At 45.5% G+C, this 71267-nt stretch overlaps 2 protein-coding genes across 2 annotated transcripts; both read right to left on the bottom strand.

Annotated features, from left to right (window-relative positions):
* Positions 1-13657: 13657 nt before the first annotated feature.
* On the bottom strand, positions 13658-44926 carry crabp1a (cellular retinoic acid binding protein 1a). The gene is made up of 4 exons (XM_072435754.1): positions 44670-44926; positions 35321-35499; positions 23791-23904; positions 13658-13967 (listed from the first exon to the last, which is right to left on the bottom strand). The coding sequence occupies exons 1-4, from the start codon at positions 44737-44739 to the stop codon at positions 13917-13919; spliced, it is 414 nt and encodes a 137-aa protein (XP_072291855.1). The 5' UTR covers positions 44740-44926; the 3' UTR covers positions 13658-13916.
* Positions 44927-55753: 10827 nt separating this feature from the next.
* Positions 55754-67121, bottom strand: LOC140349316 (complement C3-like). Its single transcript, XM_072435600.1, is given in 27 exon segments — positions 55754-55982; positions 56063-56221; positions 56289-56376; positions 56440-56532; positions 56627-56716; positions 56856-57003; positions 57059-57271; positions 57351-57490; positions 57567-57646; positions 57710-57824; positions 57915-57983; positions 58043-58172; positions 58238-58399; positions 58683-58871; positions 58981-59072; positions 59312-59411; positions 59499-59660; positions 59934-60049; positions 60118-60238; positions 60395-60497; positions 60609-60696; positions 60778-60860; positions 60952-61026; positions 62216-62238; positions 63947-64036; positions 66121-66226; positions 66832-67121. Coding segments are annotated over 27 exon segments (3354 nt in total).
* Positions 67122-71267: the final 4146 nt, after the last annotated feature.

Here is a 71267-nt window from a genome sequence, read left to right as displayed (position 1 = left end):
TTCACGTCCTGTTCAAGTCTCGTTCAAGTCCCGTTCACGTCCCGTTCAAGTCTCGTTCACGTCCCGTTCAAGTCCCGTTCACGTCCCGTTCAAGTCTCGTTCACGTCCCGTTAACGTCTCGTTCACGTCTCGTTCAAGTCTCGTCCACGTCTCGTTAACGTCTCGTTCAAATCTCAATCACGTCTCGTTCAAGTCCCGTTCACGTCTCGTTCACGTCTCGTTCGCGTCTCGTTCGCGTCTCGTTCAAGTCCCGTTCAAGTCTCGTTCAAGTCCCGTTCACGTCTCGTTCACGTCCCGTTCACGTCTCGTTCAAGTCCCGTTCAAGTCTCGTTCAAGTCCCGTTCACGTCTCGTTCACGTCCCGTTCACGTCTCGTTCAAGTCCCGTTCAAGTCTCGTTCACGTCTCGTTCAAGTCTCGTTCGCGTCTCGTTCAAGTCTCGTTCACGTCCCGTTCACGTCTCTTTCAAGTCTCGTTCAAGTCCCGTTAACGTCCCGTTCAAGTCCCGTTCAAGTCTCGTTCACGTCCTGTTCAAGTCTCGTTCACGTCTTGTTCAAGTCTCGTTCAAGTCTCGTTCACGTCTCGTTCACGTCTCGTCCACGTCCCGTTCAAGTCTCGTTCAAGTCTCGTTCTCGTCTCGTCCACGTCCCGTTCAAGTCTCGTTCAAGTCTCGTCCATGTCTCGTTAACGTCTCGTTCAAGTCTCGTCCACGTCTCGTTAACGTCTCGTTCAAATCTCAATCACGTCTCGTTCAAGTCCCGTTCATGTCCCGTTCAAGTCTCGTTCAAGTCCTGTTCACGTCCCGTTCACGTCCCGTTCACGTCTCGTTCAAGTCCCGTTCAAGTCTCGTTCAAGTCTCGTTCAAGTCTCGTTCAAGGCTCGTTCAAGTCCCGTTCACGTCTCGTTCAAGTCCCGTTCACGTCTCGTTCAAGTCTCGTTCAAGTCCCGTTCACGTCCCGTTCAAGTCTCGTTCGCGTCTCGTTCACGTCGCGTTCAAGTCTCGTTCACGTCCCGTTCAAGTCCCGTTCAAGTCCCGTTCACGTCCCGTTCAAGTCTCGTTCACGTCCCGTTCAAGTCTCGTTCACGTCTCGTTCACATCTCGTCCACGTCCCGTTCAAGTCTCGTTCAAGTCTCGTTCATGTCTCGTCCACGTCCCGTTCAAGTCTCGTTCAAGTCTCGTTCAAGTCTCGTCCACGTCTCGTTAACGTCTCGTTCACGTCTCGTTCAAGTCTCGTCCACGTCTCGTTAACGTCTCGTTCAAATCTCAATCACGTCTCGTTCAAGTCCCGTTCAAGTCTCGTTCAAGTCCCGTTCACGTCTCGTTCACGTCCCGTTCAAGTCTCGTTCACGTCTCGTTCACATCTCGTCCACGTCCCGTTCAAGTCTCGTTCAAGTCTCGTTCACGTCTCGTCCACGTCCCGTTCAAGTCTCGTTCAAGTCTCGTTCAAGTCTCGTCCACGTCTCGTTAACGTCTCGTTCAAGTCTCGTCCACGTCTCGTTAACGTCTCGTTCAAATCTCAATCACGTCTCGTTCAAGTCCCGTTCAAGTCTCGTTCAAGTCCCGTTCACGTCCCGTTCAAGTCTCGTTCAAGTCCCGTTCACGTCTCGTTCACGTCCCGTTCACGTCTCGTTCAAGTCCCGTTCAAGTCTCGTTCACGTCTCGTTCAAGTCTCATTCAAGTCTCGTTCAAGTCCCGTTCAAGTCCCGTTCACGTCTCGTTCACGTCTCGTTCAAGTCTCGTTCACGTCCCGTTCACGTCCCGTTCACGTCTCGTTCAAGTCCCGTTCGAGTCCCGTTCAAGTCTCGTTCACGTCCCGTTCAAGTCCCGTTCAAGTCTCGTCCACGTCTCGTTAACGTCTCGTTCAAATCTCAATCACGTCTCGTTCAAGTCCCGTTCACGTCCCGTTCAAGTCTCGTTCAAGTCCCGTTCACGTCTCGTTCACGTCCCGTTCACGTCTCGTTCAAGTCCCGTTCAAGTCTCGTTCACGTCTCGTTCAAGTCTCGTTCAAGTCTCGTTCAAGTCCCGTTCAAGTCCCGTTCACGTCCCGTTCAAGTCCCGTTCAAGTCCCGTTCAAGTCCCGTTCAAGTCTCGTTCAAGTCCCGTTCAAGTCCCGTTCAAGTCTCGTTCAAGTCTCGTTCAAGTCTCGTTCAAGTCTCGTTCAAGTCCCGTTCAAGTCCCGTTCACGTCTCGTTCACGTCTCGTTCACGTCTCGTTCAAGTCTCGTTCAAGTCTCGTTCAAGTCTCGTTCAAGTCTCGTTCGAGTCCCGTTCACGTCTCGTTCACGTCTCGTTCAAGTCTCGTTCACGTCCCGTTCACATCTCGTTCAAGTCTCGTTCAAGTCCCGTTCAAGTCCCGTTCAAGTCCCGTTCAAGTCCCGTTCAAGTCCCGTTCACGTCTCGTTCACGTCTCGTTCACGTCCCATTCAAGTCTCGTTCAAGTCCCGTTCAAGTCCCGTTCAAGTCCCGTTCAAGTCCCGTTCAAGTCCCGTTCAAGTCTCGCTCAAGTCTCGTTCAAGTCTCGTTCAAGTCTCGTTCAAGTCTCGTTCACGTCCCGTTCACGTCCCGTTCACGTCTCGTTCAAGTCCCGTTCGAGTCCCGTTCAAGTCTCGTTCACGTCCCGTTCAAGTCCCGTTCAAGTCTCGTTCGCGTCTCGTTCGTGTCTCGTTCAAGTCCCGTTCAAGTCTCGTTCAAGTCCCGTTCACGTCTCGTTCACGTCCCGTTCACGTCTCGTTCAAGTCCCGTTCAAGTCTCGTTCAAGTCCCGTTCACGTCTCGTTCACGTCCCGTTCACGTCTCGTTCAAGTCCCGTTCAAGTCTCGTTCACGTCTCGTTCAAGTCTCGTTCAAGTCTCGTTCGCGTCTCGTTCAAGTCTCGTTCTCGTCCCGTTCACGTCTCTTTCAAGTCTCGTTCAAGTCTCGTTCAAGTCCCGTTCACGTCCCGTTCAAGTCCCGTTCAAGTCTCGTTCACGTCCTGTTCAAGTCTCGTTCACGTCTTGTTCAAGTCTCGTTCAAGTCTCGTTCACGTCTCGTTCACGTCTCGTCCACGTCCCGTTCAAGTCTCGTTCAAGTCTCGTCCATGTCTCGTTAACGTCTCGTTCAAGTCTCGTCCACGTCTCGTTAACGTCTCGTTCAAATCTCAATCACGTCTCGTTCAAGTCCCGTTCATGTCTCGTTCAAGTCCTGTTCACGTCTCGTTCACGTCCCGTTCACGTCTCGTTCAAGTCCCGTTCAAGTCTCGTTCAAGTCTCGTTCAAGTCTCGTTCAAGGCTCGTTCAAGTCCCGTTCACGTCTCGTTCAAGTCCCGTTCACGTCTCGTTCAAGTCTCGTTCAAGTCCCGTTCACGTCCCGTTCAAGTCTCGTTCGCGTCTCGTTCACGTCGCGTTCAAGTCTCGTTCACGTCCCGTTCAAGTCCCGTTCAAGTCCCGTTCACGTCCCGTTCAAGTCTCGTTCACGTCCCGTTCAAGTCTCGTTCACGTCTCGTTCACATCTCGTCCACGTCCCGTTCAAGTCTCGTTCAAGTCTCGTTCACGTCTCGTCCACGTCCCGTTCAAGTCTCGTTCAAGTCTCGTTCAAGTCTCGTCCACGTCTCGTTAACGTCTCGTTCACGTCTCGTTCAAGTCTCGTCCACGTCTCGTTAACGTCTCGTTCAAATCTCAATCACGTCTCGTTCAAGTCCCGTTCAAGTCTCGTTCAAGTCCCGTTCACGTCCCGTTCACGTCCCGTTCAAGTCCCGTTCAAGTCTCGTTCAAGTCCTGTTCACGTCCCGTTCACGTCTCGTTCAAGTCCCGTTCAAGTCCCGTTCAAGTCCCGTTCACGTCCCGTTCAAGTCCCGTTCAAGTCCCGTTCACGTCCCGTTCACGTCCCGTTCACATCCCGTTCACGTCTCGTTCAAGTCCCGTTCACGTCCCGTTCACGTCCCGTTCACGTCCCGTCTCGTTCAAGTCTCGTTCAAGTCTCGTTCAAGTCCCGTTCACGTCCCGTTCAAGTCCCGTTCAAGTCTCGTTCACGTCTCGTTCATGTCCCGTTCAAGTCCCGTTCACGTCTCGTTCACGTCCTGTTCACGTCCTGTTCACGTCCTGTTCAAGTCTCGTTCAAGTCCCGTTCACGTCCCGTTCAAGTCTCGTTCACGTCCCGTTCAAGTCCCGTTCACGTCCCGTTCAAGTCTCGTTCACGTCCCGTTAACGTCTCGTTCACGTCTCGTTCAAGTCTCGTCCACGTCTCGTTAACGTCTCGTTCAAATCTCAATCACGTCTCGTTCAAGTCCCGTTCACGTCTCGTTCACGTCTCGTTCAAGTCTCGTTCACGTCCCGTTCACATCTCGTTCAAGTCTCGTTCAAGTCCCGTTCAAGTTTCGCTCAAGTCTCGTTCAAGTCTCGTTCACGTCTCGTTCACGTCTCGTTCACGTCTCGTTCAAGTCTCGTTCACGTCCCGTTCACGTCCCGTTCACGTCTCGTTCGCGTCTCGTTCGCGTCTCGTTCGCGTCTCGTTCAAGTCCCGTTCAAGTCCCGTTCAAGTCCCGTTCACGTCTCGTTCACGTCCCGTTCACGTCCCGTTCAAGTCCCGTTCAAGTCTCGTTCAAGTCCCGTTCACGTCTCGTTCACGTCCCGTTCACGTCTCGTTCAAGTCCCGTTCAAGTCTCGTTCACGTCTCGTTCAAGTCTCGTTCAAGTCTCGTTCGCGTCTCGTTCAAGTCTCGTTCACGTCCCGTTCACGTCTCTTTCAAGTCTCGTTCAAGTCCCGTTCACGTCCCGTTCAAGTCCCGTTCAAGTCTCGTTCACGTCCTGTTCAAGTCTCGTTCACGTCTTGTTCAAGTCTCGTTCAAGTCTCGTTCACGTCTCGTCCACGTCCCGTTCAAGTCTCGTTCAAGTCTCGTTCACGTCTCGTCCACGTCCCGTTCAAGTCTCGTTCAAGTCTCGTCCATGTCTCGTTAACGTCTCGTTCAAGTCTCGTCCACGTCTCGTTAACGTCTCGTTCAAATCTCAATCACGTCTCGTTCAAGTCCCGTTCATGTCCCGTTCAAGTCTCGTTCAAGTCCTGTTCACGTCTCGTTCACGTCCCGTTCACGTCTCGTTCAAGTCCCGTTCAAGTCTCGTTCAAGTCTCGTTCAAGTCTCGTTCAAGGCTCGTTCAAGTCCCGTTCACGTCTCGTTCAAGTCCCGTTCACGTCTCGTTCAAGTCCCGTTCACGTCCCGTTCAAGTCTCGTTCGCGTCTCGTTCACGTCGCGTTCAAGTCTCGTTCACGTCCCGTTCAAGTCCCGTTCAAGTCCCGTTCACGTCCCGTTCAAGTCTCGTTCACGTCCCGTTCAAGTCTCGTTCACGTCTCGTTCACATCTCGTCCACGTCCCGTTCAAGTCTCGTTCAAGTCTCGTTCACGTCTCGTCCACGTCCCGTTCAAGTCTCGTTCAAGTCTCGTTCAAGTCTCGTCCACGTCTCGTTAACGTCTCGTTCACGTCTCGTTCAAGTCTCGTCCACGTCTCGTTAACGTCTCGTTCAAATCTCAATCACGTCTCGTTCAAGTCCCGTTCAAGTCTCGTTCAAGTCCCGTTCACGTCTCGTTCACGTCCCGTTCACGTCCCGTTCAAGTCCCGTTCAAGTCTCTTTCAAGTCCTGTTCACGTCCCGTTCAGGTCTCGTTCAAGTCCCGTTCAAGTCCCGTTCAAGTCCCGTTCACGTCTCGTTCACGTCTCGTTCAAGTCTCGTTCACGTCCCGTTCACGTCCCGTTCACGTCTCGTTCAAGTTCCGTTCAAGTCCCGTTCAAGTCTCGTTCACGTCCCGTTCAAGTCTCGTTCACGTCTCGTTCAAGTCCCGTTCACGTCCCGTTCACGTCCCGTTCAAGTCTCGTTCACGTCTCGTTCACGTCCCATTCAAGTCTCGTTCAAGTCTCGTTCACGTCCTGTTCACGTCCTGTTCAAGTCCCGTTCAAGTCCCCTTTAAGTCCCGTTCAAGTCCCGTTCAAGTCCCGTTCAAGTCTCGTTCACGTCCCGTTCAAGTCTCGTTCACGTCTCGTTCACATCTCGTCCACTTCCCGTTCAAGTCTCGTTCAAGTCTCGTTCACGTCTCGTCCACGTCCCGTTCAAGTCTCGTTCAAGTCTCGTCCACGTCTCGTCCACGTCTCGTTCAAGTCTCGTTCAAGTCTCGTTCAAGTCCCTTTCAAGTCCCGTTCACGTCTCGTTCACGTCTCGTTCAAGTCTCGTTCACGTCCCGTTCACGTCCCGTTCACGTCTCGTTCAAGTCCCGTTCGAGTCCCGTTCAAGTCTCGTTCACGTCCCGTTCAAGTCCCGTTCAAGTCTCGTCCACGTCTCGTTAACGTCTCGTTCAAATCTCAATCACGTCTCGTTCAAGTCCCGTTCACGTCCCGTTCAAGTCTCGTTCAAGTCCCGTTCACGTCTCGTTCACGTCCCGTTCACGTCTCGTTCAAGTCCCGTTCAAGTCTCGTTCAAGTCTCGTTCAAGTCCCGTTCAAGTCCCGTTCACGTCCCGTTCAAGTCCCGTTCAAGTCCCGTTCAAGTCCCATTCAAGTCTCGTTCAAGTCCCGTTCAAGTCTCGTTCAAGTCTCGTTCAAGTCTCGTTCAAGTCTCGTTCAAGTCCCGTTCAAGTCCCGTTCACGTCTCGTTCACGTCTCGTTCACGTCTCGTTCAAGTCTCGTTCAAGTCTCGTTCAAGCCTCGTTCGAGTCTCGTTCGAGTCCCGTTCACGTCTCGTTCACGTCTCGTTCAAGTCTCGTTCACGTCCCGTTCACATCTCGTTCAAGTCTCGTTCAAGTCCCGTTCAAGTCTCGCTCAAGTCTCGTTCAAGTCTCGTTCACGTCTCGTTCACGTCTCGTTCACGTCTCGTTCAAGTCTCGTTCACGTCCCGTTCACGTCCCGTTCACGTCTCGTTCAAGTCCCGTTCGAGTCCCGTTCAAGTCTCGTTCACGTCCCGTTCAAGTCCCGTTCAAGTCTCGTTCGCGTCTCGTTCGCGTCTCGTTCAAGTCCCGTTCAAGTCTCGTTCAAGTCCCGTTCACGTCTCGTTCACGTCCCGTTCACGTCTCGTTCAAGTCCCGTTCAAGTCTCGTTCAAGTCCCGTTCACGTCTCGTTCACGTCCCGTTCACGTCTCGTTCAAGTCCCGTTCAAGTCTCGTTCACGTCTCGTTCAAGTCTCGTTCAAGTCTCGTTCGCGTCTCGTTCAAGTCTCGTTCACGTCCCGTTCACGTCTCTTTCAAGTCTCTTTCAAGTCCCGTTCACGTCCCGTTCAAGTCCCGTTCAAGTCTCGTTCACGTCCTGTTCAAGTCTCGTTCACGTCTTGTTCAAGTCTCGTTCAAGTCTCGTTCACGTCTCGTCCACGTCCCGTTCAAGTCTCGTTCAAGTCTCGTTCACGTCTCGTCCACGTCCCGTTCAAGTCTCGTTCAAGTCTCGTCCATGTCTCGTTAACGTCTCGTTCAAGTCTCGTCCACGTCTCGTTAACGTCTCGTTCAAATCTCAATCACGTCTCGTTCAAGTCCCGTTCATGTCTCGTTCAAGTCCTGTTCACGTCTCGTTCACGTCCCGTTCACGTCTCGTTCAAGTCCCGTTCAAGTCTCGTTCAAGTCTCGTTCAAGTCTCGTTCAAGGCTCGTTCAAGTCCCGTTCACGTCTCGTTCAAGTCCCGTTCACGTCTCGTTCAAGTCTCGTTCAAGTCCCGTTCACGTCCCGTTCAAGTCTCGTTCGCGTCTCGTTCACGTCGCGTTCAAGTCTCGTTCACGTCCCGTTCAAGTCCCGTTCAAGTCCCGTTCACGTCCCGTTCAAGTCTCGTTCACGTCCCGTTCAAGTCTCGTCCACGTCCCGTTCAAGTCTCGTTCAAGTCTCGTTCACGTCTCGTCCACGTCCCGTTCAAGTCTCGTTCAAGTCTCGTTCAAGTCTCGTCCACGTCTCGTTAACGTCTCGTTCACGTCTCGTTCAAGTCTCGTCCACGTCTCGTTAACGTCTCGTTCAAATCTCAATCACGTCTCGTTCAAGTCCCGTTCAAGTCTCGTTCAAGTCCCGTTCACGTCTCGTTCACGTCCCGTTCACGTCCCGTTCAAGTCCCGTTCAAGTCTCGTTCAAGTCCTGTTCACGTCCCGTTCACGTCTCGTTCAAGTCCCGTTCAAGTCCCGTTCAAGTCCCGTTCAAGTCCCGTTCAAGTCCCGTTCACGTCCCGTTCACGTCCCGTTCACATCCCGTTCACGTCTCGTTCAAGTCCCGTTCACGTCCCGTTCACGTCCCGTTCACATCCCGTTCACGTCTCGTTCAAGTCCCGTTCAAGTCCCGTTCACGTCCCGTTCACGTCCCGTTCACGTCCCGTCTCGTTCAAGTCTCGTTCAAGTCTCGTTCAAGTCTCGTTCAAGTCCCGTTCACGTCCCGTTCAAGTCCCGTTCAAGTCTCGTTCACGTCTCGTTCACGTCTCGTTCACGTCCCGTTCAAGTCTCGTTCACGTCCCGTTCAAGTCTCGTCCACGTCCCGTTCAAGTCTCGTTCAAGTCTCGTTCACGTCTCGTCCACGTCCCGTTCAAGTCTCGTTCAAGTCTCGTTCAAGTCTCGTCCACGTCTCGTTAACGTCTCGTTCACGTCTCGTTCAAGTCTCGTCCACGTCTCGTTAACGTCTCGTTCAAATCTCAATCACGTCTCGTTCAAGTCCCGTTCAAGTCTCGTTCAAGTCCCGTTCACGTCTCGTTCACGTCCCGTTCACGTCCCGTTCAAGTCCCGTTCAAGTCTCGTTCAAGTCCTGTTCACGTCCCGTTCACGTCTCGTTCAAGTCCCGTTCAAGTCCCGTTCAAGTCCCGTTCAAGTCCCGTTCAAGTCCCGTTCACGTCCCGTTCACGTCCCGTTCACATCCCGTTCACGTCTCGTTCAAGTCCCGTTCACGTCCTGTTCACGTCCCGTTCACATCCCGTTCACGTCTCGTTCAAGTCCCGTTCAAGTCCCGTTCACGTCCCGTTCACGTCCCGTTCACGTCCCGTCTCGTTCAAGTCTCGTTCAAGTCTCGTTCAAGTCTCGTTCAAGTCCCGTTCACGTCCCGTTCAAGTCCCGTTCAAGTCTCGTTCACGTCTCGTTCACGTCTCGTTCACGTCCCGTTCAAGTCCCGTTCACGTCTCGTTCACGTCCTGTTCACGTCCTGTTCACGTCCTGTTCAAGTCTCGTTCAAGTCCCGTTCACGTCCCGTTCAAGTCTCGTTCACGTCCCGTTCAAGTCCCGTTCACGTCCCGTTCAAGTCTCGTTCACGTCCCGTTCAAGTCTCGTTCACGTCTCGTCCACGTCCCGTTCAAGTCTCGTTCAAGTCCCGTTCAAGTCTCGTTCACGTCTCGTCCACGTCCCGTTCAAGTCTCGCTCAAGTCTCGTTCACGTCTCGTTCAAGTCTCATTCACGTCCCGTTCTGCTATACTGTTTTTATTCTGTTTTACCTTTTTTTCTGTTTTACAATGTATCCTGTTTTATAGTTTAAAAAACACCGCTTTTAGGGTGGATAAAGTGCCCCAGGAACGACCCGTGACTCGAGAACGACTCTCCCAAAACACACGCACAAAGTTGCCGTGAAGAAGCCTCTTCGCCATAACGTCCCGGGATGTTTGTGCGTGTGAAGCGTTTGGCAGTGGCACACAGAGAGTGTTGTTTCAGTCTGTGCCAGCTCGGGGAGACGAGGGGGACACACGAGGGGCCTCTTCACCGCCAAACGCCCCTTTCATCCCCGCTAATCCGAAAACCCGTCTCTAAATGAACGTCCCACCGCTCGGTTGCCCCCCCCCTCTCGACCCGGCCCGCCCAGGTTCGCTGGGCCCCGGGTCAAAAAGCGGGGCAACGACACGATTTGGCAGTGAGGGGTGGGAATCTTTGATCGCCGGCCACTGAGCACCGACAGAGACCGATTGGGGGGAGGTTGTTTGTGATGTCGGTCCGAGCCAAAAGCGAAACATGGGCCCCTCGTGTCGGAATGTGGTCTGAAGAGCGGCTGGAAACGGGCCAAGAGTCGTGCACCCGCAAAAAGGCCCCTGAGAGGTAAACAAAGGCCCCTCGAGAGGTAAACAAAGGCCCTCGAGAGGTAATTAAAAGGCCCCGAGAGGTACACCAAGGTCCCGAGAGAAGTAAACAAAGACCCAGAGAGGCAAGTAAAAGGCCCTGAGAGGTAAACAAAGGCCCTCGAGAGGTAATTAAAAGGCCCTGAGAGGTACACAAAGGTCCCAAGAGAAGTAAACAAAGACCCCGAGAAGTAAGTAAAAGGCCCCGAGAAGTGAATTAAAGGCCCCGAGAGGTAAAGAAAGGCCCGGGAGGTACACAAATGCCCGAGAGAGGTAAACAAAGACCCCGAGAGGTAAGTAAAAGGCCCGAGAGATAAACAAAGACCCCGAGAGGTAAACAAAGGCCCCGAGAGGTAAAGAAATAGGCCCAGAGAGGTAAAGAAAAGGCCCAGAGAGGTAAACAAAGGCCCAGAGAGGTAAACAAAGGCCCGAGAAGTAAATAAAAGGCCCCGAGAAGTAAATAAAAGGCCCCGGGAAGTAAATAGAAGGCCTGTGGGGTAAACAAAGGCCCCGAGAGGTAAACAAAGACCCGAGAGGTAAGTAAAAGTCCCCAAGAGGTAAGCAAAGGCCCCGAGAGGTAAACAAAGGCCCGAGAAGTAAATAAAAGGCCCGAGAGGTAAACAAAGGCCCCGAGAGGTAAGTAAAAGGCCCCGAGAGATAAACAAAGGCCCCGAGAAGTAAATAAAAGGCCCTGAGAGGTAAACAAAGGCCTAAGAGGTAAATAAAAGGCCCCGAGAGATAGCCAAAGGTCCCGAGAGGTAAACAAATGCCCGAGAGGTAAATAAAAGGCCCCGAGAGGTAAACAATGAAGGACAAGGCTCTTTTTTCATTTTATCATTATACAAGTCCAGAATATGTGTAAATGTGGCCCATTTTCTTTCTTTCTTAAATAGTTCTTTTGTTTTTTAAATATTCACAAACAGAAATGAAAAATTAAATAAATATAAGTATAGTAATGATAAATTATAATAAGGGCACACAATAACGAAACATAAATAGAATGACTGCATAAAACGTCCTTTATTTAAAGGTCCCATAACATGCAAAATCGACTTTTCAGAGCTTTTAACCTTCTTACATTGCTATTTGTGCTTCATATTTGTACCCAGAGTGTTTTTTGATTGATTCCCGCAGTGTTTAGCTATATTACAGACTATCTCCTTTCCTCAAATCACCAAACTGACGGGCGGTGGGGCAAGACGTCATAAGGGCAAGCACGCGTCACAATCCCCCCTCTCCACCCCCCCCCCCCCCCCCCCTTCCCTCTCGCCTCCCGCCCCCTTCCCCCCGGCTCCGCGCTGCTGCAGGCTGTGTCTCCCTTCAAGCCCATTCCGGAGTTTTTCTGCTTCGATTTACGAGGAAACACGGCTCAAAGAGGCCCAAAACTTCATTAATGATATCACACTCTTTACTATTATCACAATGGTGAAGGTTTATGTGGCAGTTGATGCAGCAACCGGGACAATAAACGGAGAGAAGTTCTATCTGATACTGAAAAACCAGGAAATAAGAGCGCGATGGACATAAGACTTATATATATATATATATATATATATATATATATATATATATAGATCTATAGATCTATAGATCTATAAATATATCTGTTCTGCGCACGCTGTAGAATCAACACGTTTTTATTCAGTCTCAAAGTAGACTCTTTCTCACTCACTCCGCGCTGCTCCGCGGAGCTTACAGCAGACAGCTGTGGGGCTACGTCACGGGTGGGCGGGGCACACACGCGCTCTCTGAGACTACGTCACGGGTTGGGCGGGGCACACACGCGCTCTCTGAGACTACGTCACGGGTGGGCGGGGCACACACGCTCTCTGAGACTACGTCACGGGTTGGGCGGGGCACACACGCGCTCTGAGACTACGTCACGGGTTGGGCGGGGCACACACGCGCTCTCTGAGACTACGTCACGGGTTGGGCGGGGCACACACGCGCTCTCTGAGACTACGTCACGGGTGGGCGGGGCACACACGCTCTCTGAGACTACGTCACGGGTTGGGCGGGGCACACACGCGCTCTGAGACTACGTCACGGGTTGGGCGGGGCACACACGCGCTCTGAGACTACGTCACGGGTTGGGCGGGGCACACACGCGCTCTCTGAGACTACGTCACGGGTTGGGCGGGGCACACACGCGCTCTCAGACTACGTCACGGGTGGGCGGGGCACACACGCGCTCTGAGACTACGTCACGGGTGGGCGGGGCACACACGCGCTCTGAGACTACGTCACGGGTGGGCGGGGCACACACGCGCTCTGAGACTACGTCACGGGTGGGCGGGGCACACACGCGCTCTGAGACTACGTCACGGGTGGGCGGGGCACACACGCGCTCTGAGACTACGTCACGGGTGGGCGGGGCACACACGCGCTCTGAGACTACGTCACGGGTGGGCGGGGCACACACGCGCTCTGAGACTACGTCACGGGTGGGCGGGGCACACACGCGCTCTGAGACTACGTCACGGGTGGGCGGGGCACACACGCGCTCTGAGACTACGTCACGGGTTGGGCGGGGGAGCCAGATCGCTCTTCACAAGGGTGGGGGCGAATATCAAACCAAGCCGTTTGCATTTCCGGGTTGGTGAGGGGGTCCAAGGTCTGGGTGATATTTCTAAACTATTATGTTAAGGGTGTTACACAACCCTTAATATTATCATTTATACACTTAGGAGAGACTATGAAACGTGGAAAAAAGCATGTTAATCAAAATATGGTGTGCCAAAACTCAGAGAGAAAGGAAGGAAGTGGAAGGAAACCACGGAGGAACATCGAGCCAAGGTTCAGGAGGCCAAACAACAGTCCAATCGTCCCCCTGCCTTACTCCTCAATCCTCACTGCGTCTCCACTTCCTGCTTTGGGCATTTCGGTAACATCTGCATGTTTTCGGAACCGTGTCCCAGGCGCGGGGAAGTCGGTAAGCCCCCATGTCCCAATTTACAGTCCGGTAAGTCCGTTTCCATTTGCTCAGCCTCCCAGATACAACTACGGTTTTGGTTGTGCTCTGTTACGATGACCTTAGCATGAGATGTTTGGTCTTACTTTGCAGTCGTACTGATCCGTGTAAGAAGACTGCGCAAAAAATTGTGACACTTAAAGGCGCAATGGACGATTTTTCGGCGATTTGAGAACTCAGGTGGAAGTGCACATGCCACTCCCCCGTGCGGACTGATACAACACACACGTGCGTTTGTTTATTAGCACAACGAATCGCATTCCTCGTCTCCCATAGATTTCCGTCTTCTTCTGCGTCAGCTCGAACAGTCTATCTCCGTCTTCATTTTGTCCCGTACAGGGAGGGAACTATATTATGATAGATCCATGCGCTTAGGCACGCGGAAATGTGGGACGAGCCTGACGCGGCTGCAGGTGAGCGGTAGGTGCGTTTTATGATTGATACGTGGCAGGACTAATCGGGAGTCCACACCACGAGGAAATAAGACTAAAATTTGCGCCAAAAAAATCGTCCATTCAACCTTTAAGAAGAAGGCACAATGAGAATAAATATGATAAAAACTGAGCTCGTACAAAATACGCCAAAAGACCTAATGATAGTCGCGTCTGTTGAGTTTGAGTTGAACGAGTTTGCGTCATCCACCTTTTAACCTCCAGTACCACATATAAAAACTCAGTGAAACGAGGAGTCTTTGTGTTCCAAACGTTTATTGTTACCGACATGAAAAGTTGAAGTTGCTAAATCCTATGAAAGACGGCCGAGTTTGAGGCTAAAGTATTCAGAAGACACGACACTCACGAAAACAGACACTGCCACTGCGCGTGACGAGACTATGGACAGTTCGACGATTGCGGGCTACGCTGCTAGCATTTCTGTTCACGCCGACGGATCCGCGGTGGCGCATGAGGAGCCGAAACCGGGCCGAGGCGGAGGTTCTCGTCCCGCGGCGTCATTCTCGAACGTAGAGCCGTGTGCATACTACGTCGTCGGCCCCGAAAACCTGCAGGCGACAGAGAAAAACGGCTGTTATGCCGGGAAGTTTGACGCTATTAAGCTAACCTGAGCCTTACATCTATTTAGCTATCCCGAGCTTTACATCTATTAAGCTAACCCAAGCCTTATATCTATTAAGCTAACCCGAGCTTTACATCTATTAAGCTAACTCAAGCCTTACATCTATTAAGCTAACTCAAGCCTTACATCTATTAAGCTAACCCAAGCCTTACATCCATTAAGCTAACCCAAGCCTTACATCCATTAAGCTAACCCAAGCCTTACATTCATTAAGCTAACCCAAGCCTTACATCTATTAAGCTAACTCAAGCCTTACATCTATTAAGCTAACTCAAACCTTACATCTATTAAGCTAACCCAAGCCTTACATCTATTAAGCTAACTCAAGCCTTACATTCATTAAGCTAACACAAGCCTTACATCTATTAAGCTAACCCAAGCCTTACATCTATTAAGCTAACCCAAGCCTTACATCTATTAAGCTAACTCAAGCCTTACATTCATTAAGCTAACCCAAGCCTTACATTCATTAAGCTAACCCAAGCCTTACATCTATTAAGCTAACTCAAGCCTTACATCTATTAAGCTAACTCAAACCTTACATCTATTAAGCTAACCCAAGCCTTACATCTATTAAGCTAACTCAAGCCTTACATTCATTAAGCTAACTCAAGCCTTACATCTATTAAGCTAACCCAAGCCTTACATCTATTAAGCTAACTCAAGCCTTACATTCATTAAGCTAACCCAAGCCTTACATTCATTAAGCTAACCCAAGCCTTACATCTATTAAGCTAACCCAAGCCTTACATTCATTAAGCTAACCCAAGCCTTACATCTATTAAGCTAACTCAAGCCTTACATCTATTAAGCTAACCCAAGCCTTACATCTATTAAGCTAACTCAAGCCTTACATCTATTAAGCTAACTCAAACCTTACATCTATTAAGCTAACCCAAGCCTTACATCTATTAAGCTAACTCAAGCCTTACATTCATTATGCTAACCCAAGCCTTACATTCATTAAGCTAACCCAAGCCTTACATTCATTAAGCTAACCCAAGCCTTACATTCATTAAGCTAACCCAAGCCTTACATTCATAAAGCTAACCCAAGCCTTACATTCATTAAGCTAACTCAAGCCTTACATCTATTAAGCTAACTCAAGCCTTACATCTATTAAGCTAACTCAAGCCTTACATCTATTAAGCTAACTCAAACCTTACATCTATTAAGCTAACTCAAGCCTTACATCTATTAAGCTAACCAAAGCCTTACATCTATTAAGCTAACTCAAGCCTTACATTCATTAAGCTAACCCAAGCCTTACATTCATTAAGCTAACCCAAGCCTTACATCTATTAAGCTAACTCAAGCCTTACATTCATTAAGCTAACACAAGCCTTACATCTATTAAGCTAACCCAAGCCTTACATCTATTAAGCTAACCCAAGCCTTACATCTATTAAGCTAACTCAAGCCTTACATTCATTAAGCTAACCCAAGCCTTACATTCATTAAGCTAACCCAAGCCTTACATCTATTAAGCTAACTCAAGCCTTACATCTATTAAGCTAACTCAAACCTTACATCTATTAAGCTAACCCAAGCCTTACATCTATTAAGCTAACTCAAGCCTTACATTCATTAAGCTAACCCAAGCCTTACATCTATTAAGCTAACCCAAGCCTTACATCTATTAAGCTAACTCAAGCCTTACATTCATTAAGCTAACCCAAGCCTTACATTCATTAAGCTAACCCAAGCCTTACATCTATTAAGCTAACCCAAGCCTTACATTCATTAAGCTAACCCAAGCCTTACATCTATTAAGCTAACTCAAGCCTTACATCTATTAAGCTAACCCAAGCCTTACATCTATTAAGCTAACTCAAGCCTTACATCTATTAAGCTAACTCAAACCTTACATCTATTAAGCTAACCCAAGCCTTACATCTATTAAGCTAACTCAAGCCTTACATTCATTATGCTAACCCAAGCCTTACATTCATTAAGATAACCCAAGCCTTACATTCATTAAGCTAACCCAAGCCTTACATTCATTAAGCTAACCCAAGCCTTACATTCATTAAGCTAACCCAAGCCTTACATTCATAAAGCTAACCCAAGCCTTACATTCATTAAGCTAACTCAAGCCTTACATCTATTAAGCTAACTCAAGCCTTACATCTATTAAGCTAACTCAAACCTTACATCTATTAAGCTAACTCAAGCCTTACATCTATTAAGCTAACCAAAGCCTTACATCTATTAAGCTAACTCAAGCCTTACATTCATTAAGCTAACCCAAGCCTTACATTCATTAAGCTAACCCAAGCCTTACATCCATTAAGCTAACCCAAGCCTTACATTCATTAAGCTAACCCAAGCCTTACATTCATTAAGCTAACCCAAGCCTTACATTCATTAAGCTAACCCAAGCCTTACATTCATTAAGCTAACCCAAGCCTTACATTCATTAAGCTAACCCAAGCCTTACATTCATTAAGCTAACCCAAGCCTTACATCCATTAAGCTAACCCAAGCCTTACATTCATTAAGCTAACCCAAGCCTTACATCCATTAAGCTAACCCAAGCCTTACATTCATTAAGCTAACCCAAGCCTTACATTCATTAAGCTAACCCAAGCCTTACATTCATTAAGCTAACCCAAGCCTTACATTCATTAAGCTAACTCAAGCCTTACATCTATTAAGCTAACTCAAGCCTTACATCTATTAAGCTAACTCAAGCCTTACATCTATTAAGCTAACTCAAACCTTACATCTATTAAGCTAACTCAAGCCTTACATCTATTAAGCTAACCAAAGCCTTACATCTATTAAGCTAACTCAAGCCTTACATTCATTAAGCTAACCCAAGCCTTACATTCATTAAGCTAACCCAAGCCTTACATCCATTAAGCTAACCCAAGCCTTACATTCATTAAGCTAACCCAAGCCTTACATTCATTAAGCTAACCCAAGCCTTACATTCATTAAGCTAACCCAAGCCTTACATTCATTAAGCTAACTCAAGCCTTACATCTATTAAGCTAACTCAAGCCTTACATCCATTAAGCTAACCCAAGCCTTACATTCATTAAGCTAACTCAAGCCTTACATCTATTAAGCTAACTCAAGCCTTACATCCATTAAGCTAACCCAAGCCTTACATCTATTAAGCTAACCCAAGCCTTACATCTATTAAGCTAACTCAAGCCTTACATCTATTAAGCTAACTCAAGCCTTACATCCATTAAGCTAACCCAAGCCTTACATTCATTAAGCTAACTCAAGCCTTACATCCATTAAGCTAACCCAAGCCTTACATCTATTAAGCTAACCCAAGCCTTACATCTATTAAGCTAACTCAACCCTTACATCTATTAAGCTAACTCAAGCCTTACATCTATTAAGCTAACTCAAACCTTACATCTATTAAGCTAACTCAAGCCTTACATCTATTAAGCTAACCAAAGCCTTACATCTATTAAGCTAACTCAAGCCTTACATTCATTAAGCTAACCCAAGCCTTACATTCATTAAGCTAACCCAAGCCTTACATCCATTAAGCTAACCCAAGCCTTACATTCATTAAGCTAACCCAAGCCTTACATTCATTAAGCTAACCCAAGCCTTACATTCATTAAGCTAACCCAAGCCTTACATTCATTAAGCTAACTCAAGCCTTACATCTATTAAGCTAACTCAAGCCTTACATCCATTAAGCTAACCCAAGCCTTACATTCATTAAGCTAACTCAAGCCTTACATCTATTAAGCTAACTCAAGCCTTACATCCATTAAGCTAACTCAAGCCTTACATCTATTAAGCTAACTCAAGCCTTACATCCATTAAGCTAACCCAAGCCTTACATCTATTAAGCTAACCCAAGCCTTACATCTATTAAGCTAACTCAAGCCTTACATCTATTAAGCTAACTCAAGCCTTACATCCATTAAGCTAACCCAAGCCTTACATCTATTAAGCTAACCCAAGCCTTACATCTATTAAGCTAACCCAAGCCTTACATCTATTAAGCTAACCCAAGCCTTACATCTATTAAGCTAACCCAAGCCTTACATTCATTAAGCTAACTCAAGCCTTACATCCATTAAGCTAACCCAAGCCTTACATCTATTAAGCTAACCCAAGCCTTACATCTATTAAGCTAACTCAAGCCTTACATCCATTAAGCTAACCCAAGCCTTACATCTATTAAGCTAACTCAAGCCTTACATCTATTAAGCTAACTCAAGCCTTACATCTATTAAGCTAACTCAAGCCTTACATCCATTAAGCTAACTCAAGCCTTACATTCATTAAGCTAACCCAAGCCTTACATCCATTGAGCTAATAGATTGAGCTAACCCAAAGCTCCAAAATCACTTAAATCTAGTCAATATTTACTCAAATCAAGAAAAAAGTTTAGTCTTCTAGCTTTTTAAGATGTTTGATGGAAACAATTCCAGTTTTTGAAGAATCAACTGCTTTGAAATGTTCGCAAAGTTTTTTCACAATTTTATCAAGATCCCTTAATTTTAACTGTCATTAAACGTTAGAGGAACAGAGCATTTCCAGGGACACGTTTTGATGATACAAGATGAAGGTGAAGAATCAGATATTTGCAGATTTATAGACGCAATCCAGCACAGTTTTTGAGATATTGATCATTTATTGGCCCAAGTTTGCCAATAAATAATCGACGGCTCCGATAACAAACACCATTTTCGGGTCGATCAGACATTTTCCGTCAGTCAAATACTGGGGGGGCCAACTTTACACTATGGCCCCTCCATCGCCAATAAATGATCAATATCTCAAGAACGTAGCGCGCACAAACTGATAACGTGCGCACAAACGTTTGCCACCATTTTGGGGTCACTCTGACACTTTCGGGGTCAATCTGGCAGGATGGGAGGGGGTCAACTTTACACTTTGGCCCCTCCATCACCAATAAATGATCATGTTAAAAACAGAGCGACGCCCAAAGGTTTGCCACCATTTTGGGGTCCCTCCGACACTCCCGAGGATCCAAACATCACACGGCTATCGACGTTTTTATCACAAGAGACCACCAGATGGAGCGCTTTGTCACGCATTGTTTGTTGTTGTTGTCTGTTGTTGTTTGTTGTTGTTGTTCTGTTGCTTTCAACACACTCCCGTCGCTTGGCGCTTTTCCTTCCGTCGTCCCGCTTCGCCGGAGAGAACGCCGCGTCGCCGACTAAACCAATTAGACGGATCATGCAAATGGTATGGAAATGTGGCCCACTTCCACCGAGCGCTGCCACGTCGGATCAGGCCGTCTCTGATCCCTCTCTTCCTCTTTTCTTTCCCTTCCTCTTCGTCGCTCTTTCTCTCACCGTCGCCCGCCCGTTCTCCCTCTCCTCCCCTCCGTCCCTCCGCCGTCTCTTTCTCTCTCCCCTCGCTGTATTTAATGTTCATTTCTGTCATTTTCCCCCCTCTTTTTTCCCGCTTTTCTCATCCCCGTGCTCCTCTCTTTCCTCTCCTCGTCATGCATCTCTTCTTCATCTGCACTTTCTCCCTCTCTTCCCTCTCTTTTGTCTCCATCATCATCTCCTTCCTCCCCCTCCTCTCTCTCTCTCACCCTCTGTCTTTCTTCACTTTCTCTTCCTCTGTCGTTCTTCTCTTCTCTTCTTCCCTCCCAATCTCTTTTCTTCTTCCCTCGCTCTTCTCTTTTTCTCTCTTCTCTTCTTGCCTCCCTCTCTCGCTTTTCTTCTCCCCTCTCTCTCCCTCTCTCCCTCTCTCCCTCCCTTTCTCCCTCTCTCCCTCCCTCTCTCCCTCTCTCCTTCCCCCTCCCTCTCTCCCTCTCCCTCTCTCTCCCTCCTCCCTCTCTCTCTCTTCTCTTCTTCCCTCCTCTCTCTTCTCTTCTTCCCTCGCTCTTCTCTTCTTCCCTCCCTCGCTCTTCTCTTCTTCCCTCCCTCTCTCTTCTCTTCTTCCCTCCTCTCTCTTCTCTTCTTCCCTCCCTCTCTCTTCTCTTCTTCCCTCCTCTCTCTTCTCTTCTTCCCTCCCTCTCTCTTCTCTTCTTCCCTCCCTCTCTCTTCTCTTCTTCCCTCCCTCTCTCTTCTCTTCTTCCCTCCCTCTCCCTCTCTCCCTCCCTCTCTCCTCCTCTCTCCCTCCCTCCTCTCTCTCTTCCCTCCCTCTCCCTCTCTCCCTCCTCTCTCTCCCTCTCTCCATCCTCTCTCCCTCCTCCCTCTCTCTCTTCCCTCTCTCTCCCTCTCTCTCTCCTCCTTCCCTCCCTCTCTCTCTCCCTCCTCTCTCTCTCCCTCTCTCTCTCTCCCTCCCTCTCTCTCCCTCTCTCTCTCTCCTCCTTCCCTCCCTCTCTCTCTCTCCCTCCCTCGCTTCCCTCTCCCCTCCTCCCTCTCTTCCCTCCCTCTCTCTCTCCCTCTCTCTCTCTCTCTCTCTCTTCCCTCCCTCTCCCCTCCTCCCTCTCTTCCCTCTCTCTCTCCTCCCTCTCTCTCTTCCCTCTCTCTCTCTCCCTCTCTCTCCCTCCCTCTCCTCCCTCTCTTCCCTCCCGCTCTCTCTCTCTCCTCTCTCTCTCTCTTCCCTCTCTCTCCCTCCCTCTCCTCCCTCTCTTCCCTCCCGCTCTCTCTCTCCTCTCTCTCTCTCTTCCCTCTCTCTCTCTTTTCTCTCCCTCCTCTCTCTCTCCCTCCCTCTCCTCTCTCTCTTTCCTCGCTCCCTCTCTCCCTCCCTCTCTCTCTCTTCCCTCTCCCTCCCTCTCTCTCTCTCTCTCTCTTTTCTCTCCCTCCTCTCTCTCTCTCCCTCTCCCCCTCTCTCTCTTTCCTCCCTCCTCTCTCTCTCCCCCTCTCTCCCCTCCTCCCTCTCTTCCCTCCCTCTCTCTCTCTTCCCCCTCTCTCTCTTTCCTCCCTCCTCTCTCCCCTCCTCCCTCTCTTCCCTCCCTCTCTCTCTCTTCCCTCTCTCTCTCTCCCTCTCTCTCTCTTCCCTCTCCCTCCTTCTCTCTCTCCCTCTCTCTCTCTCTCTCTCTCTCTCTTCCCTCTCTCTCCTCTCTCTCTCTCTTCCCTCTCTCTCCTCTCTCTCTCTTCCCTCTCCCTCCCTCTCTCTCTCTTTTCTCTCCCTCCTCTCTCTCTTTCCTCTCTCCCTCTCTCTCTCCCCCTCCCTCCCTCCTCTTTCTCTCTCCCCCTCTCTCTCTCTGACATGTTTTACAGTGAGTTGGTGAGTTTAGAGCTGTGTCTGTAGAAATGAGGTCATGGACAGTGACTCATTGCAGCTTCATCTGAAATGTAACATTTTAATCCGTTTGTTTTTCACTCTTTAGTTTTTATCCAAATCCAATAAAGAGGAAAAAACACTGCCCTACAAACTGGTCAAACTGGGTTTAGGGTTCGGGTTTGGGGGAGGTCCTGGTCCTGATCCTGATCCTGATCCAGGTTCTGGTCATGGTCATGGTTCTGGTTCTGGAGAGAGAGAGTGAGCCGGAGTCCAGACGATACCACTGAATGGGACCCTCCTGGACAAATGAGGTACTACAGCCACATTTCTATCTGGCCCAAAGTTTAATTTCTGCAGATAAATTAGTTTGGATTAAAGTGTTCAAAAGTCTTGCGTTATAAAGGCATAAAACAGGAGAAGTGAGTTTAGAGCCAAAGCAAATGTCTTTGTAGAGCACAAAGCCACAAAGAGGTGTGAGTGACAGGTGCGATGTGAGTGGCAGGTGCGATGTGAGTGGCGGGTGTGACCTCAGGAGGACCAGAACCTCTTCACACAGCGGCTCATGTGTGAGTCTGGGCCACATCAGACCAACACCGTCGTTCTATGAAGCTAAACCAGAAATAAAACGCTACAATTGATTTATTTTAGATTTGACCTTTTTGTCTCGATTCAAAAAGAAGGGACTTTTTTTTTTAAATTAAAATATCAAATAAACAAAGTAAATGCGTTGGACAGAGCTTTATTCATCTTTCACGTTGCCAGGTTACACTATACAATGTCGTACAATAAGCACGTGTCGGCCTCGAGCAATGAAAACATCACTAAAACGACATTAGTGGATTAGCAAGAGCAGCAACGCACGACAAAGTGTTTATAACGAAGGAGGAGGAAAAGACAAAACATCACGACAGGAGGAGACGAGACCATGACAAGGAGGAGACGAGACCAAGACAAGGAGGAGACGAGACCATGACAAGGAGGAGACGAGACCATGACAAGGAGGAGACGAGACCAAGACAAGGAGGAGACGAGACCATGACAAGGAGGAGACGAGACCAAGACAAGGAGGAGACGAGACCAAGACAAGGAGGAGACGAGACCAAGACAAGGAGGAGACGAGACCATGACAAGGAGGAGACGAGACCATGACAAGGAGGAGACGAGACCATGACAAGGAGGAGACGGGACCAAGACAAGGGGGAGACGGGACCAAGACAAGGGGGAGACGGGACCAAGACAAGGGGGAGACGAGACCAAGACAAGGAGGAGACGAGACCAAGACAAACGCATTTGAAAAAGTAACTAGTACTAGATTACATGGGTGTTATGTTCCTCTTTACTCTAAAAAAGTAATTTGAGTACACGACCCGTCCCTCCTGTGTCTCTCTCGTGTCCCTCCCGTGTCCCCTCCCATGTCCCTCCCGTGTCCCACCCATGTCTCCCTTGTTTCGCCCCGGTGTCCCCCCTCGTGTCTCTCCCGTGTCTCCCCCATGTCCCCCCATGTCTCCCTTGTTTTGCCCCGTGTCTCCCTCTTGTCCCCCACTCGGTGTCCCCGCGTGTCTCTCCCATGTCCCCCCCCTGTCTCCCTTGGTGTCCCCCCCGTGTCTCCCCCATGTCTACCCCGTGTCCCTTCCGTGTCTCCCTCGTGTCCCCCTTGTGTCCCCCCGTGTCTACCCCGTGTCTAGGGTTGCCAACCGTCCCGGATTGCCCGGGACGTCCCGAATTATGGGTGGTTTTGATTTGTCCCGTCCGGGACAGCTCCAGTCCCGTATTCCTATCACAGCCTTGCTGGCCAATAATTGGTTACTGCTAACACCCTACGCAGACATTTACCACGCCCCTCTCGAAGCTCCACTTCCTGGAATTACCGTGACAGACGCGCGTCTCAGCCAATCAGCGCGCAGCAGCCGAACAGTGGCTGCTGCGCGCTGATCCGAGGTCAGATTGAATTAAAATACCTGTCCTGTCCTCGCGCTCTGATGCCACCGCCAGCTCAAGATCAAGTATTATTCATATCCATGAAGGGAAACAGAAGGTAAAGCGTCAGTTCAGTGTCTGGAGCACATGGTTATAGTCTAATGCTAACATGACATTTGAGAGAACCTTAATAATGAATAATTGTCTTCACTATTCCCATGAACTATACATCCAAGCAAGTACAGTAGTGGTTTTCCAAAATGACACTGAAATTAGTAGGTTTATGGTATGACTAATGAAACCTTGTCAATTCTGTAATTATTGTTGGTCAGCGCGCGCACCTGGAAGAAAGTGTCCCTCATTTGGGGTTGAGATAGTTGGCAACCCTACCCGTGTCCCCCTTGTGTCCCCCCGTGTCCCTTCCGCGTGTCCCCCCCGTGGCTACCCCAAGTCCCTTCCGTGTCTCCCCCTTGTCCCCCCCGGTGTCCCTACCGTGTCCCCCCCGGTGTCCTTACCGTGTCCCCCTCGTGTCTCCCTCTTGTCCCCCCCGGTGTCCTTACCGTGTCCCCCTCGTGTCTCCCTCTTGTCCCCCCCGGTGTCCCTACCGTGTCCCCCTCGTGTCTCCCTCTTGTCCCCCCCGGTGTCCCTACCGTGTCCCCCTCGTGTCTCCCCCCATGTCCCCCCCGTGTCCCTCTCACCAGCGTCAGCTCGTCCCCCTTCAGCTCGCGGCTCCAGAAGGTTCTTGGTCCGTCCCCTTCCACTAGAGTCTGCGTGCAGTACATTTTATTCGGCGTCTCCCATGTCGCCAGGCTCTGAGGACGAGACGGGATGGCGATGGTCAGTGTCATGTAAGAGTTTATAAACTGAACACAACCAAAACAGGGCAAACAGAAAGACGCAGGAACCCTCTTGTTGTGAGGTCTACGTGACGCCAATAACACAAGGTTAAGACACTTTATTGTCCCTGTGGGAGAATGTGTCATTTAAAGTGTCCTTTGCTGTAAAAGTACTCAATTCTGTAAGTAAAAGTACAGATACAGGAGCAAACAAAATGTACTTGAGTAAAAGCAGACCAGACCAAAGCAGACCAGACTAAAGCAGACTTAACTAAAGCAGACTAGACCAGACTAAAGCAGACCAGACTAAAGCAGACCAGACTAAAGCAGACCAGACCAGACTAAAGCAGACCAGACTAAAGCAGACCAGACTAAAGCAGACCAGACCAGACTAAAGCAGACCAGACTAAAGCAGACCAGACTAAAGCAGACCAGACTAAAGCAGACCAGACCAGACTAAAGCAGACCAGACCAGACTAAAGCAGACCAGACCAGACTAAAGCATACTAGACCAGCCTAAAGCAGACCAGACTAAAGCAGACCAGACTAAAGCAGACCAGACTAAAGCAGAACAGACTAAAGCAGACCAGACCAGACTCCTTTCCCAGTCATTTACACCGGTAGCTAATCAAAAGCAAAGCAGACCAGATCAGACTAAAGCAGACTAGACTAGACTAAAGCAGACTAGAGCAGACTAAAGCAGACTAGAGCAGACTAAAGCAGAGCAGACTAAAGCAGACCAGACTAAAGCAGACTAGACTAGACTAAAGCAGACTAGAGCAGACTAAAGCAGAATAGAGCAGACTAAAGCAGAGCAGACTAAAGCAGACCAGACCAGACTAAAGCAGACCAGACTAAAGCAGACCAGACCAGACTAAAGCAGACCAGACCAGACTAAAGCATACCAGACCAGACTAAAGCATACTAGACCAGCCTAAAGCAGACCAGACTAAAGCAGACCAGACTAAAGCAGACCAGACTAAAGCAGAACAGACTAAAGCAGACCAGACCAGACTCCTTTCATTTACACCGGTAGCTCATCAAAAGCAAAGCAGACCAGACCAGACTAAAGCAGACTAGACTAGACTAAAGCAGACTAGAGCAGACTAAAGCAGAATAGAGCAGACTAAAGCAGAGCAGACTAAAGCAGACCAGACTAAAGCAGACTAGACTAGACTAAAGCAGACTAGAGCAGACTAAAGCAGAATAGAGCAGACTAAAGCAGAGCAGACTAAAGCAGACCAGACTAAAGCAGACTAGACTAGACTAAAGCAGACTAGAGCAGACTAAAGCAGACTAGAGCAGACTAAAGCAGACCAGACTAAAGCAGACCAGACTAAAGCAGACTAGACTAGACTAAAGCAGACTAGACTAGACTAAAGCAGACTAGAGCAGACTAAAGCAGAATAGAGCAGACTAAAGCAGAGCAGACTAAAGCAGACCAGACTAAAGCAGACCAGACTAAAGCAGACTAGACTAGACTAAAGCAGACTAGAGCAGAATAGAGCAGACTAAAGCAGAGCAGACTAAAGCAGACCAGACTAAAGCAGATTAGACCAGACTAAAGCAGACCAGACTAAAGCAGACCAGACCAGACTAAAGCATACTAGACCAGCCTAAAGCAGACCAGACTAAAGCAGACCAGACTAAAGCAGACCAGACCAGACTAAAGCAGACCAGACTAAAGCAGACCAGACCCGACTCCTTTCCCAGTCATTTACACCGGTAGCTCATCAAAAGCAGACCAGACCAGACCAGACTAAAGCAGACCAGACCAGACTAAAGCAGACCAGACTAAAGCAGACCAGACTAAAGCAGGCCAGACTAAAGCAGACCAGACCAGACTAAAGCAGACTAGACCAGTCTAAAGCAGACCAGACTAAAGCAGACAGACTAAAGCAGACCAGACTAAAGAAGACCAGACCAGACTAAAGCAGACTAGACCAGTCTAAAGCAGACCAGACTAAAGCAGACCAGACTAAAGCAGACCAGACTAAAGCAGACCAGACTAAAGCAGACCAGACTATAGCAGACCAGACCAGACTATAGCAGACCAGACCAGACTAAAGCAGACCAGACTAAAGCAGACCAGACTAAAGCAGACCAGACCAGACTAAAGCAGACTAGACCAGTCTAAAGCAGACCAGACTAAAGCAGAACAGACTAAAGCAGACCAGACCAGACTCCTTTCCCAGTCATTTACACCGGTAGCTCATCAAAAGCAGACCAGACCAGACCAGACTAAAGCAGACTAGACTAGACTAGAGCAGACTAAAGCAGAATAGAGCAGACTAAAGCAGAGCAGACTAAAGCAGACCAGACTAAAGCAGACTAGACTAGACTAAAGCAGACTAGAGCAGAATAGAGCAGACTAAAGCAGAGCAGACTAAAGCAGACCAGACTAAAGCAGACTAGACTAAAGCAGACTAGACTAGACTAGAGCAGACTAGAGCAGACTAAAGCAGACTAAAGCAGACTAAAGCAGAATAGAGCAGACTAAAGCAGAGCAGACTAAAGCAGACCAGACTAAAGCAGACTAGACTAAAGCAGACTAGACTAGACTAGAGCAGACTAGAGCAGACTAAAGCAGACTAAAGCAGACTAAAGCAGAATAGAGCAGACTAAAGCAGACTAGAGCAGACTAAAGCAGAGCAGACTAAAGCAGACCAGACTAAAGCAGACTAGACTAGACTAAAGCAGACTAGAGCAGACTAAAGCAGACTAGAGCAGACTAAAGCAGAGCAGACTAAAGCAGACCAGACTAAAGCAGACCAGACTAAAGCAGACTAGACTAAAGCAGACTAGACTAGACTAAAGCAGACTAGAGCAGACTAAAGCAGACTAAAGCAGACCAGACTAAAGCAGACCAGACTAAAGCAGACTAGACCAGACTAAAGCAGACCAGACTAAAGCAGACCAGACTAAAGCAGACCAGACCAGACTAAAGCAGACCAGACTAAAGCAGACCAGACCAGACTCCTTTCCCAGTCATTTTCACCGGTAGCTCATCAAAAGCGGACCGTCTTCATCTAAACCCACATCCTCTGCTCACAGTAAATCCTCGTAAGTCTCCGGGAGCGTTTGACGGGCCTGGGAAAGTGTTGGGAAAGTGTTGGGAAAGTGTTGGGAAAGTGTTCCAGCTCGGCTCTTTGTGCTCTCGTCTGTGGAGTTTTGGCCTCTGCTAAAGCCCCGTGCGTCGTTTGTGCCGAGAGTTAATCACCATATCAAAGGTTACAAAAAAAAGAAAACGCAGGCGGCGGCGGCGGTTCAATCCTCCCTCCGGGCCACCGTACTCTGCCAAACCCACGCTCGGGTCTGATTCCCGCTCAAGTCCATTATCCGCTGCTCCGACTGCGATGGATCGTCCTTTTTCTCTCCTTTCCTCGTTTGCTTTTGCGATTTCTCAAAACGTCTTCGCCGCAGGAGTCGGGCCCAAAGCGACTCGTCTTTTAATGAGTTCATTTGTCTTTTTCGAATGTGAAGAGCCTTTTTTTTTTCAAATATTTATTAAGTTCTTCACAGATAAAACAAAGGCAGAATAGAACAAGAAGGAGAAAAACAGATCACAAAACACAAAAACGACCAGAGAGAAAAAAAAAAAAAATACTTTTTTTCTTTTTTTTAAATAATAAAAAAAAAAAAAAATCACGGCAAAAAAAAGGAAATTGAGGCATAAATTAATAAAAGAACAAAATTTGTCCATTTCCAAATTAAGTCGAAATGTACCGAATTTCCCGGACTATAAGTCGCACCATTTTTCATAGTTTTCGCCGGGGTGCGACTTATACTCTTGTGATATTATTTGTTATTTTCATACTTGCAACCACAAGAGGGCGCTCTGGGCTCTAAAGCACATGTGTCAAATACAGGGCAAATCTGGCCCGCCAGATGTTTTAATCCGCCAATTATATATATATTTTTGTTTTTTTATTAATCGATTCATAGAACCGTAGTTTCATCTGTAACCATTTTTATCGCTAAAACTACGTGTCCCACAATGCCGCCGGTGGCCGCCCCTCCCCTACGGGGCTCTGCTGCACTGCTGTGTGAGCTGCAGAGGGAGAAGTGCACTTTAAGCACTTTTGAGCAGAAGTTTAGTGGTGAGTCAATTAAGGGGTACAGAAGTTTATTTTGTGATAAAGTCAAATGTTTATCTCTGTGTAGAACTGTAGATCAACTCTGAAGTTGTGATGCACATAAACTGAAGTACAGTGTTGGTGAAATTAAACTTGTTTTTCTAAATACATTTCAGTTTATGAGAACAAACGTTTTGTATTTTTTTTTTCAATTCCTCCAGTAATTGCTTCAAAACAGTGTAGGCTATATAAAGCTATTTATTTCTTATATTTTTAATAGTTTTATGTTTTACGTTATGTTCGGTCTGCGACCCAGCCTGAGCGTCGAAATTCGGCCCGCGGCCCAAATGAATTTGACACCCGTGACTTAAAGCGACGCAGAAGAAGAATCTGCACTTCCTCTTCCTCTGGAGTTTGTGGAGTTGTTTAGAAGTGACACAGAGGAAGAAGAATTCAATGGATTTAGTGATTTGGGGTAAAACTGATGCTTTGCTAAACTTGTTAGCATGTTCTTTATGCTATAGTTATCTGAATAACTGTTCATATGTTACGTTAACATACCAGACACTTACCACAGTTCTGTCTGTGCCTCATGTAGCTGAAGGTGTTAGCGTTAGCATACGTCATGTAGCTGAAGGTGTTAGCGTTAGCATACGTCATGTAGCTGAAGGTGTTAGCGTTAGCATACGTCATGTAGCTGAAGGTGTTAGCGTTAGCATACGTACACCTATTCACCATGTTCTCTCATCTGTCATTATTTTACTTATTGGTCTTGAATTTTATCAAATGAATTAACCCAAAAAATGCGACTTGTAGTCCGGAAAATACGGCAATCCTTGATCGTTGGCCATGTTTGTGTCCGCCATTTTTTTTTTGACGGCCTTTTTTCCCACTGCAAATGATCTGTCCCAAAGGTATCCATTTATTGCGTCCATGGCAGGAGTTTTGAGGCCCAAAGTGCATGTACAGTAGGTTTTTAAATCGTGTTCAAATCTCTCACTAGCTAAACTATCGGCATGCATGATTTTTGTGGCACAACCAGCACAGCTTTTCGAACAGCTTTTTTTAAAAAACAAGCGAAGCTGGTCGGACCACTTCGAGACAGCCAATCGCTTCCCATCTCAAAGCGTCACGTGACCGGCTTTTTCTTAAACCTCTCGCCGTCACCTGGCCTGTTTTCTGCTCCGTCTCTGTTCACCGCCGCCCTCAGCAGAATGCTAAACAGCTTCTTTGCACAAACTGTGAGAAGGAAAGGAAGGAAAGACCTGCGGAACCGCCCCCATCCGCCCTCGCTGTGCGGACGAGATGTTTGGCAGAATCCGCAATGAGCGCCGCTGACAACGTGCGTCGTCCACGCTTCGTCTGCAATACCGTCGTGTCATTATCACTTTACCCGGCGTTTATTCTGTCCATTCTGTCCATTCTCGTATCACATCATATACAGCCACTTGTTGTATTTAATAGCATAATACACTGATGTCACTTTAAAGCAGAATTATGTAACTATGGAGAGTGAAGATAGCGCTCCCCCTGCAGGTTCCTTGTGAAAAAACAAATATAAAAAAAGAAAATAGACGCAAATGTTGTAGTTTTTCGTTTTTTTCACACATTTTTTTCTTTCTCTACCATAATAACAGTGCAATCACGTTCCAAAAATATTTCACGTTGCCAAACAGAAAAAAACAAAAAGAGCCAGGGTTTCTCAGGAGAGTTGTCTTATTCGGGTTGATGTGGTTTTCCGCCCCGAGACAGCAGATGGCGACGACAAACACTTCAAACGCCCCGTAAATGCATATTTAACCATCACAGGGACTCGCTAAATGTTACTTAGTTCTGCTTTAACTATTATTTGCGCAGTATTTATTCTGTCCATGTGTGCACTGCACCCAGCCGTGGTCATAGCCACTTATTACACGAACTGTAAAGTTTTTTTTTTTTTTTTTTTTTGCTCTTTCATAGTTTTGGCTGGGGTGTGACTTATACTTATATCCTTATACTCTGGAGCGACTTTATATGTGATATAATTTGTTATTTTCACACTTGCAACCGCATTTCATACCCTAGTGCGACTTGTATGTTTTTTTCTTCTCTATTATGCATTTATTGGCTGGTGCGACTTATAGTCCGGAAAATAGGGTACATATTGTTTGAATTGTTTTGTGGATTAATCTATTTCTATTTTGTGTTTCTTTCTTTGTATGTTTTTTTAAATGTTTTTTTGGTGACTGTTTTTTTTTGTGTGTGTTTGTTTTTCAGGACCTTTACTTCAGCATTTCATATTTTAGAACACAAAACAATGTTTGTACTAAAACCACACATGACTTTCCATCACAGCGTTCCTCCATCCGGACTCTGTGTTAGCGCTCCATCTACTGGCAGCAAAGGGAAATGAAGTGGGGAAATAAACCACATCTAGTTTTCCCCCGACGCGCTAAAGTTAGCACAGAGATTTAGGGACTTCTACTTAGCTCTCTACTTATGACATCACAAACCTGGGAAATTTGAAACAGAGACATTTCCGAGGCTCAGAGAAAACCAGCTCGTCAACAGGTTTGACGCAACAAGCGCCACTGAAGCTAAACACAGCTCCAGGTCTGTTTTGGATGAGGGAACAGTGCTATAACATGTGAAAAAAACATATTATGGAAAATGAAGGAGTCTAATTTTACCCAGTATTTGGACCAAACGTTATCTTGACATTTTGAAAGTTTTATCCAATTATCTGTGTATTTGCTCGGGGTTTATATCATCCTGCCCCCGGCTCCGGCTCGGCTCGTCTCCGTTTCTCAAAGAGCCAATTTCCTGCTGGGTTTATAGTTTGGATTTCAGATCGTACCAAAAAAAATCCCCCGAAAGTCCCGAACAACAACAACAACAGCGCGCTCGCCCCTGGGTGTAAATGGGTTTGTTTTATGATACTGAAGATCTGTCAAAGTTTCCCACAGTTCACCTCGACTGCGTGTCCAATATTTGCCAATATTTTTTTTTATCTTTAACCTTCTTTACAGTTTTGATAATTTGTCAATGGCACCAAACTGAATCTATAATAACTGATGCCTCTAGTCGGATGTTCCAGGCTATATGCTAACATTAGCATAGCATGAGTGTGGTCCTGTGTTATTGTCTGTCGTCGTTTTAGTCGATCCGTTAGCGTGACGGGCGACATGCGATGAGAAAACCTTTTTTTGTTGTTCCACGTGATGGTAATAAAGTTATCTATCTCTGAACACGTGTATACTGACATACCCATGTGCAATACTGACATAATCATGTGCAATACTGACATAATCATGTGCAATATTGACAATCATGTGCAATACTGACTTAATCATGTGCAATACTGATGTAATCATGTGCAATACTGTCATATTCATGTGCAATACTGACTTAATCAAGTGCAATAATGTCATATTCATGTGCAATACTGACTTAATCATGTGCAATAATGTCATATTCACGTGCATATAACATTCATGTGCATATAACTGCTGTAAACCTTTGCCACTATTATTATTATTTTTGTCTTATGTTATTTTTATTTTTCTCTCTATTCCTTAAGAATATGAGAGGTTTTGTCTATAAGAGTTTTGTCTATAAGAGTTTTTCTATAAAGAGTGTTTTTTTAAAGCTTCCTATAAGTTATCTGTTATTTTACTTAAGATAAGATATTCCTTTATTGTCCACACATGGGGAAATTTCATTGTTGCATCACAAGTAGATACAGAGGAAAAGGACAAGGATACTTCTGTATCTACTTGAGTTGCAACACCGAAATTTCCCCATATGTGGACAAATAAATTATTATCTTATCTAGTTGATGCCTCTAGGCCAAGTTACAGATCAGATCTATGGCTTACAGGACGTTTTTTATGGTCTGTTTGACGACGCATTTCACTAAAACCAGCTGGTGATGCAAAACACAGGGGGCGCTATTTGACCTTACCGTGTTTTTTGGTTGTTATTTTTCTATGTTCAGAAGTGAATATGTATTAACACACATTTTGAATCACAGTTACAACTGAATGAATGAAATAAACAAACTTTATTTCCACTTTTGGTGATGGTAATACATTTGACATTAACTCTCACGCTTTATAAAATATCAGATTGTAAAGAGCAAAACAATGATGTAACCTGTTTGTTTACGTCCCTGTTTTGTCTGTAACTGACACAGAAGTCGGGAGATTTCCTTACGGAAAAAACAAATCCCACCATCTTGTTGTTGATGATTCTGATTCTGAAGCTCTCGGCGCGTGAAACGTAAAAGAAAACATTTATTTCCAGTCAAATCAATAAACCCACTAAATCCCACTAAACCCACAAATAAAAATGTTAAAAAGCCTAAAGTTTTTACTCCAAAAACAGAAACGGCTTCAGTTTGAGCTGTGGGTTTACTTCAATGAACTGAAGAAGCTCTGAGTCGGCGTCTCGTCCGGCTTAAGTGTTCTGACTGTGTCTCGTTTCTCGTTTCAAAACATGGAAAGATCAACATGAGCGCCGACTGGACATTTGACCCTGGACATGTTCTCTCGAAGTCTGTGCCAACACCAGCCAAAGGTAAACTCAATAAAAACAACACAATTATATATTATGGATGATCCAGTGTCCACTGTGTGTCTGTGGCTGATTTTTTGTCTGTCCCAGGTTTTGGTTCTTATAGTCAAGTTTTATTAAAAAAACAATGATAATAATAATAATATATGTGTGAATAATGATCGGGTCATGCAGCTAATTACAGCAGAGCCTTAATATTCAGAGTTCACAGTCAGACACTAACTTTAATGAGCATTAGACGGTTTGTGTTGGGTTTTTATTTTATTCTTTTATGCCCGTTTTGTGTTTTTCTTTATGGATTAAAACAACTAAACAAAAAGAGAATATAACTTTACCAAAACCTATGATTTAAACCTTCATTATAAATTATTACCAAATTATTTTTACTGTTTTGGCCACTTGGCAAAATGCATTTAAATTCTCCTTTTTATTTACAAATCCGAAACAGATAATAAGTTTGTTAAATCCAGTAAGTTAAAGACGTAGTAAACTTAACAAAATAACAAAACAATGGATTTTCAATAATTAGTTGTTTATTTTTTCTTCTATTTCCATATTTACTGATTAGTCTGTTTAAAAAGACAAATCTTAGTTAGAATCTACAACACCCCTAAGTAAATATTGAATATTTTGGACAGTTAAAATGTACAATATGAATCTAAAACAAGCGTGTCTGTGGAGAGCAGCGGGCGTGTCTGTTTGGAGCAGTGGGCGTGTCTGTGGAGAGCAGCGGGCGTGTCTGTTTGGAGCAGTGGGCGTGTCTGTGGAGAGCAGCGGGCGTGTCTGTTTGGAGCAGTGGGCGTGTCTGTGGAGAGCAGCGGGCGTGTCCGTGGAGAGCAGCGGGCGTGTCCGTGGAGAGCAGCGGGCGTGTCTGTGGAGAGCAGCGGGCGTGTCTGTGGAGAGCAGCGGGCGTGTCCGTGGAGAGCAGCGGGCGTGTCTGTGGAGAGCAGCGGGCGTGTCTGTGGAGAGCAGCGGGCGTGTCTGTGGAGAGCAGCGGGCGTGTCCGTGGAGAGCAGCGGGCGTGTCTGTGGAGAGCAGCGGGCGTGTCTCTGGAGAGCAGTGGGCGTGTCTGTGGAGAGCAGTGGGCGTGTCTGTGGTGACAGTCGGTGACAGCAGGAGTTCGAATCACTCTAAATACAACTTTGAGACGGTAAATAAGGAAAAACTATTCGAACATGGTTAAAAGCTCTTAAAAGTCGACTTTACACGATGTTGCCTTTAATTGCCATGGCAACGGTGCTAATCCTTCAGTCTGGGAAACATCGGCGTTGCAGTGACACCTCAGATCACCACTTCTCACACTACGCAACGGTTTCCTTTTCAACGATTCCCGGCTCATCTTCTGTCGCTCCCACTCCTCGCTGCCGAAGCCGGGTTTTACCTGGGCGGTAACTCTTTTTGAAGGCTCCATCTCCTTCGGGACGCCCCGATCCGGCTGTGGTGCGTGACCCTCATAGCAACCTGCAGGTGGTCATTAATATTTCATTCAACCTTCAGAAAGAACGACAAGGAGAAGTCCCAGCGGCCCCTGAACACACCGCTCGCCCCATCGCAGGCAATGGCGTAGTTGGCAGGATTACGCATTCTTATTGGAGCGAATCTCAAACGAATCGACGAAGTGGAAACAAACGACTTCCATGAAAGCATCGCATGAGCAGACTGCGAGTATTGATTTATTTTAGTTTTGCATTCGGTTTTAGTCTGAAAGTGGTCGGAAAAAGTCAGAAATATCCATAATAATAATGATAATAATAATGATGATAATAATTTAAAAAAAGCTTGCGACACAATATAACACAAATAAAACAGATTCTATAGAGGAAAAAAATAATTATTAATTCAGCTTTAATGTTTGAGGAATTCTGATCATTTAAGTTAATTGTAACGATTAATCGAATAATCGTGGCCGGTCGTCTATAATAAATGATCATCGTATTTTTCTTATAATCGTAATCTACAAACTCTAAAACAGATATGAGGAAAAAGTAAAAAAAAACAACCAACTGTATAAAGTGATATTTCTGCACTTTTGTGAGTTATTTTCCAGACACTTCACATTTGTCTGAACTAAGACATTTAAAAACACATTTTGTTGACATCATATCTAAAATATATCTAAATCATAAATCTGAATATTGTTATCGGAATATTTTGTCAATATCACCTTGGACTATTCGGTTGTACTTCTACTTGAGTGATTATAGTTTGAAATAACGTTACTCTTACTTTAGGACAAACAAACAAACAAACAAACATCTATACAGTTCATACAATTCACTAGGGCCAGATTTTTCACAACACGACACTGTAACAACAGTTTGGGTCGCACACAATATCCCCAACACTCTTTAAATAAATTAAGTTAATACAATAAATACTCATAGATTAGATTTTTGTGATAAATAACACAAACATATAATATAATATTTAATACAAAATACTTTATCAACATTGACTTTCAAAATTGCCCATCCAGGACTGAACCAGAATTGAACTAGCACCAGACTAGAACTAAACCAGTAAAAAAGATTATTATTTAATTTTTTTAATATGTGGAAGATGGCTCGTAGGCCGGATTAAATTGCTTGGAGGGCCGGATTTAGCCCGCGGGCCTGATGTTGAATATTCCTGCTTTATCAAAATCACTACATTTACAACACTACACCCTGACGACCTCCCACCCAACAGCTACAGCAGTTAGTGAGCGGGCGACGTGTACTTGTACTTGTACTTGTACCTTGCACTTGCACTTGTACTTGTACCTTGCACTTGCGCCCGTCCACCGTCTCCTCGTTGTACTCTTCTCCGACGGTGAAGTTGATCTCGGTGGTCCGGATGCTGGTGGAGGTCTTGATGTAGAATGTGTCTCCGTCCTGACGAATCTCCACGTGAGGGTTCGAGGCTGCTGCCACGGCAACCTTCCTCAGCATCGCGTTCACTCCTGCACACGAGGCACAAGAGACACATACTGGGATTTTATATTTGTTTACCACTTATCTGCTCTATTAGACAAAGTATACAACTGCAGTAAAGCGTACTACTACAATGAAGTATACAAGTACAATGAAGTATACAAGTACAATGAAGCATACTACTACAATGAAGTATTCAAGTACAATGAAGTATTCAAGTACAATGAAGTATACAAGTACAATGAAGTATACAACTACAATTAAGTATAGAAGTACAATGAAGTATTCAAGTACAATGAAGTATACAAGTACAATGAAGTATACAACTACAATTAAGTATAGAAGTACAATGAAGTATTCAAGTACAATTAAGTATACAACTAGAATTAAGTATACAACCAGCAGCGGCTGGTCCCCCCCTTTCAATCTATAATAATATATATCCATATATACATCTATAAATAGATATAGATGTATACTTTGTTTGCGGCGCGTAGTCTGCTGCCTGGCGCAGTCTGCGTCACTTTTCTACGTTCCCGTGAGGCGGTTTAAAAAGCGCCCCAGAGCCTCATAGAAAAGCAATGGGGATTTTTAGCCAATCAAATCACAATCAAAAGTGACTACGTCACTATGGTTTTCTCCAGAGGAAAATAGCGACTTTGGGGCGCTCCAGAAAGCGCCCTTTTGAACGTGGTAGTTACGCCACGGAGCTACGCTTTTTACACAAGACACAGACATCATGGGGTGCACGGTGGCAAAGGCGGATAGCGCTCTTGCCTCCCAAGAAGGAGATCATGGGTTCGATTCCCGGAGCAGACCAATATCACATGATCTCTCTGGGTGGAGTCTGCATGTTCTCCCCGTGTTACCGTTGGTTCTCTCCGGGTTCTCCAGCTCCTCCCACCGTCCAAAGACATGCATGTATCAGGCAAATTGGCAAATCTAAATTGGCCCAATGGACAGGTGTTGAAAATTAGCATATTCTGCTACATACATACATACACTTAAAACATTGCATCTGGTTTGTGCTATGTCCTTAAATAAATAAAATAAACACGTGCGCGCGCCTGCAGGAAGTGCCACACACGCCGTGTTTTCCGTGAGCAGCTCAACTGTTTGCTGGATTTATTTGTGTTGAAAGCTGATTTCGGATCGATCCGAGCCGAGAATGTGTCTGTCAAATTCCGTGCTCCGTTACCATGACAACAAACACGCAGTTTTTTTCAGTTGATTACTTGCATAAGGCTAACGCTAAGTATCACTTAACTTCTATTGATAAAAATATACTTTTGTTATTAGAAAACCTATGAAAGAAAGCTATAAATGACAACTTTCCAACAGCAATACTGTCTTTGATAATTAAATATAAAAATGTAAAATGTTGCACATGTAGTTCAGGGTAACTAATGCCACTTTGTGTTTTTTGTTTGTGTTTTTATTTCCTCTTAATGTAGTAATTGATACTCTGCACAATAAGGGACAGTATCACTGAGATTTTTGATTTGCTCTTTTGGAGTGGAAATAAAGTGTGTTTACTTAATTAATTCAGTTGTAAATGTGTATTTAAAATATGTATCCATACAGTCAATGTCGGTGTAATCCCTCATTCGTCCAGGCGTGTTCCATAGTAGAAAAAACTTCAGTTATAGTCATCTGGACTAACTCAGTCCAGATGACTACAACTGAAGTTTTTTCTACTACCATATAGTCAATGTTAAAAGTTTCAATTTTGGACATTAAAAAAAACAAAAACACGGTTATGTCAAATAGCCCCCCCTATAATTTGTACCACCAGCCGCCACTGAATACAACTACAATTAAGTATATAGTATACAACTACAATCAAGTATACAACTGCGAATATTGGCTCGCCGTACTCGCTAGCGCATGTCGCCACTTTAGCCTTTACAGCTAGCTATACCCGGTATTATAAAGTAGTATATAACAAAAAAAACATATAACGGTGCTTTTCACACTTTTCTCCTCATTTCATTCTCACTTAATTCCACTGAAGACACTGTTTGGCTCCAGAGTAAATGTCACATTAAAAAGTACAATGTGTCACCAGATCTAAACCCAGACTTTAACCAGAAAATCAGACTCAGGTCTAAAATTGGACTAAACCATGGATAAAGTCTAAATGTTGCTCAACCTAAACATACAAAAACAACATATTTATATATTACACTGCACATTATCTGATGGAGCAAAAGTATCAGTATGTGTATGATACAATATACTTTGGTGATATTGTGAGCTGCACGATCGATGTATCGCATGAGTTTTTATTTAATGACGGTGCTTCCACTTTGTTGCTTGTTTAGAAAAAGTAAACTTCTTTATGTAATGCATTTGTATTCCATGTTACGTTTCTTCAGGTTGTGTTTCGGCAAAAAACACTCAAATAGTTGGTCATTAGTATTGGCGAACATCGTGTACAACGCCCCGATTACCGCACGTATCGTAACGTGCTAATCTTCCCGTGTCGCGGGTGTATGGAAGCCTGTGAGTCCCGGCGCTCAGACTAAAGCCCTCTCTTTGAGTGTTGTGCGGTGGGGTTTTTGTGCGGTGCTTTTATTGTGCGGCTGGAGCACCCCTGGGTGAAGTGTCCACACGCATCAGACACAGAGGAGGGAACACGGCGCGCCTCTGTCCGCTCGCATTCTAGAACGTCCACGTCTGATTCACACACTCACCCAACAGCCACGGCAAAAGCGGAGGTTTGAACTCGCACGGTAACCCCGGGCAACCGGACGAAACTCGGGTTCGCCCAAAACTGTCACACGTTCTAAGTGCGGGGATTCGAATAAAGATACGAATGGACATCCAACGAAACACAAGCATGGCACATTTATGTTAAATTAAAGGTGACAATCTGGTCCAAAATCTGTGAATTAAGTCAGAATGTCCAAAAAAAATTACAAAAATTCTGCAACATGTTTTAAATTTAGAGCAGGCATGTCCAACCTACGGCCCAGGGGCCAAATGCGGCCCTCAGACCAATTTTTGTTGGCCCTTCGGCTTCCTGCTAAATTGGTCCAAACTTCAAAAAATCCAAGCAATTTGACGTTATACCAACCTAATATTAATGTTCCATGTATTATTAAAGGTGTGGAGGAATCAAAACAATGGAAAATGCTATTTGTTATTTGACAAATTCGACATTGTCTGTGGCCCTCGGCTCCGTATAAGTTTCCAAATGTGGCCCTTGGTGAAGAAAGTTTGGACACCCCTGATTTAGAGGTTTATAAAGTGTCAGAAATTTAAATTGGGTTAAGTCTTGCAGCTGATCGGTCACGCGCAAACGTTCCAACTGTTAATATACTGTAAATTTTGTTCTGAAAGTTTATGGGGAAAATGAATGGTAAATTTACGTCAAGCAGATGAAAACAAGAGCAAGAAAAGTGAAGTGGTGCATCTTTAAATCAGAAGTCGCGGTTAGATTTTCTCAACAACAACAACAACAACAACAACATCAACAACAAAATCAATCATGTGCATTAATTTGGAGAATATATAATCTATAATATAATCTGTTCCATGGACGTAAAAACCCTCAGATTTCATCCGTTCATCCTGATCCCATCGAGCTTCAGCGAGGGCCAAACACTAAAAATACTTTTACGATGTTTTTAAGTCTCGTTATCTAAAGGATTTGCAATGACGTGACCCAATCCGCCTTCCCCAGCGTTTTCTGCAGAAAAAAGACCAAAAAAAAGAATAATAACCAACACTTATTTGCTAGTTTCTTTTTTCTGTGTGGCAGAGTGGTTAGCCTGATGTTTCCGCTGATTTCCCTTCAGCTTTACTCAGTATCCTCAGGTGTACATGTGATGGTTGCTTGTGTTGGGAAGAATACTTTTAAATGTATTTATTAACAGAGTACTGAATACCTAACAAGTATAATCATATAATAGTTATGATTTGACAAATAATTACACCTGACGACACCTTTATCTTGTTAAATCACTGTTTAAACTGTCATAAAACGGTGTAAGTCCCGTGCAAAGTTTCTGGAAGGGCGCGTTTTGATGACATCACAGTGGTATCGTGAACTCGGCTCTGCTTCCGGTCATTTTCAACTTTTATTTGTCAGATTTTCTTCACAAACTGCGACTTGACAGATGTAAAACTCTGATGATTATTTACCACAGGGACAAAACCCACCAAACGACAACGTAATTAGAGAAACATGGGAACAACTCATTGAACTAAAATTCAGTTAAGATAAATATATTTGGATACAAATTTTATCCCAAAATAGCAATTTTTTGATTAGTTTAGTTTAGAGTTTAGAATTTCACTTCCTAGGAAATTACCCAGCAAACACCGGGCCAAAACTAATGTGATCTCACAATTTCTTGTTTTCCATGCCACAGTCCTGGTTCAGTCCTGGTTTAGTCCTAGTTTAGTCCTGATTTAGACCTGGTTCAGTCCTGGTTTAGACCTGGTTTAGTCCTGGTTTAGACCTGGTTTAGTCCTGGTTTAGACCTGGTTTAGACCTGGTTCAGTCCTGGTTCAGTCCTGGTTCAGTCCTGGTTTAGTCCTGGTTTAGACCTGGTTTAGTCCTGGTTTAGACCTGGTTCAGTCCTGGTTTTGACCTGGTTCAGTCCTGGTTTAGTCCTGGTTTAGACCTGGTTTAGTCCTGGTTTAGTCCTGGTTTAGTCCTGGTTTAGACCTGGTTCAGTCCTGGTTTTGACCTGGTTCAGTCCTGGTTTAGTCCTGGTTTAGACCTGGTTCAGTCCTGGTTCAGACCTGGTTTAGACCTGGTTTAGTCCTGGTTTAGTCCTGGTTTAGACCTGGTTCAGTCCTGGTTTAGACCTGGTTTAGTCCTGGTTTAGTCCTGGTTTAGACCTGGTTTAGACCTGGTTCAGTCCTGGTTCAGTCCTGGTTCAGTCCTGGTTCAGACCTGGTTCAGTCCTGGTTCAGACCTGGTTTAGTCCTGGTTTAGCCCTGTTTTAGTCCTGGTTCAGTCCTGGTTTAGTCCTGGTTTAGCCCTGTTTTAGTTCTGGTTTAGTCCTGGTTTAGTCCTGGTTCAGTCCGTGCAAAGAGACTGTTACTATTGCAATGTCTTTAAATAGTTGATTATGTCTTTTAGTGTTGTGTATCCTTTTGACTTGAGAATTAAAGTGCCTATGACAGGTTTTTACGATTTTCTAATTTTGGCTTTATTTGGTGTATTTATACCTGTTTTACATATAAATTATAGTTTTACACCAATCGAGCAGGTATTTGTGGAGAAAACATGGAAAAATGTGCAGAAAATGACAGGAAGTGAGATCACACCAGGGACACTCACTCCAGTCAAAGTTTATGCAGAATTTACACAAAGAAACAACTTTTTTGACTCTAAACATGAATTCAACAAAATAAAGTTGGTCTCATATATTTTTATTTGTCAAATAAAAAAACTGTGACATTAGATGAGTTTTGGCCCAATGTTTGCTGGGTAATTTCCCAGTGTGATACCATCAATAACAAACACGAAGTGAAATTATAAACCTAAAAAGTTAGCTATTCTGTGATACATTTTTATTTAACCAAAATTCAAAACATATTTATCTTAACAGAAGTGTCCCCTTCTGTTCAACCTCTACATGCTGCCGTTAGATCAGCTGATACGCAGTGAAAATGTGTCCTATCACAATTATGCAGACGAGTCAGATCTATGTTTCACTATCGGCAGGTGACTATGGACCAGTGGATTCACTCTGTCACTGCATCCAACAGATCAGTTTGTGGATGCAAAACAACTTTCTCCAGCTGAACTCAGACAAGACTGAAATCATTGTCTTTGTCACAGAAACAAAGAGAAAGTGTTAGCGGTCACCTCCAGAGTCTCGCTCTCAAACCTACAAACCAAGTTAGAAATCTGGGGGTAATAATGGACTCAGACTTGAACTTTAATAGCCACGTCAAATCAATAACATCAGCAGCTTTTTACCATCTAAAAAACATTGTCAAAATCAAAAATATAGTGTCTAAACCAGATTTAGAGAGACTTATCCATGCGTTTGTCTCCAGTAGATTAGACCGTAACGGCCGCTCACTGGCCTCTTTTTGGGGGGTCTTTACCGTCCCATCACTCCAGGCGCTAATCGAGAGCAAGCATGTGTCGGGAATGCGCCGCAGACGTAGACACACGCATACGGTACTATTGTTCACTGTGGGGGGATTTGGGGCAAGTTTGATAAAGATGAGAATAACAACAGGGGGTCACGTTCAGTTCAGCGAGTTTGTGACGGGGAATAACGTCGTGGAATTTGAATATCATCGGCCTCCTGCTGGTGCCAGAGTCAGGACTAAATATGGACCGGCCTCCTGCTGGTGCCAGAGTCAGGACTAAACATGGACCGGCCTCCTGCTGGTGCCAGAGTCAGGACTAAACATGGACCGGCCTCCTGCTGGTGCCAGAGTCAGGACTAAACATGGACCGGCCTCCTGCTGGTGCCAGAGTCAGGACTAAACATGGACCGGCCTCCTGCTGGTGCCAGAGTCAGGACTAAACATGGACCGGCCTCCTGCTGGTGCCAGAGTCAGGACATATGACTTTTCCTGTTGTGTGAAGCACTTTGAATTTCTTTGTCTACAAATTGTGTTCTACAAATAAACTTGCCTTGAATGAAGACATATAATCAAGATATATCAATGGCATGACAATAGTTAACCCCTTTAAATGAGTTTTAATTAACGTGTCATTCAAGTATTAAGAACACTTCGCGGTCGTCGTCCCCGTGTAAAGCGCTTGTTCCTAATTGACTAAAAAGTGCACCTTTAACTCTGAAAGCTCCAGTGGCACTCCGTCTCCTCTCGGCTGTGGTGCGTTCATACTCTATAATCCTGCATAAAACAATAAAAGTCTGTCGGCCAATCAGCTTCAGAGCCTGAGACTTTAAGCCAAAAGATAGAAATGATGAAGCTATTGCGTTCTAAACATATATAATTATATCGCATGTAAATCTAGACAAGACAAGGACGACTCAAGCTATTGGATCAAACCGGAATGAGGTGCGAAAGCGTCCTTTTCAGTTCCATGTCTCTGAATCTAAAGTACTATTTCAGGTTTTCAACAACGAAATCGACCAATCCCGAAGTCGAGTACATAAAAACAATCATATTTTGATATTTCCTACTCGTGGACTTTACGGACTCTGAAACACACACGCAACGACCGTTTTTACAACAAATACCCGTTAAATCAAAATGTAAAAAACAGAATAAACGATTTCTGATTTGAATTGGTGATACACTTTATCCGTAAATATTCTCGATCTAGAAGCCATATATCGACATTTAATCGGCTGATAATGTACTTAAATAGTCTAAGATAATCGTTTGTCTCGTCGAATCATTGGAATACTTCTCATCGCTGACTCGTCGTCATCGTTAGCTAGCCCTGTGCTATTTCATTAACTTCCATCAAACCGGCGAAGACTGCGCGGATTGCTATCGAGCATCCGCTAACGTCCGACCGTTGCCGCTGTGGAGTTTGACACGCGAGCGACGGCGGAGGACGTTTCTCCCGAATCCTCCCGCGGCATCGCTAATTCATGCCCTACTTAGACTGGTTGCATGAATGCTGCTGCCCTCCCTCCTCCCCAAAAAGTAACAATACCAGATTTGTTTGGCACGGCGAGTTAGCATCGCCGGCGTCCTCGTATCGGCGCTGCAAGTCTGCGCGGAAAACATGTCCCGAGCGTTTCCCGTGGGAACGACAACGATGCTGACGATAATCCGCGAGGAACCGACGTCATGGGAACAGGAACAATCGGATTAGAATAAAAATCTTTAAAAGTACAGACGTTACTGCTGTGCCTTGAATGTTCCACAGTTTGGCATTAAACTCATCCATCTTGTATTTAATAATTCACTTTATAAAAACTACACTTACTCCAGCCTTAACAAAGCATGAGTAAACACTTAATTAATAGTGAACTAACTGTTTATTAACGATGATTCAGGCTTAGTAAATATTTAACCGATGCTAAGTCTAATTGCTAACCTTAATTGAGTAGTTAGAAATTGTTTATTACTAAATATTCAGGCTTAGTAACAACTTAACTAAGGGCTTAGGATATTAATTAAGTAGTTACTAAGCCTGAACCATTCTTTATAAACTATTTCTTCATTATGAATTCTTTCCTCATGTTGTATTAAGGCGTTAATAATTATGTAATAACTACATTTTAATAGCCTTTATAACGCATGAACGACTGAACATGAAGAAGAATGGCTCAGGCTAAAAACAATTAAGTGAATACCCTAACTCCACTTACTCCATAATATGCCTTAATAAAGCATGATCAAAGACTTAATTAACAGTGAACAAACAGTTTATTAACAATGATTCAGGCTTAGTAAGTATTTAACTGATGCTAAACCTAATACCTAACCTTCATTAAGTTGTTAATAAGGCTTAATAACGCTTAATAAACTGTATGTTCATTGTGAATTAAGTCTTTGTTCATGCTTTGTTAATGATAATTAGGTGCAGTTATTATAAAGTGTAAATTTAAATTCATAACGAAGGCTTAGTAACAACTAAATTAAGGGCTTAGGATATGAATTAAGTAGTTACTAAGCCTAAGCCTAGTTACTAAGAAAAAATCTTAATAAACAATGTCTTTCTTCATGTTTTATTGAGGCGTAAATAAGTATGTAATGACTACTTTTAATAGCCTTAATAACACATGAACAACGACTGAACATCAAGAATGGTTCAGGCTAATAACAATTCAAATAATACCCTAACTCCACTAATTCCAGTCTTTATAAAGCATGAACAAAAACTTAATTAACAGTGAACAAACAGTTTATTAATAATGATTCAGGCTTAGTAAATATTTAACTGATGCTAAACCTAATTCCTAACCCTAACCTTTATTAAGTAGTGACTAAGCCTTAATCATGCTTAATAAACTGTATGTTCAATATGAATTAAGTCCTTGTTCATGCTTTATTAAGGTTAATTAAGGTGTAGTTAATATAAAGTGGTAAATATGGCCGTGTATCACATATATCTTCATTTCTAACCCTGAAATGGCCAGTTCTTTAGCTCCTCAGGAACGTCGTGAATATCCAGACGTGCCATTCCACGGCAACAAGACGAGCCTTTTGACTCTGGCTCATGACGGATCGCCCGACCTCACGACGCGAAACGGGAACCCGAGCACAAAAGAACCCGCGGGGAAGGACTCACCCAAGACTTTGAGAAGTTCGTCGAAATTCTCACTGCTCTTCATCTTCCAGTTGCCAGAAAAGTTAGGCATGACGGCGGCGGCGGCGGCGGTCGCAGGCGACGGGCACAAAAGCGAGCGTTTGTGTCAGTGTTGTAGAGCAGCAGCAGCAGCCTCCTCTCCTCCACCGTCTGTCCGTGTCGGGTCGCTGCCTCCGTCTTCACTGCTCTGATCCCGGCGGCGGCGTCAACCCTCTCTCTCTCTCTCTCGCACACTCGCACACTCTGCTCCTGCTGTGCACTTTAAATGGGAAAGGACCCTCCCACTTTGAGATGAATGCCACCGACAAATTACACCCACCTCATTACACCCACCTCATTAAACCCACCTCATTAAACCCACCTCATTACACCCACCTCATTACACCCACCTCATTAAACCCACCGTAAAACATGCACGAGAGCCGGGCGACGTGGAACAAAAATTAATATCCCGATGACGATACCGCGCGTCGGTCCAACGGAAGGCGTATCGTATCGGCCGAGGTTTGATCGTCGGACGGATGTCAGGTTCCTGCCATTTAATCACAAAAGTTAGGGAACATCGCCTCGTACGATTGCACTATTTTCACTTTTGTAACATTTTCCGCTATAAATGAGATACTCGATGTTTCAATTTACCGTATTTTCCGGATTATAAGTCATTCCGGAGTAAAAGTCGCACCAGTCAATAACAAATAATATCACATATGAGTCGCTCCAGAGTATAAGTATTTAAGTATAAGTATAAGTCACACCCCGGCCAAAACTATGAAAGTGCGACTTATAGTCCGGAAAATACGGTATTTGTTATTTTCACACTTGCAACCGCATTTCATACTCCAGTTTATCCGCCTGAAGAGTGGGTCCAGCTCGACTCAGACGGTCCCTCATCTGCCTGAAGAGTGGGTCCAGCTCGACTCAGACGGTCCCTCTTCTGCCTGAAGAGTGGGTCCAGCTCGACTCAGACGGTCCCTCATCTGCCTGAAGAGTGGGTCCAGCTCGACTCAGACGGTCCCTCATCTGCCTGAAGAGTGGGTCCAGCTCGACTCAGACGGTCCCTCATCTGCCTGAAGAGTGGGTCCAGCTCGACTCAGACGGTCCCTCATCTGCCTGAAGAGTGGGTCCAGCTCCAGTCTCCCTCGCGTCCGTCTGTGAGAGTCAGATCTCTCCTTCACTCTGGAACTCCTCCAGGTTTCTACTTTTTCCCAAGGAGGTTTTTTGTAGTTTTTCCTGGCCGAGAAGGAGAGTCTAAGGACATCGTCCCTCGCCACCACAGACATTGTTGATTCATTTTTCATCGTCGCCCTCTGAGGCAACTGTGATTTTGGGCATTACAAAAATAAATTGAATTGAGTTTAACTTGTATATGTTTTTTTCTTCTCTATTATGCATTTTTGTCCAGAAAACACGGTAATATCACATATAAGTCGCTCCGGAGTATAAGTATATAAGTATATAAGTCGCACCCCGGCCAAAACTATGAAAAAAGGTGTGACTTATAGTCTGGAAAATACGGTATCTTCAAAGCCATCGACAATCACAAAATTATCTAAATTTCAATACATCGCCCATTGTTCACCCTTAATGTATGTCACATTCTCAGTACAATGCGCCTTAATAAACACGAAGAAAGTCTTAGTAACTGCTTAATTAATACCATAACTGCTAAACGAAGCCGTTAAGCCTGAATCGTTGTTAATAAACTGTTAGTTGACTATTGATTAAGTCTTAGTTAAACTTAAATAAATTGTGTTGTCATTATAAAGTGTGACCGTTGTTGAAGATAACTTTTCTGTTTGAGGGTTTCGCTTGTCTCCATGGAGATGCTAATGCCCGGAATGTTCCACCGTATGGCATTAAACGTGTCGATCTTGCATTTATTCAGTTACAGAAGTTGCTTTTTAATCAGCGCAGATATAACGCACGGAGATTGTTCTTTTTCTCCGCCTTTTCGCACGACCTTTTAACGGAAAGTGACCCGGTTATTCTTATTATCATTCATTATTCATCTGAACTGAAAAAAGCGCCATCAAACATTCATTCATTTCACAGCTCTCCCCCTTGAACTGAACTTGACTCCATCGGCGGCCTGTTGGGAACGAGTCGCTTCTGTGCGTTTCAATCGGAGCGGCAAGAAAAATCCACACGTCCTTCGATTCATCGTCAACGGCACGTTCTATTCACCGTAGGCAACTATGACATCAAAGCGTCGCTGAATAAATACACGCGTTCATCGTCTTTGTTTCCTTGAGGCGCAAAGCGAAAACGATCGCACGTAAACGATGAATAACAACGTAATAGTGATCATTACCAGTGCGGCGTGTATTCAGCCGAGGCAACGTCGACCGATTCCCCCGTAGATCTCCCTCCTGCTCCATTCACCTCAGCTGTCCCCCAAGGGTCGGTCCTCGGCCCACTCCTTTTCATCCTGGTCCTCAGTTCCACTCCTTCGCCGGTGACATTGATCTTCACCTCTTACCGGATCCATAACTCCTGCCACTCACGGCGTGCCAGGAAAGTCCAGAATGATACAATGTCGCTCAGTATTTGCAAAACAGATATGATTAATTCTGTGTTGTGAAATATTCCGGGGGAACGACAAAAAAAAAAGAAAACGATCAGTTCTCTGACTTTGTCTCAGAAACGTTACATCGTGCACCGTTAATTAGTAATCGTACAAAACTAATAAAAGTAGTAGTTTGTAAAGGTCTTAACTACAGTGTTAACAGGAGGGATAAGGTAAGGTAAGGTATAGACGAGGGGCATTTTGTTCTTTGCAAAGGGCATTTGATTTACATTTGAATTGTGATTTTTATTTTTATTGTGAATCAAATTTAACCCTCACTTTTCATCATAAACATTTGTTTCTTTATTGTCTGCAGCAGTACAAAGGTCCGTCACGTTTGGGTAAGTGGTTCTTAAGGTGACACATGGATTCCTCTGAAGTTCAAATATTCACTGACTTTAGGGTTAATTTAAGCCACATTTTTGGGCTAGTCCTCGTTTAGAAGTTCTCAGTGGAGGAAAGTAACAAAGTACAAAAGTGAAAGTACTGCACTTAACTTTTACTCCACTCATGTTTTAACTGGATTGAAAAGTAAGAACTGCTATTTGTTTGGTTTCAGGGGTTATTTTAGTGCGTCCTGCTTTAGTCCTGCTTTAGTCCTGCTTTAGTCCTGCTTTAGACCTGCTTTAGTCCTGCTTTAATCCTGCTTTAGTCCTGCTTTAGTCCTGCTTTAGTCCTGCTTTAGACCTGCTTTAGACCTGCTTTAGTCCTGCTTTAGACCTGCTTTAGTCCTGCTTTAGTCCTGCTTTAGTCCTGCTTTAGTCCTGCTTTAGACCTGCTTTAGACCTGCTTGGTCCTGCTTTAGTCCTGCTTTGGTCCTGCTTTAATCCTGCTTTAGTCCTGCTTTAGTCCTGCTTTAGTCCTGCTTTAGTCCTGCTTTAGACCTGCTTTAGTCCTGCTTTAGACCTGCTTTAGTCCTGCTTTAGACCTGCTTTAGTCCTGCTTTAGTCCTGCTTTAGTCCTGCTTTAGACCTGCTTTAGACCTGCTTTAGTCCTGCTTTAGACCTGCTTTAGTCCTGCTTTAGACCTGCTTTAGTCCTGCTTTAATCCTGCTTTAGACCTGCTTTAGTCCTGCTTTAATCCTGCTTTAGACCTGCTTTAGTCCTGCTTTAATCCTGCTTTAGACCTGCTTTAGTCCTGCTTTAGACCTGCTTTAGTCCTGCTTTAGTCCTGCTTTAGACCTGCTTTAGTCCTGCTTTAGTCCTGCTTTAGACCTGCTTTAGTTCTGCTTTAGTTCTGCTTTAGACCTGCTTTAGTCCCGCTTTAGACCCGCTTTAGACCCGCTTTAGTCCCGCTTTAGTCCCGCTTTAGACCCGCTTTAGACCCGCTTTAGACCCGCTTTAGTCCCGCTTTAGTCCCGCTTTAGTCCTGCTTTAGTCCTGCTTTAGACCTGCTTTAGTCCTGCTTTAGTCCTGCTTTAGTCCTGCTTTAGTCCTGCTTTAGACCTGCTTTAGTCCTGCTTTAGTCCTGCTTTAGTCCTGCTTTAGACCTGCTTTAGACCTGCTTGGTCCTGCTTTAGTCCTGCTTTGGTCCTCCTTTATACCTGGTTTGGTCCTGTTTTAGTCCTGCTTTAGTCCTGCTTTAATCCTGCTTTAGTCCTGCTTTAGTCCTGCTTTAGTCCTGCTTTAGTCCTGCTTTAGACCTGCTTTAGTCCTGCTTTAGTCCTGCTTTAGTCCTGCTTTAGTCCTGCTTTAGTCCTGCTTTAGACCTGCTTTAGTCCTGCTTTAATCCTGCTTTAGACCTGCTTTAGTCCTGCTTTAATCCTGCTTTAGTCCTGCTTTAGTCCTGCTTTAGACCTGCTTTAGTCCTGCTTTAGACCTGCTTTAGTTCTGCTTTAGACCTGCTTTAGTTCTGCTTTAGTTCTGCTTTAGACCTGCTTTAGTTCTGCTTTAGTTCTGCTTTAGACCTGCTTTAGACCCGCTTTAGACCCGCTTTAGTCCCGCTTTAGACCCGCTTTAGACCCGCTTTAGTCCCGCTTTAGTCCCGCTTTAGACCCGCTTTAGACCCGCTTTAGACCCGCTTTAGTCCCGCTTTAGTCCCGCTTTAGTCCCGCTTTAGACCCGCTTTAGACCCGCTTTAGACCCGCTTTAGACCCGCTTTAGTCCCGCTTTAGACCCGCTTTAATCCTGCTTTAGACCTGTTTTAGTCCTGCTTTAGACCTGCTTTAGACCCGCTTTAGACCTGCTTTAGACCCGCTTTAGACCTGCTTTAGTCCTGTTTTAGTCCTGCTTTAGACCTGCTTTAATCCTGCTTTAGACCTGCTTTAGTCCTGCTTTAATCCTGCTTTAGACCTGCTTTAGTCCTGCTTTAGACCTGCTTTAGTCCTGCTTTAGTCCTGCTTTAGACCTGCTTTAGACCTGCTTTAGACCTGCTTTAGTCCTGCTTTAGACCTGCTTTAGTTCTGCTTTAGACCTGCTTTAGTTCTGCTTTAGTTCTGCTTTAGACCTGCTTTAGTCCCGCTTTAGACCCGCTTTAGACCCGCTTTAGTCCCGCTTTAGTCCCGCTTTAGACCCGCTTTAGACCCGCTTTAGACCCGCTTTAGTCCCGCTTTAGTCCCGCTTTAGTCCTGCTTTAGACCTGCTTTAGTCCTGCTTTAGTCCTGCTTTAGTCCTGCTTTAGACCTGCTTTAGTCCTGCTTTAGTCCTGCTTTAGTCCTGCTTTAGACCTGCTTTAGACCTGCTTGGTCCTGCTTTAGTCCTGCTTTGGTCCTCCTTTATACCTGGTTTGGTCCTGTTTTAGTCCTGCTTTAGTCCTGCTTTAATCCTGCTTTAGTCCTGCTTTAGTCCTGCTTTAGACCTGCTTTAGTCCTGCTTTAGACCTGCTTTAGTCCTGCTTTAGACCTGCTTTAGTCCTGCTTTAGTCCTGCTTTAGTCCTGCTTTAGACCTGCTTTAGTCCTGCTTTAATCCTGCTTTAGACCTGCTTTAGTCCTGCTTTAATCCTGCTTTAGTCCTGCTTTAGTCCTGCTTTAGACCTGCTTTAGTCCTGCTTTAGACCTGCTTTAGTTCTGCTTTAGACCTGCTTTAGTTCTGCTTTAGTTCTGCTTTAGACCTGCTTTAGTTCTGCTTTAGTTCTGCTTTAGACCTGCTTTAGACCCGCTTTAGACCCGCTTTAGTCCCGCTTTAGACCCGCTTTAGACCCGCTTTAGTCCCGCTTTAGTCCCGCTTTAGACCCGCTTTAGACCCGCTTTAGACCCGCTTTAGTCCCGCTTTAGTCCCGCTTTAGACCCGCTTTAGACCCGCTTTAGACCCGCTTTAGACCCGCTTTAGTCCCGCTTTAGACCCGCTTTAATCCTGCTTTAGACCTGTTTTAGTCCTGCTTTAGACCTGCTTTAGACCTGCTTTAGACCTGCTTTAGACCCGCTTTAGACCTGCTTTAGTCCTGTTTTAGTCCTGCTTTAGACCTGCTTTAGTCCTGCTTTAGACCTGCTTTAGTCCTGCTTTAGACCTGCTTTAGACCTGCTTTAGTCCTGCTTTAGTCCTGCTTTAGACCTGCTTTAGACCTGTTTTAGTCCTGCTTTAGACCTGCTTTAGTCCTGCTTTAGACCTGCTTTAGTCCTGCTTTAGACCTGCTTTAGTCCTGTTTTAGTCCTGCTTTAGACCTGCTTTAGACCTGCTTTAGACCTGCTTTAGACCTGCTTTAGTCCTGCTTTAGTCCTGCTTTAGACCTGCTTTAGTCCTGTTTTAGTCCTGCTTTAGACCTGCTTTAGTCCTGCTTTAGACCTGCTTTAGACCTGTTTTAGTCCCGCTTTAGACCGTTTTAGTCCTGCTGGTTCTCAGAAAGACAAATCATTTCTTGTAAATGTTAGAGATGTTTTAGCTTCTTGTACAAACTACTTGAGCTTCAAAAACGCTGGACCAAACTGTTCTTGAGGAAAATAAAAAGAGAAAGAGTTTTCAAGTTGTTGCTAACGAGGACTGTGGAACTGGAGTGCCCTTGCCTTGATTAGAAAAGCCTTTTAGTTCATCCTTTTATGTCTGTAGTTTCCTCTTCAATCTTCTGCATTTGTTCATTCAGAAATAAAGGTTCAGACCAGAGGCGGAGCCAGACATTCTGAACATGGGGCTTAAAGAAAGGGAGAGGGTTCATTCAGGCCGATATGATGTGGTTTTAGTGCAGTTACACAGAGTGACCCTCCAAAGACAGACCATGGCTCCTCCCTCCACTAAACACAGCAGAGGTCGCAGCATTTAGGCCTTAGTTATTTTATTACTTGCTTTACGGATCCGCCGCACTTAGATTATTGATTTCTACAATATAAATAAAATAAATTATTAGGCTGAGCAAAATAATATGTCTATTTGCCGTGACCCGACCGACTTAGAAACTAGCCGACTGAAAAAAATATATCAGCATTTTGTTGAAAAAACGTCAAAATCTTTTATTTTTCAATTATTTCGCCGACTCACCGACCGGTCTTTCCAAAACTGCCATGTCGAATATTTTTATCACGTTGTTAACCCTGTTTTTCAACCCCAAAGAACTGATGACGCATTGCGCAACGCATGTTTTCTTATATTCAGTCCTTCCCATGTGTCTGTAACGAAACAGAGCGCATACAAGGTTGATATATTGCTTTATACCAGTTAGGTTGTTTCTGACGGCACCGTCCGTGCCGCGCGTGGTCCGTGCCGCGTGCCCCGGGTGGCCCGTGGCCCGTACCCCGGGTGGCCCGTGGCCCGTACCCCGGGTGGCCCGTGCCCCGTGCCCCGTGCCGCGCGTGGTCCGTGCCGCGCGTTGTTTGTGCTGCGCGTTGTTTGTGCCGTCCGTGCCGCGCGTGATCCGTGCGTGTTGTCAATGCGTTTTCAACGCGCCGCCTGTAACAGACTTTGCAGCGTCAGTGTCGGTGTTGGACGACCTCTCCTTACAATGTCTAACTTTTGAAAAGTTCATCTTGAGAAAGGCGTTAATAATTATATCCTCGACCAAATCGATATATTGTCCTCCTTCCACATTGTGGGTTGAAAAAACAGTTTAGTAGTACACAGATTAATGTGTCTGTCAAATCAAGTTTCCTAGTTCTGAGGTTCTGCTTAGCCCCGCCCATAGGACCTGCCTCTCAATATTGCTGATCCAATCAAAAGACATGCATGTGATGCACCTGCTGCTCCTGTGTAACAGCAGCAGACGTACAAGAGCCAACTCTGAAGCTGATTGGTTGACACATCATTTTCATTTCCATTCACTTTAAGCCATAAGCACCCTCACTGTTGAGTCTGAAGGCCTCAGCAGGTTTTAGATCCCTGGCAACACATGACGGCTGAATATGATTGGATCAAAGATCTAACATAAAGACCAGCCTCCAAATCTGAACCTGGGACAGAAGCAGTGCAACAAGAGGAAAGACATGAAATGAAGACTATAAGTCTTACTCTGGGGAATAATTTAATACATATTTGAGGGAAAATATATGTATTTTTAAATCATATTCTGATTATGTTTAGGCCAGCAGAGAAGGCCTTGCTGGTCCTGACGGCCCACCACTGCCAAGATGGCAACGGTGGTCTAAGAACAGTTTCTTTCTCTCATGAACACATTAACCATAATTTATTCACGGCACTGTTCACTTTCTGCACTACATGTGTAAACTCAACTGCACATTTGTGTACGTAGTAAGCCAATTTTTTATCCTATAGCAGTTTTTCTTTTTGACTTTTTTTTATATAGGCTGGTTTATCATTGTTCATTGTTTTTATGTTGCACTGAATCACCAAAGCGAGTTCCTATGTTTGAATTCTGTTCATTGACAACGGCGATAAACCGATTCTGATTCTGATTCTGATTCTTTGGACGGGAGGAAGCTGGAGAACCCCCAGTAACAGGGTTTTGTATATTCTAACATTTTTAATGACCATTTTGGCTCGATGCTTTGTGTTTTCATGTTTATTTTCGGTTGATCTAGTTTTTAAAAGTTCATGTTGTTAACAGTTTTATGAATTCAAACTGATTCCGAGTGTTAATTCATATTAAAATACACCTTCCATCAACCGTGATACGTTCAAAATCTGAAGTTGACAAAAGCTCAGGAATCAGGAATTGAAATGACATTCTTGAAGTTGGACTAGTACACCTCTATGCTGCCACCTGGTGGCCAACAAGCAAACCACAGCCAGACTTGCCGTTAGAAGTCTCGATCGTAAAAGTGTTTGTTTTCCCAGTCATGCATTAAAACGGAACAGAAACACTTAAAAACTCCCAAGAAGTTCAGAAATCAAAGCATTTAAGCGTGTCTCTGGCGATTCTTTAATTTTGACCAAAATCTCATACATTTCACAGCCTTTGATAGGGTTGAGGTGCATTCTGGGATATAATAATTCAACTATTATGTACCAGAATGAGATATATATGAGATACAATAAGAGATAAGACAATAAACCCTATATTAACCCTAACTCATAATGGGGAAATTCAAGTGTTGCAACACATTAGGTACAGAAACAGAGATTAGGAACAAAAGTATAATAATAAAAGCAGATAATTTAGAAATAACCACTAAAGACACAAATGACTCAATCTGACAAAGAACTAATGGAGAACACAGACATGTACGTGCAGAGCGTTTGTACAAACAGGCCCGTCAGTTCATCATACACTCACCGGCCACTTTATTAGGTACAACTGTCCAACTGCTTGTTAATGCATCAGCCAATCAGATAACAGCAACTTAATGCATTTAGCCATGTAGACTTGGTCAAGAGGATCTGCTGCAGTTCAAACCGAGCATCAGAACGGGGATAAAAAGGTGATTTAATTGACTTTGAACGTGGCGTGGTTGTTGGTGCCGGACGGGCTGGTCTGAGTGTTTCAGAAACTGCTGATCTACTGGGATTTTCACACACAACCATCTCTAGGGTTTACAGAGAATGGTCCGAAAAAGAGAAAATATCCAGTGAGCGGCAGTTCTGTGGGCGCAAATGCCTTGTTGATGCCAGAGGTCAGAGGAGAATGGCCGGACTGGTTTAGACTGTGCCTAATATACCTACATTTTACTATATTTAGCTTTATTGTTTATGAAACATTCTTCACATGTTCTTTAAATATAATGATAATCCTGAACATTTTTACTGATTCACTATGTTGATATTCTCACCTGTAACTTCAGCATCAGGATTTGGTTGAATTTGAGGTTTGTTTTGTGAAGAACATACTTTCTGACAGGAATGAAAAAGCCATTGAGAAATATGCTGCTTCTTCCATTTTTCTCTCATGTACGCGGACAACAGCGTCGACTGCGTACATTTGCATATCATATCCAGAACGCACAGACGGCAAAGCATTGATGTACAAGCTGAATAAGAGAGGCCCCAGGATTAACCCCTGGGGCACACCAACGTTATATGCCAGATGGGATGAGTGACTGCTTGTTTTCTGTGTTTTAAAAAAATGACTTCATCAGTTTACGGTGTTGTGTGAGAAGTTGAATTTTGACAATGGTGACTGATGGTGTCGAAGGCCAAGAAAACAGCACCAACTACACCTCCTTTGTGTAGTTTAGATGTAACACATTCAATAAAGAAACAAGTTGCAAGTTTGTGTGGCGAGTTGTTCAGATCTCTGCTCTGCCACACATCTCTCAGCAATTTTCGGCAACAAACACCGGCAAAATGCAGATAGGTCTGAAGTTTGTGACCTTAGTCGCATTCACTGGCCTCCACATCTGTTACATTCAGCATTATAGTTATGGGGCCTGTGAGTGTCTCTTTGTGCGTCCAACAGAATCAGAACAATATCGCGTCCAGCCTAAATGCATCCTTAGATTTTGAGTTGGCCTTATTATTTGGTTCATTGTTGGTTGGGAGACGTCATTCAAAGAGAACATAGGTTCATATATATTTAATGACTCTATGGGTGGTGTTGTCCTTTTGTAGATCTGTTCTGTCCTTGAAAGGATAAGTAGTTTCTTGGGTGATAATGTGAGCTGGCCTTTATTAGAAAAGCCCTATTACGGTACATTCGTTTCAGATTTTTGGCGTTTGATTTGATTTCCCTTATTGTAATGTTTACAAAAGGTTTCACGCAAAAATGACCCTTGTGTAACAAGTTTTTGATGGAAACATTTATTCAAACACATGTGTAACACTGGTTAGGTGTTCCGTGGGTGGAGTCTGCTTTAATTACAAAGCAGGTCAGTCAGTGTGGGTCAAAGCCTTAAAGGCAGCTTTTATTGAAAAAGTGACAAAAACAAAAAAGCAAACCATCACCAATAACTATAATAAAATCACCCACTAAAGTGAGCCCCAATCCTCCCCAGCAACCTCAGGACGACTGTTAAAAACTTGTTTAAAATAACCAATATAAAACTGCACAAAAACTATATCAAACGGACTATATCAAACGGCAAGCCGCACTTAGCCTGTAAACAAAAATGCGGTTGCAATGTTTGAACAGTTACATTAGGTAAATAATATAAAACATAAAAGCGTACCTTTAAAAACAACACAGGACTTTTAGACCCTTTAAAATGAATGAAATATACAAATCAGTTAAAACATCAAAGAGCAATCATCTCACCAGCCACCACATGTGCTTCAGCCTGCCCAGGAAGAGGAAGTGACCCCTGACCTTTATAATCTCATGAGCCTGAGCTTGCCTTGCCACACATCCTCCGGTCTCATCCCCATCGATCAGGGCTTCCATGTCAGGACAGGTCGCTCTGTGTTCATCCATTTGGCACTCTTCCCCTCTGGGCCGGAACTCAACCCAGGTCCTCTCACCCAGGAAATAATCATACCTAAAAGGAAAGTTTGAGTTAATCCAGTTGGTAACAGTAGTTTACTTTCAAACCAAAACACATTCAAATACATTTACGACGAGGCAGTATATGGGTTTCTCAGAGTGTCCTCCGCTGTGGCCATTATGAGGCATCCTTTACCCTTCTGCAGATTTAAACTCTCTCTGCAGTTGGAGAAACTCTTGAAATGGTGCCGTTGGCCTTCAGCGTCTTCATCATATTACATTCATATTATGTTCCTGCAAGTCACAAATGATGCACAGATTATGAAGCAAATAAATGTGAATAATAAAGTTTTCAAAAGACCAACCTTGCTAGATGATCCGCTCGATTCGCACGGTGCAGACGTCAAAAGACACGTCGTACGCTACTTCTTCCAGAACGACATTGTACACTGTAGAAAAAGATCATGTTTGTACGTTTATCCTGGCAGTGAAACAGCAGAATGTTCCTTTACCATAATCGATGCTGCTGCTCAGTGTAACTTCACAGGCTTTGGCCACGCGGTGCTGGTTGTTGATTTGGCCTTTCTTTTGCACGCCACAGTTTTCTTAAAGTGTATCAAATAAATTCAGAGATAGATTAATACTATTTTAACCACTCAAAATCCATATGGCATATTGCTACGGCCTGAATTGTAATACCGTCAGCGCACAGGCATTCATCGTCTTGGCAGCGTCTCAGTATCTGGCCGTCTTTCATTTGTGGGTGATAATACTTTATACATTTTCTTTCTAAATTGTTAAAATTAAAAAAGTTAAAATGATATATTTATAAAGTAGTGTGTTGATGCTGTGTTGTACATAAATACAGTTGTGCAGAGCCAGGATTGTGACCAAATGGACTTTAACTGCAGTTGATTTATAATAGTACCTAACAAAAATGCTTTTGTTGTTGATGGGGTATATGGAGCCATTTCAGCTTTTGAAACTGCATTGTTGATGGTCTCTTCGTGTGTGCCTCCTGAAGCGTGCGGGTTTATGTGGACAACCTTCAGGACTGAAGTCCGAACGCCTTTTGGCTGAAAAAGACCAGACAATGATCATTAGTGAACACGGTTAAGCTTTAGTTCTTACCACAATGCGTAGTGGCTTCACAACTCCATCGAAGTCCCGCCCGTCCTTTACAACGGATTTAACTTCAATGTTTTTTTGACCTTCGTCCTTGGGTATAATAATAAAGGGCACAGCGCGAGTGGAAGAGCCTCCCACTTTCGCCTGCTGAGAAAATGTGCCACGCTTCGATGCTGAACTGCAAACATGTGGGTGTTCTATGAGTTCAACACGCGCCTGTGGAAGAAAGAGAAATGGGTGAGTCAATCATAGTTTCAATTGTTCAATTATATTGGTAAATGAAGTATAACTTTACATTGATGGGATCATCAATGTAGTTGTGAGTAATTGCTCTAATTTCAATCTGTTCTCCAACCGCCGCAGAATACAGAAGTTTAAGCTCCCCAAAAAACGGTTTAAATACAACAACATCCAAAGGTTTCCCAACACAGATGCCTAAAGAAAGAAATTCAACAAAAACATTTGTGATTGTAACATTTTTGTAATATATGTAGATATAAACCTCTCTTACCAGTATTTTCTGACAGACTAATGCCAGTGAACAGCCAGGTTGTGGTGGAGTCTTTTAAGCGAAAGGCCATTTCAGTTTCACTAAAAACAGAGACAATTATCTCAATCTCAAAACACAGTCACATTTATGGATGCCGATCTTACCAAATGGGTTTTCCAGCACACTGAGGGATTTTGAAGTTAACCCGCTGCCGGCTTTCTGGAAATGATGATTGAGAAGTAATTTCACTGCTGTCCATGTAACTGGTGTCCTCCTCATCTGGAGAGGCGGAATTTGGTTTTGGTGTTATGATAGCACATTATGAATAAATCATGTAATATACACATAATGTAATCTACAATGACCTACCCAGAGTGGTAATGGCATCAAACAAAGTGCCAGATCGCTTGTTTCTAGCAGGATCATGACATTTGGCCTCTAAAAATAAAGCAAAAGGTATTTAAGAGAGCTGTTTATGTCAGATGTGAATGCGTTACCATTTCTGTGAAGAGTCCCAGACGCTGTATCAGTTTGAAACATAAGCCCTGCATCATAAAACACTCCCATGCTGTTTCTGCCTCCGCCTGGGGTGCAGCCGGTGTCGGCCTTCTCCACCATCTCCCACACCTGAACACACGCCAAAAGCATTTGAACTCGATGGATCACCTCCAGTATTTTCATGAAAAACTTGCCTTTTTCTGTGTGAGGAGGTGCTCATTGTTCAGGACATAAACACCTTTGTCCACGGCCACCAGTCCCACAGTGGCACCCGGGTCTCCAGTGACCTTCAGATTAAATGTTGTCCCCGGCTCATTTGACAGGACAGGAGTCTTTGTCTTTGCTTCTAGCTTCAGCTAAAAACAAAAACAAAATTGATTACAACTTTCACTTTATTTATTTTTTTCAGACTAAATTCTTAATAATATATATAGAACTCCAAGTGTGCACTTACATCAATGTCATGTGACAGGCATCTTGTACTTCTTAAGTATAAGTCCTAATTTTAAGTCCTTAGAAAGCTCAACATTTTATAAAGGAGGTCCTTAAGATTTACAATTATTTGTCATATTTCTTTGTATGTAAATATGTGTATTGATCTGTAAACATAAGATTGTTGTCTTGTAGATTGTCTCTTACCGTGCCCATACAAGCGTCCTCCACATCCACCCACACAGAGTCGGACACCTCTTCAGTGGGACTGGGGTGGGAGTAAACTATGAGTCGAAATGATGGTAACATTTGTTTGGTGACTGGGATAATCACAGGAACAGGTATTTGACCTGAAAATTGTCTCCCAAAGCCGACCAACTGACCCCTGCTTAGGATCTAAATGATCAAATATGAATTCATTTCATTTACAAGTAAAAGAGCTCATATTACCCCAATTCTGAAATCTATTTGTCTGTGAAAATGTTGTATAAATAAACACACTGACCAGATATGTAATTTCACATCTTTTAACTTGGCTGTTCAGCTTTAGTTCGACCACAAGATCAGACCCTAACTTCAAATCTGATGACATTACATCTACAACAGAAAATATGACATAACAATCAAACTAATCTGCCCACAAGCCAAATAATAAAATATAAAAAAACTTTCATTCAAACTAAATGCATGAACAAGCGTATCTGTTGTAGAAGGAGCTACTGTGACAACAGTCTTTCATCCAACAAGATGTTCAAAGTAGATTAGAGTGAAACTCGCTTAAACACCAATTCTGTCGTGGTAAAGATTCTTTCCCTGAATTACTCTAAAATACTCACTTATATGAATGTAATTATTGGTGTTTGTCTCGTGAGGCTCCGCCACCATCGACGCTGTGGTCTGTCTTTCAGGGCGAAGTCGGTCAACATTGGTCCTTGCCTAAATTGACATAATGATTTTAATTTGCGATAAAAAGACAATAACGTTCACGACTCTAATGCGTTTCCATATTTCTCTGCTGCACACAGTAATGGGCAGGCTCTTATACGACGCCCTGGTGTAGATTCTTCCTCTGGTCCTGCTGTCGGCTCCAGTTGTGACTTGGGCGTTCGGATCAGGATCCACCGCACTGCCCAACACGACCGGGACGTCCTGTGCTGGCGTCCCATCAGGGTTAGTAACAGTCACCTGACAACAACAACAACAACAACAACAACAACAACAACAACAACAACAACAACAACAACAACAACAACAACAACAACAACAACAACAACAACAACAACAACAACAACAACAACAACAACAACAACAACAACAACAACAACAACAACAACAACAACAACAACAACAACAACAACAACAACAACAACAACAACAACAACAACAACAACAACAACAACAAACAACGTTATTGCTAATAATGACAAAGATGTATATTGTACTTCACAAAGTTATTACCGTGACATGGAATGACGTTCCGGCTTTGAAATATCTTGGTGTTTTATCAAAGTTGATGACGTAAAGTGATTTAACAATTTGTTTATTTCTTAACTGTCCCTCAACCATTTCACTTCCTACAAAAAAGAAAAGAAAATACAGTAAGTAGGAACATAATACTGCATGCATGTGTTTTTGGGCTCACCACTTCCTGTGTGCACCGTGGCGGTCACGAATAAAGATCCTCCAACCAGATCTTCAACGTTTGGGACCGTTTTGAGGACGTGATCCTTCTGCAGCGTGGCATGACCGTTTCCCCCAGAAATCTAACGGGTCAGCAGAGTTACAGAGCATTATTGACATGTAAAAGAGTATTATTTATGAGGCACATGGAGGAAGAATATAGTATATAATAGTATTAAGCAGATGGAGTACAACATGGAACCAACAACATGAAGTATATCTAAAAATGTAACACTGACCGACATTCTTTGCAGTGAGGACGGGAAAACCTTTCGATTTCCATCTTTCATGACTCCAAACACTACATAGGCCGCACCATCAACTTCTTTTCCAAACAAATAACTGAAACCATAAAGACACATGACCCTATAATCTACGATGACCTTATAACAAGCATTATTTTAATACCAAAATAATTGTTTTTGCATTTCAACACTTGGATAAACTACTGACGTGGCTCTGACGTCGACTCTGAACGACTCTCTGTCACAATAGTAGAAAGTACTTTCAGATGTCAGCTTCACTTCATAACTGGGCAGCACTGAAAATATAATATACAATATAGATATGATCTTACTCTTCAATTTCCACCGATGCCCTTTTGACCTCTAGAGAAATGTACCGTATTCTTTAACCTCAAACTCAGCAGAGGAAAGAAACTGTGGGTTGCTTTTAAGCCGGGACACAATTTTCCATCGGCCAATACTGTGGATGGACAGAGAGGGTTAGAAAAAGACACACAATACAACAAGTAGCCAAAGAAATGAAATCAAAGTAATCCATAATAACGACTAACCTGGCGCATTCACCCAGTTGGTATGATCCAGAACCCATGCCGGCTTTGAGTGGGACAGGATTCAGCGGGCCTCTCCTTGAACCGACACCTTAACGTGGTGGAGGGGTTTGAGTGCCCGAATGATCCCGGGAGCTATGTTGTCCGGGGCTTCATGCCCCTGGTAGGGTCTCCCAAGGCAAACAGGTCCTAGGTGACGGGTCAGACAAAGATCGGTTCAGAAGCCCTCTATGATGACAACACGAACAAGGCAGTTTACGTCGCCCGGATCGGCGTCACTGGGGCCCCATCCTGGAGCCAGGCCTGGGATGGGTGCTCCATGGCGAGCGCCTGGTGGCCGGGTCTTACCCCACAGGGCCCGAAAGAGCGACGTGGGGCCGCCCTCCCGTGGGCCCACCACCCGCAGGAGGATCCATAAGGGGCCGGTGCAGAGAGATCTGGGCGGCAGTCGACGGCAGGGGCCTCGGCGACCAGATCTCCAGACACAGAGACTAACTCTGGGGACATGGAATGTCACCTCGCTGGGGGGGAAAGAGCCTGAGCTTGTGCGGGAGGTTGAGCGATACCGACTAGATATAGTCGGCCTCACCTCCACGCACAGTTTGGGCTCTGGAACCCATCTCCTCGAGAGGGGCTGGACGCTCCACTTCTCTGGTGTTGCCCGCGGGGAGAGGCGGCGGGCTGGTGTGGGCTTGCTGATAGCCCCTCAGCTCAGCCGCCACGTGTTGGAGTTTACCCCGGTGAACGAGAGGGTCGCGTCCCTCCGCCTTCGGGTGGGGGACAGGTCTCTCACTGTTGTGGCGGCCTACGGGCCGAACAGCAGTGCAGAGTACCCGGCCTTCTTGGAGTCCTTGGGAGGGGTACTGGACAGTGCACCGACCGGGGACTCCGTTGTTCTACTGGGGGACTTCAACGCCCACGTGGGCAATGACAGTGACACCTGGAGAGGGGTGATCGGGAAGAACGGCTTCCCCGATCTGAACCCGAGCGGTGTTCAGTTATTGGACTTCTGTGCTAGCCACGGATTGTCCATAACGAACACCATGTTCAAGCACAAGGGTGTCCATCAGTGCACATGGCACCAGGACACCCTAGGCCAGAGGTCAATGATCGACTTTGTTGTCGTGTCATCAGACCTCCGGCCCGGAGGAGTTAGAGGAAGTGTCTGGGGAGAAGGAAGTCTGGGAGTCCCTGCTTAGACTGCTGCCCCCGCGACCCAGCCCCGGATAAAGCGGCAGAAGATGGATGGATGGATGGAGGATTCAGCGGGATGACAACGCCCTGAGGTGTCTGAACGAAGCAACACGTGAACATGGTCAAGTGTATCTAAAGAGGAACAAGGTAACCTTTCTGCTGCAGAGTCCACCACCTGCGTTTGTCTGATTGGTTAATCCGCCTGTCAATCACTCCAAAATTGGAGCGACTGGGTTGGATTTCAGACCCTTCTGCATTTGAACAGAATGTAGGAGGGACTGGCTGGTCAGGCTAATATAGACCAGGGCGTAGCACTGTCACGGCTGCTACAAACGTTATACATGATATTGCTATTGCATTGGACAGTCATGAAGAATGTGCTGCTGTTTTGGTTGATTTAGTGGATCATTTTATTCTCTTATACATTTTTTTTTAATAGTGAGGGAGATTTCCTCACAAATAGAACTCAGCTTCTGCTGATGGCTTTCAATCTGAATTTTCTTATCTTAATAAAGGTGTTTCTCAAGGCTCTGTCCTTGGACCACTGTTATTTACAAGTTGTTGTTTTACAAAATATATAAACTCAATTGGACATTATTTTAAACACAGTAGCATCCACTTGTGCAGATGATGCAGTTCTGTATGCTAATATGCTAAGACACCTTCTTGTGCACAAGTGATTCAAAATATTCTGGATTATCTGCGGCGGCGGTTGGACCGCTTCATGCATGGAGAGTTTTTTTGAGGTTGGTCTGAATCCAGACCCTTCTGCATTTGAACAGAATGTAGGAGGGGCTGGCTGTCAGTCAATGTCTGTATCCAGACTGATTACTATTAAAAATTGAATATTTGGTATTAGCGTTAGAGTTTTGCTAGGCAGTATAGTTTTGAGTTTTGAAGGAGAAAACAGAAAACCACTGAACAGTGTTTTGTTTGTAAAAAGGCAGACTCCCAAACCTCAAATTTAATCCTTTCTTTTTTTGTTGTGGTCCATATGAGTCTTTATAATCCCAATAAAACAATTAGTTGACTAATAAAAACTTTGCAGGCCGAAACCCCCAAAATAACCATACGGCCGACACAGGATCCCCACTGTAAAATGAAATCGACATATGTAATTATCTAAAGTTATACGTCTTTTTAAATGATTCTGTATTTGTATATAAAGTGAGGACATTTGGATTTGAATTCCCAGTGAGAAATGATGGAGGGTCTGAAATGCTCGGTGCATTTCCACTGTGAGAGTCTGACGAACATGTTTTTGAGAGCCAGAATTCTTGCTGATTGGCAGGTGTTCAAATACTTATTAAATCATTGTGATTTCCGGATTATCATTATTTTTTTTAATTCTGTCTCTCACTGTGGAAATGCACCTACAATGAACATTTCTGACCCGTCCATAATCTCTAAGTGATAGAACTTGTGAAATGTATTTGTTTACAGTATTTTCACTATAAGGCGCACTTAAAAGCCTTTAGTTTTCTCAAAAAACGACTTATAATCCAGTGCGCCTTATATATGGAATAATTCTGGTTGTGCTTACTGACCGAAGCGATTTTGTGTGGTACACGTATTGTTTGGCTTTATAGTCCGGTGCGACTTATGTATGAAAAATGATTGAAAATAGCCCATTAATTGACAGCGCGCCTTATAATCCAGTGCGCCTTATAGTGGGTTAACCCTAGGAAAATACAGTATTTTCACTAAAATGTACAAACCACTGGACTAACACACCATCGACGAATCAATCACCTAAACAACTGTAGCACCACCAGAAAACCCCCGTGCACCTTTAAACACTCACCACAATCTCCACGGTAACGGAGGCGGGCCGTCCACTGGATTCATCGTTTCCAATGGGCTTAATGCCCAGCGTCAGAGCAAAGATTCTGAACTTGACTGTGACAAAAGAAAACGTTTGGGTCATGTAGAGTTTGAGTCAATATTTCAGAGCAATTTAAAGAGACATCACAATGACCTTCACTGTCGGGCGTGTACAGGGTCCTACAGGATCCTGTCAGGCGTGTACAGGGTCCTGTCGGGCGTGTACAGGGTCCTGTCGGGCGTGTACAGGATCCTGGCAGGCGTGTACAGGGTCCTGACGGGCGTGTACAGGATCCTGGCGGGCGTGTACAGGATCCTGGCGGGCGTGTACAGGGTCCTGTCGGGCGTGTACAGGGTCCTGGCGGGCGTGTACAGGATCCTGGCGGGCGTGTACAGGATCCTGGCGGGCGTGTACAGGGTCCTGTCGGGTGTGTACAGGGTCCTGGCAGGCGTGTACAGGGTCCTGTCGGGCGTGTACAGGGTCCTGTCGGGCGCGTACAGGGTCCTGGCAGGCGTGTAAAGGATCCTGGCAGGCGTGTACAGGGTCCTGTCGGGCGTGTACAGGATCCTGGCAGGCGTGTACAGGGTCCTGTCGGGCGTGTACAGGGTCCTGGCGGGCGTGTACAGGATCCTGGCGGGCGTGTACAGGGTCCTGTCGGGTGTGTACAGGGTCCTGGCAGGCGTGTACAGGGTCCTGTCGGGCGTGTACAGGGTCCTGTCGGGCGCGTACAGGGTCCTGGCAGGCGTGTAAAGGATCCTGGCAGGCGTGTACAGGGTCCTGTCGGGCGTGTACAGGATCCTGGCAGGCGTGTACAGGGTCCTGTCGGGCGTGTACAGGGTCCTGGCAGGCGTGTACAGGGTCCTGTCGGGCGCGTACAGGGTCCTGTCGGGCGCGTACAGGGTCCTGTCGGGCGCGTACAGGGTCCTGTCGGGCGCGTACAGGGTCCTGGCAGGCGGGCACAGGGTCCTGTCAGGCGCGTACAGGGTCCTGTCGGGCGCGTACAGGGTCCTGTCGGGGGCGTACAGGGTCCTGGCAGGCGTGTACAGGGTCCTGTCGGGCGCGTACAGGATCCTGGCAGGCGTGTACAGGGTCCTGGCAGGCGTGTACAGGGTCCTGGCAGGCGTGTACAGGGTCCTGTCGGGCGCGTACAGGGTCCTGTTGGGCGCGTACAGGGTCCTGGCAGGCGTGTACAGGATCCTGGCAGGCGTGTACAGGGTCCTGTCGGGCGTGTACAGGGTCCTGTCGGGCGTGTACAGGGTCCTGGCGGGCGTGTACAGGGTCCTGTCGGGCGTGTACAGGGTCCTGGCAGGCGTGTACAGGATCCTGGCAGGCGTGTACAGGGTCCTGTCGGGCGTGTACAGGATCCTGGCAGGCGTGTACAGTGTCCTGTCGGGCGTGTACAGGGTCCTGGCAGGCGTGTACAGGGTCCTGTCGGGCGCGTACAGGGTCCTGGCAGGCGGGCACAGGGTCCTGTCAGGCGCGTACAGGGTCCTGTCGGGCGCGTACAGGGTCCTGTCGGGGGCGTACAGGGTCCTGGCAGGCGTGTACAGGGTCCTGGCAGGCGCGTACAGGGTCCTGGCAGGCGGGCACAGGGTCCTGGCAGGCGGGCACAGGGTCCTGTCAGGCGCGTACAGGGTCCTGTCGGGCGCGTACAGGGTCCTGTCGGGGGCGTACAGGGTCCTGGCAGGCGTGTACAGGGTCCTGGCAGGCGTGTACAGGGTCCTGGCAGGCGTGTACAGGGTCCTGGCAGGTGCGTACAGGGTCCTGTCGGGGGCGTACAGGGTCCTGGCAGGCGTGTACAGGGTCCTGGCAGGCGTGTACAGGGTCCTGGCAGGCGTGTACAGGGTCCTGTCGGGGGCGTACAGGGTCCTGTCGGGGGCGTACAGGGTCCTGGCAGGCGTGTACAGGGTCCTGGCAGGCGTGTACAGGGTCCTGTCAGGCGTGTACAGGGTCCTGTCGGGGGTGTACAGGGTCCTGGCAGGCGTGTACAGGGTCCTGGCAGGCGTGTACAGGGTCCTGGCAGGCGTGTACAGGGTCCTGGCAGGTGCGTACAGGGTCCTGTCGGGGGCGTACAGGGTCCTGGCAGGCGTGTACAGGGTCCTGGCAGGCGTGTACAGGGTCCTGGCAGGCGTGTACAGGGTCCTGTCGGGGGCGTACAGGGTCCTGTCGGGGGCGTACAGGGTCCTGTCCGTTTGGATGAACAAGAATCCCGACTGAAACGAGACCACTCGCAGCACGTTGGGGGCAGACAACACTTTTCTGTTCCAAAAACAGGACACAGAGGTTTGCAACAAAAGGAGTAAATCTGCAGAAATATTTTTCTTTACTTTTTCTATTAAACAGAGCGTTGTTCAAATAAAAAGCGAGATCAAATAAACATCAAGATCACAGGCTCAGATGAAGGATTTCTCTTATTGCAGCAGCTGCTAAACAATCTGTTAATTTGTTAAAATTTGTGTAGCAGTTTGATAATTGCATCGCAAAACACAAAAGTGACTAACAATCAATATTTTCCATTGATGTAACAAGATTATTTATTTCAAATGTATTTGTAAATATTCTATATATTTATATATATATTTTATATATATATATTCTATTCTCTTTTTTCAAAATAAAACAGAAAACATATAAAATTATTTGTTGAACAAATTAACACCAATCAGATTATTATTTACAACTTTCTTCCACATCATCATCACATGACGATTTGCATGAGTCTCATTTACATATTAATTGTCTTTACACTCACAAGTTACATATCACCACCAGAGTCGTCATGACGATGATCTGTTTGTATCAGAATAACTTCTCTTACACACACAACACGTCGTGGTTTTATCCTGGACATGACTGAGTTTGACAGAGCGACCAGAGGGGCCAGAGGGGCCAGAGTGACCAGAGGGGCCAGAGGGGCCAGAGCGACCAGAGGGGCCAGAGGGGCCAGAGCGACCAGAGGGGCCAGAGGGGCCAGAGCGACCAGAGGGGCCAGAGCGACCAGAGGGGCCAGAGGGGCCAGAGCGACCAGAGGGGCCAGAGGGGCCAGAGGGGCCAGAGCGACCAGAGGGGCCAGAGCGACCAGAGGGGCCAGAGGGGCCAGAGGGGCCAGAGGGGCCAGAGGGGCCAGAGGGGCCAGGAGCCACAGCAGAGTCATCCTCATCCTCCTCTCAGTGCAGCTCTAGAGCCGCTCACTCAGGACACGCTCTTATCTCTGGAGCTGTGCGCTGGAGCCGTGGCCCCGCCCTCTGTCTGTGCCGTGTTGCAGACATCAAAATACAAACTGTGATTACCTCCACTGAATGAGCTTGTTTTCTATAAGTATTTATTTAATTAGTAGCTGGACTCTGTGTCATCAAGAAATCAAGAACAAACCTGTGAGTCCTTTTAGTTAGTTTTCCGGGTGTAAGCCCGCTGGCAATGGTTCTTTTCTTTTCTTTATTTAATTTAATGTAAAGTATTTAAAACCTTTAGGACCACCGGATCATGCCACAATGAGACTGTGAAAGAAGTTTGTTTGAAGGACGTCTCTGTCTCTGCTGAGCTTGACTATGTCCCGCTCCATTTCCCTTAGGTCTTTGCCAGATTGTCCAGTGTGTTTCCCTAGCGTCCAGCAACCTACCACACCCCCCATAGGTGAGGCGGGGTCATAGGTCATAGGTGAGGCGGGGTCATAGGTCATAGGTGAGGGGGGTCATAGGTGAGGGGGGTCATAGGTCATAGGTGAGGCAGGGTCATAGGTGAGGCGGGGTCATAGGTGAGGCGGGTCATAGGTGAGGCGGGTCATAGGTGAGGCGGGGTCATAGGTGAGGGGGGGTCATTGGTGAGGCGGGGTCATAGGTGAGGGGGGGTCAAAGGTGAGGGGGGTCATAGGTGAGAGGGGGTCATAGGTGAGGGGGGTCATAGGTGAGGGGGGGTCATAGGTGAGGCGGGTCATAGGTGAGGCGGGGTCATAGGTGAGGCGGGGTCAAAGGTGAGGGGGGTCATAGGTGAGAGGGGGTCATAGGTGAGGGGGGTCATAGGTGAGGGGGGGTCATAGGTGAGGCGGGTCATAGGTGAGGGGGGGTCAAAGGTGAGGGGGGTCATAGGTGAGAGGGGGTCATAGGTGAGGGGGGTCATAGGTGAGGGGGGGTCATAGGTGAGGCGGGTCATAGGTGAGGGGGGGTCAAAGGTGAGGGGGGTCATAGGTGAGAGGGGGTCATAGGTGAGGGGGGTCATAGGTGAGGGGGGGTCATAGGTGAGGCGGGTCATAGGTGAGGCGGGGTCATAGGTGAGGCGGGTCATAGGTGAGGCGGGGTCATAGGTGAGGCGGGTCATAGGTGAGGGGGGGTCATTGGTGAGGCGGGGTCATAGGTGAGGCGGGTCATAGGTGAGGGGGGTCAAAGGTGAGGGGGGTCATAGGTGAGAGGGGTCATAGGTGAGGGGGGTCATAGGTGAGGCGGGGTCATAGGTGAGGGGGTCAAAGGTGAGGGGGGTCATAGGTGAGAGGGGGTCATAGGTGAGGGGGGTCATAGGTGAGGGGGGTCATAGGTGAGGCGGGGTCATAGGTGAGGCGGGGTCTACGATACCCCCAGCCGAGCGTCAGTGTGTGTGTTACGTGTGTGTGTGTGTTACGTGTGTGTGTGTGTGTGTGTGTGTGTTAAATGTGTGTGTGTGTGTTACATGTGTGTGTTACATGTGTGTCTGTGTTACGTGTGTGTGTGTGTGTTACGTGTGTGTGTTACGTGTGTGTATGTGTTACATGTTTGTTTGTGTGTGTGCGTGTGTGTTACATGTTTGTTTGTTTGTTTGTTTGTTTGTTTGTGTGTGTGTGTTACATGTGTGTGTGTTACGTGTGTGTGTGTTACATGTGTGTGATTGTGTGTGTGTGTGTTACACGTGTGTGTGTTACATGTGTGTGCGTGTGTTACATGTGTGTGTTACGTGTGTGTGTGTGTGTGTGTGTGTGTCTGTGTGTGTGTGTGTCTGTGTGTGTGTGCGTGTGTGCATGCGTGCGTGTGTGTGTGTGTGTGTGCATGCGTGCGTGTGTGTGTGTGTGTGCGTGTGTGCATGCGTGCGTGTGTGTGTGTGTGTGTGTGCGTGCGTGTGTGTGTGTGTGTGTGTGTGCGTGTGTGCATGCGTGCGTGTGTGTGTGTGTGTGCATGCGTGCGTGTGTGTGTGTGTGTGCATGCGTGCGTGTGTGTGTGTGTGTGTGTGTGTGCGTGTGTGCGTGCGTGTGTGTGTGTGTGTGTGCATGCGTGCGTGTGTGTGTGTGTGTGTGTGTGTGCGTGTGTGCGTGCGTGTGTGTGTGCGTGTGTGCATGCGTGCGTGTGTGTGTGTGTACTTCTAGCCTGAAGTGTGAACTTTGTTGTTTAAAATGTGATGAAACTCTTCATATGACGTGAGACCTGCAGTTACAGATACAGTGAGGTTGCCATGGAAACGCACCAAACAAAGTTTTTGTCTTCTCATTAGAAATATTCTGTCTCACCACTAGAATGGTGGTCATACTGTTAAGAGCATGTTACAATACAAATCTATCATTGTGCCCTTTGACCTCTCCTGATCAGGCCCGACAGTAAACCAGGGTCCCAGCTGTGACCATGACCTTTCCTCAGGTCACAGAACGTTCTGTTCACAGAAGATACTGGACTTATTTAACAGATGTCTTGACTTTATGTCTCTGATAAAGCTCTGCTCTGACAGGAATGTGAAGGTCGTTCTGGACGAGGAAATATGACAATATAGTATTATATTATAAAATATATAATTTTAAAAACCACTGTGTTAGTTTTATAAATATATTTTATAAATTATTATTTATAAAATATATTTATAAAACTAACACAGTGTTTTTTAACTTGGGTTTGATTGAACCCCTGGGGTTCAGCGGAGGTCAAGACACACATCCCATTTATGTGTGTACTTCATGCACAATAATGTCATATTCATGTGCAATACTCATGCGCAATAATGTCATATTCATGTGCAATACTCATGCGCAATAATGTCATATTCATGTGCAATACTCATGCGCAATAATGTCATATTCATGTGCAATACTCATGCGCAATAATGTCATATTCATGTGCAATACTCATGCACAATAATGTCATATTCATGTGCAATACTCATGCGCAATAATGTCATATTCATGTGCAATACTCATGCGCAATAATGTCATATTCATATTCAATACTCATGCGCAATAATGTCTTGTTCATGTGCAATACTCATGCGCAATAATGTCATATTCATGTGCAATACTCATGCGCAATAATGTCATATTCATGTGCAATACTCATGCACAATAATGTCATATTCATGTGCCTATAACTGCTGCTGGCCACTATTATTATTATTTTTGTCTCATGTTATTTTATTTATTTCTCTCTATTCCTTATTAAGAATATGAGAGGTTTTGTCTTGAAGAGTTTTTCTATTGAGAGTGTTTTTTTGCTCGTTTTGTGCTGCAGGGAAGTTGGTGCGACTTGTGATGTCGTGATGTTCGTCCTGTGATTTATTTCTTCATATTTTACACTGAATCAAAGCCCTCCTTTTAGGGCAAAGTCTGTGTGTGACAGGAAACAGCAGAAGTCACTGATTTGCAGGAAATATTTATGATTATGTTTTTGTGTGAAAATGTTGTTCTTTGAACACAGTGATGTTGAACATGTTTGCAGAAGTACACACTGGGCTGGGCTCTGACCCTTTGCCATTTGAACTGTGCCAGTTCAAATTGCCATCTCAGTTTTATTGTTAAACATTCTGCAGCACTTGTTGTGACAGGAGACTTTGGAAATTATAGTTGAGTCAAAATTTTTAATTTTCAATATCGCCCAAACTAAGGTACTTATTGCTCTAATAACCGTATAAATGACAAAAGATACAGAAAAAGAAATATGAAAATGTCAAGCACACGCTCTTGCATGTGTATTGTTCACTCCTAATAATGAGTCGAAGTTTAGTGAACAATTGAGCTCAAGCCTTTTATTCACAATTAGTCATGCAGCATGTTACAGAAGAAGAGCCTCTTATTCTGTGTCAATACACAAACAATGCAAGAATAATGTAAACATCAAATCAACTTTTTTAGCTTATGTTATTCAACATTAAAAAAAAAAAAATTGACATAAGGCAGAGCAAAATAATATGTCTGTTTGCCGTAACCCGACCGAGCCGTCAAAATTACAGACGACTGAAAAAAAAAATATCATCATTTTGTCAAAATTATGCCAAATTCTTTTATTTTTCTTATATTTCGCCGACTCGCCGACCGTTTTTTCAAAAAAGCGCCGTGTTGAATAATTTTGTATCACTGGAA

This window comes from Eucyclogobius newberryi, unplaced genomic scaffold (assembly GCF_026437365.1).
Source record: "Eucyclogobius newberryi isolate DKJ021-1_F unplaced genomic scaffold, fEucNew1.0.hap1 SCAF_7, whole genome shotgun sequence".
Lineage (NCBI taxonomy): Eukaryota > Metazoa > Chordata > Actinopteri > Gobiiformes > Gobiidae > Eucyclogobius > Eucyclogobius newberryi.
The sequence above is the reverse complement of the archived record's forward strand: the minus strand, read 5'-3'. Positions and strand labels throughout refer to the sequence as shown.

What these genes read in the sequence shown, in the direction of transcription:
- crabp1a (XM_072435754.1), bottom strand. Translation starts at nt 44,739, where the DNA reads ATGCCTAACTTTTCTGGCAACTGGAAGATGAAGAGCAGTGAGAATTTC. An exon ending in TGGACGGGCGCAAGTGCAAG is followed by an intron (nt 23,905 to 35,320) that starts GTACAAGTACAA and finishes TCTCGTCCTCAG; the next exon opens with AGCCTGGCGACATGGGAGAC. An exon ending in AGGGGGACGAGCTGACGCTG is followed by an intron (nt 13,968 to 23,790) that starts GTGAGAGGGACA and finishes TGTCGCCTGCAG; the next exon opens with GTTTTCGGGGCCGACGACGT.